This window comes from Crinia signifera, chromosome 1 (genome assembly GCF_055691185.1).
Source record: "Crinia signifera chromosome 1, ASM5569118v1, whole genome shotgun sequence".
Lineage (NCBI taxonomy): Eukaryota > Metazoa > Chordata > Amphibia > Anura > Myobatrachidae > Crinia > Crinia signifera.
In genome coordinates this window covers 217,041,877-217,113,965 of record NC_139217.1, presented here as the reverse complement: position 1 = coordinate 217,113,965, position 72,089 = coordinate 217,041,877, and the positions used below count along the sequence as shown (strand labels likewise).

Below are 72,089 nucleotides of genomic sequence, written 5' to 3'. Positions count from 1 at the left end.
GACACCGAAGAGGAAGGTTCTCTCCGGCTCTGAAAGCCGGGGAGCGTCGCGGAAGATGCCGACAGCTGCTGGAAGTCGCCAGCAGCTGTCAGAAGACCTGGATGTCGACAGATGAAGAAAGAAGACCATCCATGCAGGACCTGGGTGAGTAGGATTTACTTCCACAGGTCCAACATGGATTATCCTCGGACAGGACGCCGTCCCCGGAGCCGCCGACACGGAGCCGCCGACACAGAGCCGCCGACACCGGAGCCAGCGACCTACCAACGGGATCAAGATAGGTAAGTATCAGTATGTGTGTAATGTGTGTATTAAACTTTTATTTAAATGGGTGTCAGTGTGTTTTATTTAACTATTTTTTTTACTGTGGCACTACAAGACCCAGCGGGCCCTTTAATGCCAAGCAGGCTGGGACTTGTGGTTCTCCAAGTCCCACCTTGCTGGGGAGGCTTGCTGGCACTTGTAGTGCCACAGTAAAAAACAATCGTTTTTTCTATTTTTTACACCGCTATCAGCTCGATGCCCACCGCCCAGGGGCATCGAGGACAGCACCAGGCTTCAGCCTGGTCAGGTAAGTCCTGGAGGGGGGGGACCCCTTTATTGGGGGGGTCCCCACTCCCCCAGGGCCCCTGGCCAGGCTGACTGGTCGGTTGGGTTAATGCTTTGGCCGGGGGGACTTGCATAAAAAGTCTCCCCCCGGCTGTGGCATTACCCTGCTGGCTGGTTTTGCCTGGGGCTGGTTCTTAAAATACGGGGGACCCCTAGTCATTTTGTCCCCCGTATTTTGGGAACCAGCCCCAGAGCAGGAGCCTGGGGCTGGTTGTTACAAATCAGGGAACCCCTATTTGTCGGGTTCCCTGATTTTTAATTACCGGCTCCAGGCTCTGTCAGCCTGGTGCTGGTTTCGGCTGTGGGGGGGACCCCACGCCGTTTTTTTTATTTATTTATTTAATTTTTCTATTTTTTTACACTGCAGCCTGCACGGATCTGACTGATCCGTGCTGGCTAAAACGCAAATAGAACAGGAAAATGGTGTTCTATTTTCCTGTCGTATTTGCGTGGGTGTTTTACACCACTAAGCAGCCGTATTATCAGTACGGCTGCTTAGTAAATCAGAAACCACCATTCTTTTGAATGGTGATTTCTGTCGTATCCTATCGATGGTGTAGACATTCGTATTTGTAAATACAAATGTTCCATCTTTAGGACTACGAATTGTTGTATTTTTGGGATTGTAAATCCCGAAAATACAAATTCGTAAAAAAAGGTGTATTTCTCCCTACGAATACACCTTTTTTCTACGAATCCATTTTGGTAAATGTCCCCCATAATGCCTGCCATAGCGGCAGTGTTTAAACGCATAATGCCCATAGTAGCAGCACCGCTTACACACATAATGCCATAATAGCAGCACCATAATGTCTGTAGTAGCAGCGCCGCGTACACAAATAATGCCCTCAGTAGCAACACCGTTTACACGCATAATGCCCTCAGTAGCAGCTCCGTTTACGTGCATAATGCCCTAAGTAGCAGCTCCCTTTTCACACATTATGCCCATAGTAGCCACTCCGTTTACACACATTATGCCCATAGTGGCCACTCCGTTTACACACATTATGCCCATAATAGCCCCTCCGTTTACACACATTATGCCCATAGTAACCACTCCGTTTACACACATAATGCCCATAGTAACCACTCCGTTTACACGCATAATGCCCATAGTAGCCACTCTGTTTACACGCATTATGCCCATAGTAACCACTCCGTTTACACACATTATGCCCATAGAAACCACTCCGTTTACACACATTATGCCCATAGTAACCACTCCGTTTACACACATTATGCCCATAGTAACCACTCCATTTACACACATTATGCCCATAGTAGCCACTCCATTTTTACACACATTATGCCCATAGTAGCCCCTCCGTTTACACACCTAATGCCCATAGTAACAACTCCGTTTACACACATAATGCCCATAGTAACCACTCCATTTACACACATAATGCCCATAGCAGCAGCGCCATTTACTCACATAATGTTTGTAGTAGTTCGCCGCGTACACGCATAATGGGGGTGATTCTATACACGCAGGGGAGCGATTTTTAAAGACTGTGCATAAGTAATTATGCGCGAGTGAAGCAGTGTGCGAGCGGGCACGGCAAACCGATTATTTGCCGGCCACTCACACACGGCAGTGCGGGCGGGAGCCGTGGGCCATCGTCGTTCCCATGGAAATTCAAACATGACACGGGTGCAGGGGGCGGGCAGAAGATGTCAGTCAATGTCAGCTGCCCGCTCACGGTGCTCGCAGATGTAAGACACCAGAGAGGTGTCTTACAGCTTTGAGCACTTGCAAATTCAATCGATGGTCGTCGACCATTGAATGATTTTGACTGCGCACACAAGGCTGTGAATGGATGTTTATGCTAAACATCCATTCGCATGCATGCGTGGAAATCAGCGAGGGTGGGCAGATGTTCGTGCGGCTGCCGGACGGCATTTAGAGAGCCCGCAAAGCTGCAAATTTCGCAGCTTTGCGGGTCAAACCAGAATCAGGCCCAATGTTCCCAGTAGCTACACCACTGTCCCACATCACAACATACACACACAACACACACTCATTCTCTAGCTGATTGTCTCCACTTACTTAATGAAGCTTTGCTGCCACTGTAGTCTGTGACACACAGGAAGCACTCTCCCGTGTAGCTCCGCCCATTTTCCACGTGGCTCCGCCCCTTTTTCGGGAGCCGCTGCGCTGAATTTCACTTTCTATTGCATTGGAAATAACTGGTGGAAGGGTTTCCTAGCTGCCCGCACTGCTGCCCTGCCTGTCCTATGCTTTGACAGGCAGCAGCAGACGGCAAGAACAACTGAAGCAGAGCAGAAATCAGCGGGGATGCAGGCAGGGAAAGAGCGCCTCTTTAGCCTGGCGCCTCCCTGCTTTGCATCCTTCGCTGAGCGGGTAGCGCCGGCCCTGCACTTGGCCCATCTAATCTGCCCCTTTTATTAAACATGTTACCTCAAACCATATTTGATCCTTATTTTTTTGTAAGGATGTCGATATGCTTATCCCAAGCATGTTTAAATTGTACTACTGTATTTGCGTCTACCACCTCTGATGGTAGGCTATTCCACTTATCTACTACTCTTTCTGTGAAAAAATTCTTCCTCACATTTCTCCTGAATCTTCCTCCCTCTAGTTTCAGTGCATGTCCTCGTGTTCTGTTGCTCCTCTTCCTGTGAAGAATGTTTCCCACCTGTACCTTGTTAAAACCCTTGATATATTTGAAAGTTTCTATCATGTCCCCCCTTTCCCTTCTCTGCTCTAAAGTATGCATATTAAGATCTTTTAGTCTTTCCTGGTACGTTTTGTGATGTAGGCCATGCACTATTTTAGTTGCTCTTCTTTGTACAGTCTCTAATGTATTTATATCCTTCTGGAGATATGGCCTCCAGAACTGAACACAATACTCTAGGTGAGGTCTTACCAATGACCTATACAGTGGCATTATTACTTCTTTCTTTCTACTGCTGATACCTCTCCCTATGCAACCAAGCATCTGACTTGCCTTCTTCGTTGCTTTGTTACATTGCCTACCTGCTTTTAAGTCCCCTGAAATAGTGACACCTAGATCCCTCTCTTCCTCAGTAGTTTCCATTATAGTGCCATTTATACTATATTGAGTCTTTGGATTTCTGAGACCCAAGTGCATGATTTTGCATTTTTTGGCATTAAACTGTAGTTGCCATTCTCTTGACCATTTTTCTAATCTACCTAGATCCTCAATCATTTGTTTTACCCCTCCTGGTGTGTCTACCCTGTTGCATACCTTTGTGTCATCTGCAAAAAGGCACATTTTACCCTCAATTCCATTTGCAATATCACCAATAAAGATATTAAAAAGCACCGGTCCAAGTACAGATCCCTGGGGTACTCCACTTGTAACCTTTGCCTCCTTTGACTGTACTCTGTTTACTACAACTCTCAGTTGAATGGATAAGAGCGTGGTTGCAGGACAGAAAACAATCTTAGAATCCAATCCCAAGCTTTCAAGTTTATTTAACAGTCAGCGATGTGGGACAGTGTCAAAAGCTTAACTAAAGTCTAGATAAGCTACATCTACAGCCCCACCTTGAACTATTACTTTAGTCACCCTGTCAAAAAAGTCAATAAGATTTGTTTGACATAATTTTCCCCCAGTAAACCCATGCTCTTTTTGATCCTGTAAATTGTTGGTTTTGAGATATTCTACAACTCTTTGTTTTAAGAGTGTTTCCATCAATTTCCCTACTACTGATGTAAGGCTCACTGGTCGATAGTTGCTTACCTCTTCCTTGCTTCCACTTTTGTGCAGTGGGACTACATTCGCTGTTTTCCAGTCCTCTGGGATTACTCCAGTAGCTAGTGACTGGTTGAATAATTCTGTTATTGGTTTTACCAGCTCCCCTTTAAGCTCTTTTAGTATCCTTGGATGTATCCCATCTGGCCCCATTGATTTATCCACTTTCAGTTTTGAGAGTTCTGTGAGGACTTTCTCCTCTGTAAATGTACTTGTCTCTCCCTCAGTTTTCTGACTATACTTGCAACTTAACTGTGGCCCCTTCCCCTCTCTTTCAGCAGTGAATACTGAGCAGAAATAATTATTAATATTATCTGCTATTACATTGTCCCCCTCAAGAAAACTTCCACTCTCTGTCTTCAGTCTAATTATTCCACTTTTTGTTTTTCTCCTTTCACTTATATACCTAAAAAAGTTTTCCCCCCTTTACCCACTGACTGGGCCATTTTCTCTTCAGCCTGTGCTTTTGATTACCTTCTTAGCCTCCTTCTGTCTAACAAGATACACCTCTTTGTCCTCATTCTTCTGCGTCTGCTTAAATTTCTTAAAGGCCAACTTTTTTGCTTTCACAATACTTGCTACTTCTTTTGCAAACCACAATGGCTTTCTTTTTCTTGTGTTTTTCCTAACTCTTTTGGCACAAAGTTCTGTTGCTTTTAGAATTGCTTTAGAAGTTTAACTGAAGCATTATGAGATGCAGTAGGGAGGAGCCTGCTCCCAAAGAATTAGAAGCATAGGTGCTTGGTTCCTGGCGGACCCTCCTACATCCCATCGTGAGCTGTGTCACCGGACTGGACTCAGAGAAAGGGGTTTGAATGGTAAGTTCTTACAAAATCCCCTTATAGCGAGGTCTCCTTCAAACAAGGTGTCAATGCCAAAAGTAACTCATGCAGAAGCAAATGCAGGGCATATATGACTGCTTATGCAGTTGCATTGAAACAATTACATAAATCTTTCTGTAGGTTCCTTAAGGGACATTGGAATAGGAAGGTAGTGGCCTTAACCAGATGTGCGACATGGGCATTGACTGGTGGAGGGTTTTCCATCCTTTTCTCTCATTCCTCACAAGAAAGTTATTGCTAGCAAAGCTAAAGAGCTTTCCTAGCTTTGGAGATGTGGAAAATGGTCAGGTCCTTCCTTTGGATACAGAGGCTGTGTTGTAGGCTGAGGGTCTGCCTTAGGTAATGACATCCCTAGCAGCCCTTCTTAATGCATCCTCACTGGTCAGGGACATTTTTCAGTTTCTGACTTAGAGGATTTCTGCTTTGCGTCAGAAATGTCTTGAAATTGCAAGTAGTCAGACTGCAAAAACTGGCATGTGAGCAGAAGCTAAGGACTTATGCTTAGCAGATGAGCTCTTAGATTGTTGCATGGATGCAGAGACCTGCGCTAAATCCTGAAAATACCAGAATAAGCCATGAATTCATGCCATTTTCCCGGAGGGGGGTTTGCCTGAGTTACAGCAACAGGAGGCACTGTAGAGGCCACTGTTGTCACAATATTCTGTATTTTAGTGTTACCTGCTTTGTTAAATTCTGCTCTGTCTTCCTCTGCTCCATGCTGCTCACCAGCTCTGTGTTAGTTTGAACACTGCAGGCTGATTGCAGCACCTAGGTGAGTCCATGCACAGTTGTCCTTGATTAGGTATACACAAATTGGGTCTACCATTTCCCCCCAAGCACAGCATCACAGAATGATGATGTGTGATATGTTTAGACACACATCCACCCATGACACTGAGCGGGATGGAACATGAGACTCAAAATCTGGCGCACAATAACCAATACAATTTCTTGATCAAATAGAAAGTGTGACACCTGCAGCTCTTAAGTGGGGAGTATCTGCAATCCCCAAAGAAAGATAGAATTATCAAGGAAATATCAAGAAAACATTTAAAGAGCGCAAATGTAACACTGGATTTCTGATAAAAAATATGTTTTTATTATTTATCATTGATTAATAATAATCACACACCTAAGTGGTGGGCAAACCAATAAGTATACTTTTATACCAGGTTGAATTAGATGGACGCAAGTCTTTTTTCAGCCTTACCTACTATGTAACTATGTAACTTTTTTAAAACACACACAATACATGACACATGTAATAATGAAAATAAAATACAATTTAAATAAAAGACATGGACATCCAATCAATTCTTAGGCTGGCCAGCCCGACTTTTTGTAGCAAATATATCTGTATATTTTTGGATTAAATTATCAAGTCTCTCCAATCGGTATTTGTTAGAAAACAAAATGGTAAGTAGTAACCAAAGACTTGAAGTATGTGCACAACTTTGGATTCAGTCTCCTGTTATTAGTTTCCTAATTACCCATATTTCAGGGCTGTTTGGGCAGGATAATGCTTGATTTAAACAGTCAAAATAGGCCGTATTGGATAGACTTATAGCGTGCTGTGTCTGGTAAATTACAAGTGACCCTCAGCAGGGTTAAATGAAGTTTGGTTTATACTCCGGTTGTTCCGTGCTGACAGAGATGTTTTTGGCAGCAGGATATATGGATACACTGTGGCTGCTGCTTGTGAATGCTGAGTGTGGTATAGTAATTGATTTACCTGCACTCATGAGCTGTCCATACTCACTCAGCTAGGGACGGACGCTCGTGAGAGCAGACTTACGGCCACGTAGAATCTCCTTGCCGTGTCCAGATGGAAGGGGGGCAGCGTTCACTTTGTCAGCTGTAGGCACCCGTCACCGCCGTGGTGTTTTAGAGATCAGCGCCGGAGTCCAAGGATTTTTCAGAGCACAGCCACGCTACAGTATCGGAGTCCACGTCCTTATACAGGTAACAATGCCTGTCAGGGGGGGCTGTCTTGACGCGTTTCAAATGTCGGTTTCCTCAGAAGATGCCCTCCCCCTTACTGGGGGGCGTTTTTAAAAGACAAATGTCCAATCAGAGAGGTGTGTTTGTTAAAACCCCCTGTGGTCAATATGTGATCATTAAGACCACCTGTGATTAGTGTGTGAACTCAATGGCTGACAAACCAACTCTATTTATAAACAGTAGATAAAATATCTTATTAGGAGATGTTGCAATGGCAAGTTTTGTTTCTAAAAAATGGTACTTGTTTCCTAGCACGGCCACAATCGCGGGTAATTTTTAGTGGCCTGCGATGCGACCGACGCGATGCCCGCGATTTCCCATTGAAATCCATTGTAAAAAGTCAAAATCGCGTCGGTCGCATCGCATGCGGCTAAAAAAGCCTTAAATGGTCCAGACGCGATGCCCGCGATTTCCCATAGGGAACAATGTTAAATACCTCAATTTACCCAAATCAACATAGGAAACAATGTTAAATAGCCCAGAAACCCCCAAAAACACCCCTGAACAGTGAAATGGCCCCCCAAAATTAGGCTATTCTCTCTATTCTCAACTCCACGCCGACGTGGATAGTAGGGGTATGAAAAGGTCGGAGGACGCGTACCGCCGCCCCTCGCGGGCTCGCTGCGCTCGCCACGCTTCGGGTTCACGTTGATCGTGGGGTGGCGTTAAGTAATTTGGGGGGGCCATTTCACTGTTCATGGGTGTTTTTGGGGGTTTCTGGACCATTACCATTGTTCCCTATGTTGATTTGGGAAAATTGAGGCATTTAACATTGTTCCCTATGGGAAATCGCGGGCATCGCGTCGTTCGCATCGCATGCGATTTTTTGGCCCGCATGCGATGCGACCGACGCGATTTTTTTACCTGCGATGCCCCAGATCATGATCGGTGTGGCCGTGCTAGGAAACAAGTACCTAAAAAATTAGAAAACAGAAAAGATAAGAGAAGACAGCAGGTTATATACGGACCTCTCTATTTAAAAATGACACACAAGCCAACAAAGTAGCTATTATCCTACTCTAGTTCAGAGAATATTGATAGTTCTGTAGAATCACAATTAGTTCAATAGCCGGGGTGGTGCAATGCACAAGGCAGAAGCAGCAAAACCTCGTAGTATCGGGTTCGACTCCCACAGTTTTCCAATCCAACTGAAAATTTTGTTTATATATTTCTCTGATTTTGCAATCGTTTTTAATTTAATATTTGGGTAGCATGCTATCATTATAAGCCTCTTAGTAAGTTATTACAGAGAGAGAGAGACTCTGTCTAATTTAGCTTATGTCCGTATATAAACACTGGCTATCTCTCTTTTAAGGAGCATTTATCGTATCTATATATAGAGGTGACTCGCAATATTTACTCATTCAGAAGTTTTACAATGCACATATAAACAGGTGATTACAATATAGAACCCCATATGACATATGAAGCATATTGAACAATTAACTATCTTGCGGTCCAGGAGCTATTATGATCTAATAAGAAAAACTGATCTATTTTTTTTATTATTATTATTACTTAAACCCAATACAGCTTAATTATATATATATATATATATATATATATATATATATATATATATATATACCAAACAATATATATATATACCAAACTTCAGCGCCCTTTTCTTGTAATGTCCATATAATATACACAGTAAAACAATAATAAAATCAGATACACTTCTGGAGTAGTTCTTTTGAAGAATTTTTTTTTTCTTTTTATTTTGAAACCGTGATCAGTAACCAACGCGTTTGGCCTCGAAAAGAAGCTTCTTCAGGGGTTTGTGATCTCTTATTTAGAATATAATACATATTTGATTGTGGACAGATAGGAATATCTGTGAAGGCCCAATGTGTTTTTGACCAAAATAGAACCTTATTTGTAAAAGAATATTAACCCCTTCATGACAGAGCCAGTTTGTGCCTTCATGACAGAGCCCTTTTTTTCAAATCTGACATGTCTCACTTAAGTGGGGATAACTTTTTTTTGCTTTTACTTATCCCAGTGATTTTGAGATTGTTTTCTCGTGACATATTGTACTTCAAGTTAGTGGTAAATTTGGGTCGATACAGTCTGTGTTTTTTTGTGAAAAATACCAAAATATCGTGAAAAAATGGAAAATTTAGCAATTTGCAAAATGTTAAATTTTCTGCTTGTGAGACAAATAATCATACCACTCAAAATAGTTAATAACTAACATAGACCATATGTCTACTTTATGTTTCCATCATTATTTCAACTTCCTTTTAATTTTTTTGGACACTAGGAGGCTTACAATATGAATAGCAAATTCTCAAATTTTCAAGAAAATTTCAAACACTGATTTTTTTAGGGATCAGTTCAGTTCTGATGTGACTTTGAGGGACTTGTATGTGAGACACCCCCATAAATGATGCCATTTCAAAAACTGCACCCCTCACAGTATTCAAAACAGCATTTTGGAAGTTTGTTAACCCTTTAGGTGTTTCACAGGAATTAAAACAAAGTGTAGGTGAAATTTCAAAATTTCTTTTTTTTTGCAGAGTTTCAATTTTAATACATTTTTCTAACGAATACAGTAGATTTTACTAGAGAAATGTGACTAAAAATTGATTCCCCCAATTCTTTTGTTTTCAAAAATATCCTATATGTGGCCCTAGTGTGCACGTTGACCAAACCACAGGCTTCATAATAGAAGGAGCACCTACTTGATTTTGGAGCCTCCTTTTTATGAGATTTTTTTTTAGGCACCATGTAGGTTTCTAGGCACCATAAGTGCTAAAAGTTAGGAACCTCCCCCACAAGTCACCCCATTTTGCAATCTACACCCCTCAGGGAATTCATCTAGGGGTATAGTGTACATTTCAAACCCCCAGGGGTTTCACCAATTTTGGTACAACTGGGATGTGAAAATGGAAAATTACATTTTTTTACACAAACATGCAGTTCTGGCTCAAAATTTTTCATTTTCACAAGGTATGAAGGATAAAAAGCACCCCAAAATCTGTGCCCCAATTTCTCCCGAGTACAGCAATGCCTCACATGTGACCAAAAAATACCAGTTGGGTGCATGGCAGGACTCAGAAGGGAAGGAGTGATTTTTGGATTTTGCAGCTCAGATTCTGGTGGAATTTTGGTGGGTGCTATGTTGCATTAGCAAGACCCCCCAAGCACCAATACAGTGGAACCCCCCCACAAGTCACCCCATTTTGCAAAGTACACCCCTCAGGGAATTCATCTAGGGGTATAGTGTACATTTCAAACCCCCAGGGGTTTCACCAATTTTGATACAAGTGGGCAGTGAAAATGAAAAATTACATTTTTTTACACAAAAATGCAGTTCTGGCTCAAAATTTTTCATTTTCAGAAGGTATGAAGGAGAAAAAGCACCCCAAAATCTGTGCCCCAATTTCTCCCGAGTACGGCAATGCCTCACATGTGACCAAAAAATACCAGTTGGGTGCATGGCAGGACTCAGAAGGGAAGGAGTGATTTTTGGATTTTGCAGCTCAGATTCTGGTGGAATTTTGGTGGGTGCTATGTTGCATTAGCAAGACCCCCCAAGCACCAATACAGTGGAACCCCCCCACAAGTCACCCCATTTTGCAAAGTACACCCCTCAGGGAATTCATCTAGGGGTATAGTGTACATTTCAAACCCCCAGGGGTTTCACCAATTTTGATACAAGTGGGCAGTGAAAATGAAAAATTACATTTTTTTACACAAAAATGCAGTTCTGGCTCAAAATTTTTCATTTTCAGAAGGTATGAAGGAGAAAAAGCACCCCAAAATCTGTGCCCCAATTTCTCCCGAGTACGGCAATGCCTCACATGTGACCAAAAAATACCAGTTGGGTGCATGGCAGGACTCAGAAGGGAAGGAGTGATTTTTGGATTTTGCAGCTCAGATTCTGGTGGAATTTTGGTGGGTGCTATGTTGCATTAGCAAGACCCCCCAAGCACCAATACAGTGGAACCCCCCCACAAGTCACCCCATTTTGCAAAGTACACCCCTCAGGGAATTCATCTATGCGTATAGTGTACATTTCAAACCCCCAGGGGTTTCACCAATTTTGATACAAGTGGGCAGTGAAAATGAAAAATTACATTTTTTTACACAAAAATGCAGTTCTGGCTCAAAATTTTTCATTTTCAGAAGGTATGAAGGAGAAAAAGCACCCCAAAATCTGTGCCCCAATTTCTCCCGAGTACGGCAATGCCTCACATGTGACCAAAAAATACCAGTTGGGCGCATGGCAGGACTCAGAAGGGAAGGAGTGTTTTTTGGATTTTGCAGCACAGATTTTGGTGGAATGAATGGTGGGTGCTATGTTGCATTACCAATACAGTGGAACCCCCCCACAAGTCACCCCATTTTGCAAAGTACAACCCTCATCTAGGGGTATAGTGTACATTTCAAACCCCCAGGGGTTTCACCAATTGTGGTACAACTGGGCTGTGAAAATGAAAAATTACATTTTTTTTACACAAAAATGCAGTTCTGGCTCAAAATTTTTCATTTTCACAAGGAATGAAGGAGACAAAGCACCCCAAAGTCTGTGCCCCAATTTCTCCCGAGTACGGCAATGCCTCACATGTGACCAAAAAATACCAGTTGGGCGCATGGCAGGACTCAGAAGGGAAGGAGTGATTTTTGGATTTTGGAGCACAGATTTTGGTGGAATGAATGGTGGGTGCTATGTTGCATTACCAATACAGTGGAACCCCCCCACAAGTCACCCCATTTTGCAAAGTACACCCCTCAGGGAATTCATCTAGGGGTATAGTGTACATTTCAAACCCCCAGGGGTTTCACCAATTTTGATACAAGTGGGCAGTGAAAATGAAAAATTACATTTTTTTACACAAAAATGCAGTTCTGGCTCAAAATTTTTCATTTTCAGAAGGTATGAAGGAGAAAAAGCACCCCAAAATCTGTGCCCCAATTTCTCCCGAGTACGGCAATGCCTCACATGTGACCAAAAAATACCAGTTGGGTGCATGGCAGGACTCAGAAGGGAAGGAGTGATTTTTGGATTTTGCAGCTCAGATTCTGGTGGAATTTTGGTGGGTGCTATGTTGCATTAGCAAGACCCCCCAAGCACCAATACAGTGGAACCCCCCCACAAGTCACCCCATTTTGCAAAGTACACCCCTCAGGGAATTCATCTAGGGGTATAGTGTACATTTCAAACCCCCAGGGGTTTCACCAATTTTGATACAAGTGGGCAGTGAAAATGAAAAATTACATTTTTTTACACAAAAATGCAGTTCTGGCTCAAAATTTTTCATTTTCAGAAGGTATGAAGGAGAAAAAGCACCCCAAAATCTGTGCCCCAATTTCTCCCGAGTACGGCAATGCCTCACATGTGACCAAAAAATACCAGTTGGGTGCATGGCAGGACTCAGAAGGGAAGGAGTGATTTTTGGATTTTGCAGCTCAGATTCTGGTGGAATTTTGGTGGGTGCTATGTTGCATTAGCAAGACCCCCCAAGCACCAATACAGTGGAACCCCCCCACAAGTCACCCCATTTTGCAAAGTACACCCCTCAGGGAATTCATCTATGCGTATAGTGTACATTTCAAACCCCCAGGGGTTTCACCAATTTTGATACAAGTGGGCAGTGAAAATGAAAAATTACATTTTTTTACACAAAAATGCAGTTCTGGCTCAAAATTTTTCATTTTCAGAAGGTATGAAGGAGAAAAAGCACCCCAAAATCTGTGCCCCAATTTCTCCCGAGTACGGCAATGCCTCACATGTGACCAAAAAATACCAGTTGGGCGCATGGCAGGACTCAGAAGGGAAGGAGTGTTTTTTGGATTTTGCAGCACAGATTTTGGTGGAATGAATGGTGGGTGCTATGTTGCATTACCAATACAGTGGAACCCCCCCACAAGTCACCCCATTTTGCAAAGTACAACCCTCATCTAGGGGTATAGTGTACATTTCAAACCCCCAGGGGTTTCACCAATTGTGGTACAACTGGGCTGTGAAAATGAAAAATTACATTTTTTTTACACAAAAATGCAGTTCTGGCTCAAAATTTTTCATTTTCACAAGGAATGAAGGAGACAAAGCACCCCAAAGTCTGTGCCCCAATTTCTCCCGAGTACGGCAATGCCTCACATGTGACCAAAAAATACCAGTTGGGCGCATGGCAGGACTCAGAAGGGAAGGAGTGATTTTTGGATTTTGGAGCACAGATTTTGGTGGAATGAATGGTGGGTGCTATGTTGCATTACCAATACAGTGGAACCCCCCCACAAGTCACCCCATTTTGCAAAGTACACCCCTCAGGGAATTCATCTAGGGGTATAGTGTACATTTCAAACCCCCAGGGGTTTCACCAATTGTGGTACAACTGGGCTGTGAAAATGAAAAATTACATTTTTTTTACACAAAAATGCAGTTCTGGCTCAAAATTTTTCATTTTCACAAGGAATGAAGGAGACAAAGCACCCCAAAGTCTGTGCCCCAATTTCTCCCGAGTACGGCAATGCCTCACATGTGACCAAAAAATACCAGTTGGGTGCATGGCAGGACTCAGAAGGGAAGGAGTGATTTTTGGATTTTGCAGCTCAGATTCTGGTGGAATGAATGGTGGGTGCTATATGGCATTAGCAAGACCCCCGAAGCACGGTGAAATGATGAACCTAATAATCCATAGATGTGTGGTATATTTTGAAACACTCCTTCATACATAGGCCGGGTTTGTCGGGGCAAGTTTCACAGTGGAAAATAGTTTCCTTTCTTATTCCCTTTTTATAGCAAACTTTGCACCTTTTTTGTGTCCTGCCCTTTCTTGCAGTGGAGGGGATTTCGTTGGGAAAATGCTGCCCTGGTACAATACGGGGGCCAGTACTAGAAGTACTGGGGCCCTCTGCCTGCTGGTTCCCAAATACTAGGCCCTTTATGACTTCCTCTTGAAAGTGCATAAATGTCCCCCTCTGGCCGGTAGAACGGAATAGCACGTAAGCGTTATACAGTGCCATCTGGATGATATACACGGCCAGCTTCTTGTACCAGATATTTGTTTTCCGCAGGGCACTGTACGGCTTCAGTACCTGATCTGAAAGATCCACTCCGCCCATGTACTTATTGTAATCTAGGATACAATTTGGTTTTGAGGTGTGGGTACTGGTACCTCGTACAGGGATGGAGGTGGTACTGTCTCCATGAATTGTTGTCAGTATAAGGACATCCCTCTTGTCCTTATATTTGACCAACAACATATTTTCGGTGCATATTCCCCTGCTTTCACCCCTTCTTAGTACTTGGGCAATGTGCGTTTTGGGGAGGCCTCTTTGGTTCTTGCGCACAGTACCGCAAGCTGCTGTACCTCTTGAACCAAGGGCCTTAAACAGGGGGATGCTGGTGTAAAAGTTATCCACATAGAGGTGATAACCTTTATCCAGGAAGGGGTGCACTAAATCCCAGACAATTTTTCCACTAACACCTACGAGGGAGGGGGGGCATTCTGGCGGTTCAATTCTTGAATCCTTCCCTTCATATACCCTAAACTTGTGGGTGTACCCTGTGGTGCTTTCACACAGCTTATACATTTTTATGCCATACCTTGCCCTCTTACTGGGAAGGTACTGGCGGAATTTAACCCTTCCTTTAAAATGTATAAGGGACTCGTCGATACTAATACATTTATCAGGGATGTATAGCTCTGCAAATTTGGCACTGAAATGATCAATGACCGGCCTGACTTTGAATAGCCTGTCAAAGGTGGGATCATCTCTGGGTGGGCACTGTGCATTATCGGTGTAATGTATAAATTTATGGATTGCCTCAAAACGAGCCCGGGGCATGGCCATACGGTGAAATGGGGTGCTGTACAGAACATCTGTACTCCAATATTGCCTAATTTGTGGCTTTTTTACTATGCCCATATGTAACACCAGACCCCAAAACGTCATCATCTCTACTGCATCTACAGGGGTCCACCTAGCAAATGATGACGTGGGGTTTTGAGCAATAAACTGCTGGGCATATAAATTAGTTTGGTCCACCATTAAATTTATAAAATCATCAGAGAAAAATAATTTGAAAAAGTCAATTTCTCTGAGACCTGTTGAATCAAATTGGATTCCTGGGATGGCCAAAAACTCAGGAACCTGGGGCTCAAAATTGTCTGGTGGTGGGGTCCATACGAGATCAATTATTGGGGGGGGGGTCTCAGCTGCTCTACGGGGGCGTCTTTGAGGGGGTCCCTCATCATCAGAGGAGGAAGAGGAGCTTAAGACAAATCCTTCAAATTCCCCGCTTGCCTCACTGGCTGTGTCAGAGTCAGAGGCAAGCATGGCATATGCCTCCTCCACCGAATACATTCTCCTGGATGACTGGGACGACATTTGGGATGACATTTGGGATGCCATTTATATTTTTGTGTTACTGGTAGTGAAATGTTTCAACACGTGTATAGTGTAGGGGGGGGTACAAACTTTATTTCAACCCGGGGGGTATGTAGTGTGTAGTGTGTATGTAGTGCAGAAAAAAAAAATACAAAAAAAAAAAAATTGAAGGGTTCAAAAAAAAAAAATGGAAGGGGTTAAAAAAAAAAAAATGGAAGGGGTTAAAAAAAAAAATGGAAGGGGTTAAAAAAAAAAAAAGGTCCTGCGCCAAAAATTGAGCACAGATGTTGGTCAGTAACGTCCGTCACTGAACAGCGCTCAAAGGCAACAGGAATTTGATCCAAAAAAAAAAAATAAATAGATCAACCCTGTGCCGAAAAAGCTGATCAGTGATGTACGTCACTGATCAGCGCACAGTGGCCACAGGACACACACAAAATCACAGTGTGTGTAAAAAAAAAAATGTAAAAAAGACCCCACAGCACTCACAAAAAATAAAAAAAGGTGATCAGTGATGCGACACTGATTACCAGTGAGGGGCAGCAGGTGCACAACCTTTGGTGGTACTGACAGGTATATATAAAAAAAAAAACCTCTGTACCCCCAAAAAGTTGCTGATCACCTCAGATATAGTGATCAGCACAAAAGGCGGGGGCAGCAGACACAAAATTTAGCACTCTCTATCACTCTCTGTCACTATCTCTCTCTATCTCTCTATCTCTCACTATCTATCACTCTATGACACTGCAGCAGCAGCACTGACAGGTATATCTATATATAAAAAAAAACCTGCGCCCCCAAAAAGTTGCTGATCAGTTAATTTATACTGATCAGCACAAAAGGGGGGGCAGCAGTCAGTTATATAAAAAATATATAGCACAATCTGTCACTATCTCTCTATCTCTCTCTCTCTATCTCTCTCTATCTCTCTCTATCTATCTATAGCTCTATCACACTGCAGCAGCACAAAATATAGCACTAGGCCTCTCTATCTCTCTCTATCTCTTTCAGTTATATAAAAAATATATAGCACAATCTGTCACTATCTCTCTCTCTATCTCTCTCTCTCTATCTCTCTCTATCTCTCTATCTATAGCTATATCACACTGCAGCAGCACAAAATATAGCACTAGGCCTCTCTATCTCTCTCTATCTCTCTCTCTCTAACTCTCTCTCTATCTAATAAATCGCAGCAGCACAAGATGTCACAGGATGTCACAAGATGTCACAAGCATAAGCAATATCAATGATCAGGTAAGTATTTTGGATGGGTTCTGGTCAGTATAGGCGGCAGCTGGGCACGGTGACCGCACTGCACGCTATTCCAGACCGGAATGGCGTCTGCAGTGCAGTCACCGTTAGTTTAAACCCCCCTCCATGGCTGTGATTTGTCCGTCGGTCCGACGAACCAATCACGGCCTTTGGGGGCGGGAGGGGTGAGGTGGGGTGACACCAGTGTCACCCTTACACCCCGCGGTGATTGGTGCTGTACTTTACAGCACCAATCACCTCCGATCCCGTGTCACCGGCGAACGTTATTCGCCGGTGACACAGAAAACGCTGTGAATGGCTGTTCACAATGAACAGCCAATCACAGCGATCGCCGACGGGGGGGCGGCATCGCCGCCCCCCCTGGGCATGCACGGACATGTCTGCTGTCAGGGACAGCAGACATCGTCCCTCTGTCACTGCGTCTCTAGACGCAGTGACAGTTTTAAGCCATGACGTATATATACGTCAACGGTCGGGAAGTACTTCCCGGCCATGACGTATATATACGTCAAATGTCGTGAAGGGGTTAAATGGAATTGTAATTTTCTTTAGAAGAACATCTATAAAAATATGGTGGAATTTCTCCTAAGATTTAGTTGGAAGCACATTCAATGGTAGATGCAACCGTATTAAATCCACAGGTTAATTAGATCCACAGGTTAATTATCATAACCTGTAGACTTCTGCGGTTAATCACCATATATTTTTGGAATAAATCCCTTAGGTGTGGGGATGTGTGCTCTCCTAGGGATCCAAGCAGCAAGACTTGCTATTGAGGGGATACCATTTTCAAATAGAGGAGGGGATCGGTTTTCCACTCTATGTAAAAGGGAGGCTTTCTGGATATTCGCCATGGGTTCTCTGACTCTAAACGAGTAATTTAACTTAACAATATAGACAATTGAGTTTATACAAAAAAGTCCTTCTTTCCCATCTGTTTAATGAACTTCAAATAAAAATTGGGTTGGTGCCTTATAACCTTTTTTTTTTTTTTTTGCTAATTACACTAAATGGGGTTTGGAGGTATAGACTTATCCTGTCTCTGCATATAGATATATATATTCTCCATCTGTATATACATGTCTGCTATGTATACATGAAATTATGGATTTAAGAATAACAGACAAAAAATATTAAATAACTTAAAAACTAGAAAAAATTGTAATTAATCAAAGTGTATGTATAGACATTTATGTGTGTGTATATATATATATATATATATATATATATATATATATATATGTATAAAAAGAATTACAAATACTATATCTCTAAGAAAAAGGAAAACAACAATAGATATTTCACATGTGGGGATTTGAATGAGATATGAACCTGGATATTTAACTACTGTACGCTCTGATTCTGTGGCTGTGGAGCCCTGCGGGGTGAGCTATGGGAGAACGATGCGGTTATTTCTGCAGGTTTAAGATTTATATGGATATAAAAACCTGTTCTTTATATTATATATCTATTGTTGAACTATAGAGAGAAAACTTATGTATGTATATATATATATATATATATATATATATATATATATAGCATGTATCAATCATCGGTTAGGCAATTCACCAATCCTTTGACAGACAGGGCCAGCACACCCTTGCAAATATAATGCAAAAACAGTTCCTTTTAATGAAACATGAAGACAGGATTCATATACTCATCATGTATGTGGCAGTAGCTGAAGACAGCAGACACTTCAATCCACAGTGAAGCCCTGACGGGCCGTTTCGGTAATAAACCTTTCTCAAAGGGCACAAACCAGTACTGAATCTCTGTACCTTATAAGTAATGCAATCTCACCTGTATGTCATGTAGTAATCACAAACCGGCATCAAGGTCCTCCCCCCGCCATCCCGCTCCACGCTGCTGCCTGACATCGGCGTCCCGGAAGTCACCTTCACAGACGGAACCAATGTTTAGCTGCTGCGCGCCCAGGGACTGCAGGAAGGTTCCCTAGTGCCGGAAGCGCGTCATGTGTTACCATGACAGCGCGGCTCGCATGATAAACAAAATAGCGCTATAAGTGTTATGGCACAAATTCAGATATAATTATCAATCTTGAGCAATCAGCGCCACTAGTAAGCTCAAATATCTAGGATCAATGGCATTACTTATGGTATCATGAAACAACTAATAAAAAGCACATCACACTACATACAAATTATCAGAAACAGAATAGAAAATTAGAAGAATAAGGCAATAGGAATATAGATACATATACATATATACACCAATATATACAAAGTCATGTGATGACAGTAAGCGACAGCTGGGCCAAAACTATATGAATATAGCTAAATTGAGCTCTTCATTCAGACCTAACGGTGCCATAGACTGCAATGTGTAAGTCCAATAGCTTTCTCTTTGTAGCAATAGGGCATGCCTATCCCCACCACGTCTCAATGGGGGAATGTAATCAAATGGTAAAAAGCGGAAGTCCTTAATACAATTGAGACGTGGTGGGGATAGGCATGCCCTATTGCTACAAAGAGAAAGCTATTGGACTTACACATTGCAGTCTATGGCACCGTTAGGTCTGAATGAAGAGCTCAATTTAGCTATATTCATATAGTTTTGGCCCAGCTGTCGCTTACTGTCATCACATGACTTTGTATATATTGGTGTATATATGTATATGTATCTATATTCCTATTGCCTTATTCTTCTAATTTTCTATTCTGTTTCTGATAATTTGTATGTAGTGTGATGTGCTTTTTATTAGTTGTTTCATGATACCATAAGTAATGCCATTGATCCTAGATATTTGAGCTTACTAGTGGCGCTGATTGCTCAAGATTGATAATTTTATCTGAATTTGTGCCATAACACTTATAGCGCTATTTTGTTTATCATGCGAGCCGCGCTGTCATGGTAACACATGACGCGCTTCCGGCACTAGGGAACCTTCCTGCAGTCCCTGGGCGCGCAGCAGCTAAACATTGGTTCCGTCTGTGAAGGTGACTTCCGGGACGCCGATGTCAGGCAGCAGCGTGGAGCGGGATGGCGGGGGGAGGACCTTGATGCCGGTTTGTGATTACTACATGACATACAGGTGAGATTGCATTACTTATAAGGTACAGAGATTCAGTACTGGTTTGTGCCCTTTGAGAAAGGTTTATTACTGAAACGGCCCGTCAGGGCTTCACTGTGGATTGAAGTGTCTGCTGTCTTCAGCTACTGCCACATACATGATGAGTATATGAATCCTGTCTTCATGTTTCATTAAAAGGAACTGTTTTTGCATTATATTTGCAAGGGTGTGCTGGCCCTGTCTGTCAAAGGATTGGTGAATTGCCTAACCGATGATTGATACATGCTATTGGATTTATGCCTTGCACCCCGGTTATTACACTACCAAGAGAGTGCGTTTCCCCGCTACACCCTATATATATATATATATATATATATATATATATATATATATATATGAATAAGCTGTATTGGGTTTAAGTAATAATAAAAATAGATCAGTTTTTCTTATTAGATCATAATAGCTCCTGGACCGCAAGATAGTTAATTGTTTAGTACTCTTTACCTAGAACGGCGCCCATCGCGGTGGTCGCAGGTACATCGCATGCCGTTATTGTCACATGCGATGCGACCGACGCAATCAACGTTTTAACGTTGAATTTCTATATTACATTGAAATAGCGTTGGTCCCATCGTGCACAACCAAAACGGCCTTGATGCGATGGGTGCGATTTCAACTATTTTGCATAAGGAACAATGTTAAATTCATTTCAGATCAACCCAGTGGACACGATTTCAAATAGGGAGCAATGTTAAATAGCCCACAGACCAGGAGCAATGTTAAATAGCCCACAGACCACAAATTTTATTGAATAACCACCAAGAAGTGGGAAATGGGGCCCCCCACCATTGCCAACGCCACCACACTATCAACGTCAACCCGAAGCGTGGCGAGCCCGCGAGGGGCGGCGGTACGCGTCCTCCAAACTTTTCATACCCCCACTATCCACGTCGGCTTGGAGATGAGCCCGAAGCGTGGCGAGCGCAGCGAGCCTTGCAAGGGGACGCGGATACCTGTGAATCCCGCGAGGACACGGATACCTGTGCCGAAGCGTGGCGAGCGCACGCGGATACCTGTGAAGCCTGCGAGGGGACACAGATACCTGTGAAGGTATCCGTGTCCCCTCGCTGCGCTCGCCACGCTTCGGGCTTGCTGCGCTCGCCACACTTTCTATTCTCAGCTCCACGCCAACGTGGATAGTGGGGGTATGAAAAGGTCGGAGGATGCGTACCGCCGCGCTCGCCATGCTTTGGGTTACCGTTGAAAGTGTGGTGGCGTCAATCTGGTCCATTGGGTTTGGGACATATGTTGCTATGCGCTATTGCACATAACAACCAGCATTATACACTCAATTTCCACATAGTAACAGTGGTTGGTATGTGCTGCAGTGCTTTGCAACATATGTCACCAAGAGAGTCTTAAGTTGGTGACATATAAGTTGGTGACATATGTTGCTATGCGCTATTGCACATAGCAAACAGTGTTATACACTCAAATTTACAATACAATAAATTGTTACACGCCGCCGTCCGGGCTGCAATGCACCCGGACGGACGGCGGAAGTGAGTGACGTGGCTGGGGACGCTGCCGAGCAGCGTCTCAAACCTCACTCTGAAGCAGAGTGTCGGGGAGTTACTAGGCAACGTTCCCGAGCTTCCGCCCGGCAGCCGAAAGCGAAATTTAAATAAATAGCCGGCGTCTGCTGGGAACAGACGCCGGTTATAGCTTTCTGCCCAGCTAGCAGACAAGCGTTCTCTTCCGGTCCCCGTGGCTTCCCAGCCCTCTGTACCTTGTCCAGCTCCTTGCCCCTGCTGTGTCTGGTTCTCCCAGCCTTCCTTGGGGTGTCCTGTTCAGGATCCTGCGTCAGCCAGAAGACCTGCTTCAGCCTGCGCCTGGCCCACTTCCGTGGGTTCATTCTTTATCATCCACTAATTGTATCCTTCTTGTTCTTTCTCTTTTTTTGTCTTTATTCGTATCTTTCTAGCAGGGAGTGTCCTCTATGGCCATCCTTGTTTTGAGGAGTCGCCGTTCCTGTGGCGTAGCCTGCTGGGGGCTCCTCTTTTGGTCCTCTTGTGTCTGCGACTTGGTCGCTTCCCGGTTTGCCAGGTGCCAGCAGTTAGGGGTCTTCTCTCAGCTAGGCCCGGTAGTTAGTGGTCCTCTTGGGTACCCTTTGGCGATCGTCTACCCCTTGTCTATTCCTAAGACCTGGCTGCATCGGGGTCGGAGTGGGCCTAACTCGCTCCTTCGGACGCGGCGGCCGCAGGTGAAGCCTAGCTCTGCAGGGGTTTACCATCTGCCTCAGGGACTCAACAGAGTTAGTGTAGCATCCGCTGTGGCCATCCTAACCGGCGGTCCCGGCTATGGGCTCACGCCTGACCACCTGTCTACTTCCACCAACAGTTGCTCCTTGCACCACAGTGGGCATCATAACATAAATTACATTTTGGACACTGTCAATTTAATTAAATGAGACAACACATTCGATAACATTCAAAACTGTTTTTATTTTAAATTTTTGGACCTGGTATGGTCAACCTTTTCTGGGGGAAGATCATTGAGATAAAGAAGGAGAATAGATGCCTCATGGGAGAAATGTTATCACAACAAGGCAAATCGGAATGAGGCGTACAACAAATTATGATTACTGTACAACACTGGGAACAATGATGCAAACATGCACTGGGTACAGAAGAAAATGCCAATATGCAGAACAGTCAATTGTGAAGGAGCATAACGAGTACAGACATCACAAAGTTCAGGAGTACCGTACTGCAACTTCACTAACCGAAATTATGGTATATGAGCAATAAAGTTCATCATGGAGCAAACAAATCAAAGAGTGGAACAAGGACATTGTTGCATGTAAAAAAAATTAGTCCGAATCAAGCCGAATTATAATTTATTCATAATCGCGCTCTTCACCTGGGTGGGGACTTTGTGTACTCAACAGAGCACTGGAAATAGTCCCAGGCAAAGACGAAGGGTCTGTGGCTGGTGGCATAGGGGGCCTCGGCGCATACATAGAAGGGGGAGGCGGCGTATAACCCGGCACACTGTATGTAGGGTAGTGATGGGGGTAGTTGGGCGTTGGGGGCACTTGCCTTACGCTCGTGGCAGATGGCTCTATGGTGCACTCAGCAGAGAGACTTTTCTCTGTTGCGCCCATCATAGTGCAATATACCAACCGCTTCACATGCACAAACTGGTCTGGATCCATGGTCCACATCTACGTGGCAAGGTTGTTGGCAAAAGTTTGGAATACGTCAGGGGGATTTGACAATGCTTCCGCCGCATACCTGCAGCAATGACCTTGGACATTTTGAGCAGTGCTGGTCGGCTGCCTCCTCGGGAGAGCTGGTGCAGTGCTCTCCGTCGTGGGAGTGACTGACACAGACTCCTGCTCCGTCTCAGGGGGAACTTCCTAGAAAGAAAAAAAAGGGGCAAATGGTAATAACATGACATTTTACAGTCAGTTACATGCAAGACATGTCACACCAAATACTTACAGTAGGAGCAAGTTTCATCTTTGGTCATGGCTAGCCATGGCTATTCTATTCAATACAATACGTATTGCAGCTGAGAACAATAGAATAGCCATGGCTAGCCATGGCCAAAAGAGCAAAGATGAAACTTGCTCCTACTGTACTACGTCCGCACTCTCCATTGCACTGGACAAAGAGCCATCCTCCGTATCAGTTCCCCCTGTTCCACTCCTTGATCTCTGCTCCAAGATGAAAGGTCAGCAGTATCGGCTCCTGAACTTTGTGACTCCAGTACTCGATTGTACTCCTTCACCATGACTGTCCGCATATTGGTGATCTTCTGAACCCAGGCAATGTTTGCCTCACTTTCCCGTGTTCTACAGTAAATCACCATTCGACGGTACGCCTCACTCCTCTTCGCCTTGTTGTAGTAGTCGTTGTCTTTTTTCTCCCAGAGGCATCTATTTTCCCTGTACATATCAATGACCTTCCCCCAGAAGTGCTGGTCCATTTGTTTTGGCATTTCTGAAAAAAATAAAACAAACAAAACCATCTATGAATAATTGAAGGCTATACGGTACTTGTGTATTTTCACGACTCCCACGATGGGCATTGTACAGAAATCGCATCACATTGCATGCGATCTGATGCGATGCAATGCCATTTTTCACAGAAATCATTGACGTGTTAAAATCATGTTAAATGCACCCCAAATGACATTTTTCACACTGTACCACCCCCACTATCAACGGCAACCCGAAGCATGGCGAGCGGCGGCGGTACGCGTCCTCCGACCTTTTCATACCCCCACTATCCACCTCGGTGAGGAGTTGAGAATAGAAAGTGTGGCGAGCGCACGCGGACACCTGTGAAGCCCGCCAGGGGACACGGATACCTGTGAAGGTATCCGCGTCCCCTCGCGGGGCTCGCTGTGCTCGCCACGCTTCAGGCTCGGTGGCTCATTTGGATGTTTTAGTGATCAAAATCGCATGCCATTGCATCGCAGCACATCGCATGGCATGCGATTTTTTCTTACAAATGCATAAAAACGGGTAAGTTCGCAGCGCATGACATCGCATGCCACTACATATGGCATGCGATGGGAACCGTGATACTACACAAGTACCGGCTATACTCCTATGACAAGGCTATGCACAGGTAACGATTAACATGCAATATAATTTAAGTAGGATTTACCTTGTAATTAAACAGCACAGCAGGCTAAATGGAACTTAGCTTTCCAAAAGACGTTTTAACAGCAACTACAATAGAAAGATAAAAGAAAAACCCAAAAATTACATGCTACTATTCATTTTAAAAATCAAGTACAGCATTAATCAAATTTAATTACATATAAATCCACCCCCACTATCAACGGCAACCCGAAGCGTGGTGAGCTTTTCATACCCCCACTATCCACGTCGGCGTGGAGTTGAGAATAGAAAGTGTGGCGAGCCACCGAGCCCGAAGCGTGGCGAATGGACGCGGATATCACAGGTATCCGTGTCCCCTGTCGGGTTTCACAGGTATCCGCGTCCCCTCGCGTCCCCACTTTCTATTCTCAACTCCATGCCTACGTGGATAGTGGGGGTATGAAAAGGTCGGAGGACGCGTACCGCCGCCCCTCGCGGGCTCGCTGCGCTCGCCACGCTTCGGGTTGGCGTTGATAGTGGGGTGGCGTTGACAAGGGAGGGGGGCATTTCACACATCAGGGTGGTTATTTGGGGTCTGGGGGTCATTTGACATTGTACCCTATGTAAATTTATGGTCCATTGGATTGATCTGGTTGATCGGAAGGGAATTTAACATTTTCACTGTAATATAACATTGAAACAGTGGTTTATATGTGTAAAAACGCATAGCAACATATGTCACCAACTGATAATATGTTTGTGACATATGTTGCTATGTATTTTTACACATAGCAGCCACCGTTTCAATGTTAATTTACAGTGTATAATGCTGGTTGCTATGCCCTATTTGACATAGCAACCAGTGTTATACACCCAATTTTCACTTAGTAACAGTGGTTGCTATGTGCAATACCATATAGCAACATATGTCACTCACTGATAATATGGTGACATATGTTGCTATGTGCTATTGCACATAGCAACCAGCGTTATATACTGAATTTATACATAGTAACATTGATTCCCCCACCCTACCCCTGCCCATCTCCCCTACTCCTCTGGCCCACCCCCCCCCCCCTGCCCCTGGGCCCCCCTCCTATACCCCTCTTCCCCCCACCACCACCCCTCCACTGTTGATGCAAACCCCAGCTATGTGCAAGTTGTACAATGAACTTACTTTTAAACAGGGGCAGGGAGCCTGATGTCTTCTGCGCAGATAATTGTATTAAAATGGCAGCTGGGACACTTCCTGTTTTCCCTTCATGCACTTTTACAGTTTGAGTGACATAAGTGCGTGAAATCGCAATGATCGCAGGCATCGCACGCATTATATTGATCCTCTGTCACACATAAGCAGTGTGAGAGGTGACAGCACATTAAATTATATACATTTATAGGGACACAATACCTGTATGGCTCATATACAATGAATGTTAAACATTTATTGTGATAACAGTGAATGGTGTTTGTTTGGAGTAATAATTGGGCCTAATTCAGGTGGGTATGCAAGAAATGGGCCTAACAGGTGGGTATGCAAATTCATTCATACATGCAATATCACTCAACTGACACAGTAAAGACAACATTTGTTCAAATATATCAATTAATTTACTGACAAATTAAGCATGAAATGCAACAACATTTTTTAAAATGAAGTGTAATGAAAGTCCAGAAAATTCTAAGGGTGACATTCTATGCTTTGCGCTAAATGCGCATGTTTTATTCGCGCACCACATCGCCGCAAATCGCCTTTTTCAAAATCGCACTTTTCAGTCAAAATTCAATTATTTAATGTGATGCGCATTTGAGGCTGAAAAGTGCGAAGAGGGGCGATTTGCGGCGAAGAGGTGTGATTTTTAGTAACAAAAAAGTGCGATGTTAAGTAACAAAAAAGTGCGATTTCTTCCGCCGGTCATGTGCGAGTTTTGGACCAACCGGAGTGCGATTTACAAAACTGTCTCTGCATGACTAAGAACCCCCCAACCTATTGGCCCACCTGTGTCCCCTCCATTATGCATCACACCCCCTATATAAAGGGGCATTGGCGCCATTTCACTCTTTGATAGGAAGTAAGGAGCATGGAGAGGAGCAGTGGAAGTGTGAGTTCAGGAAGAGGTGTTGGTGGCAGAGTGAGGAGTGGCAGAGGGAGCAGTGGCAGAGTGATGAGTGGCAGAGGGAGCAGTGGCAGAGGAAGCAGTGGCAGAGGGAGCAGTGGCAGAGGTAGCAGTGGCAGCAGCCAGTAAAGTGGGAGAGGCAGCAGTGTGGCATGCAGCATGGCCACAGCAAGGCCAGCCTCAGCTCAGACCCTGGCCGTCCAGCCCCAGCAGGAGGAGGTGGAGGATCCGCTGGCATCCCCATCCTACAGCCAAGCCCTAGACCATACCCCACACCAGCTGCAGGAGGGCCACATGTCAGAGGTGGAGGAAGATGCTGGTGCGGAGGAGGAAGACACTGGCATGGAGGAGGAGGGCGACATGGCTGGTGGTGAAAATGAGGAGGAGGAGGTGGTAGCTGGTCGCACCAAAAGTGTCCGGATGCTGATATTTTCTTATGAAGAAAATGTGGCACTTGTCCGGACTATCATGCCAGTGTTCGAGCGTCTGCTTGGAAAAAGCAATTACAAGACCACTGCCCAGCGCAAGCGGGCTATATGGAAGGACATCACCCAGGCGGTGAACGCTGTCAGTCATCACAAGCGCCTGGTCCGCAATGTTAAAAAGCGCTTTAACGATATAAAATGGCAGTTAAAACATAAAATGGCCCTGGAGATGGAGGAGGCCACCAGGACTGGAGGAGGAAGCCCCACCACTGTCAGCTACAATGCATATGAGGTGAAGCTGAAGCGCATCATCCCACCTGAGGTCCTGCCTGGCATGCATGTGGCGGATTCCAACAGGCCACAAACGCCACCGCGAGCTGGTAAGTGTGACCCCATGCAAACTTTAACATACATGCCAATGTATTATACCTGTAATGTGCACTTGTATTGTTATGCTTTGTAAAGTGCTGCTGTGGAACTACATAGCCCAGCAAGGTCATGCACAAGAAAATGGCTGCTCCTACTTTGAAATTGCTGATAATGCTGGGCCTTGTAGTTCCACAACTACTCATATTGATTAACAGTGTACCATTCTTTCTTGCAGACTAACATGTATGTGTACAAAAACCCTGTGGTGTACTGGTGGTTTAGCTGCCATGCCTACATACCACCGATTAACCAATAGTTGTCATGTGTACACTAGTTTACTACTAAGCTTTAAATAAAATATTTGACTATAAACCCAAAAATAGGTGGTCAAGATATAATGCAGTCCTTTTCCATTGGGTATTGTCCATTATTGTGAATTCAATGCATGTTTTCAGAAAATGCTTATCCATTGCAAGGTCCATAATGCCTGCCCATCTTTCCTTGTACAGATTGTCCGTCCCGAAGTGCTGCGGCATCCAAGAGAAGAAGGCCCGTTGCTGCTGAATCTGCGGAAGCAGGTAAATGAACAAACCACACCCCATTACACATACAGTACACACACCCATGTCACATCAACAATATCTCACACTACAATCAGCTCCTGCTGCTACATTGCAACGGAAATGAATGTAATCTGAGCTAGGCATGTGACATATTATTAATGACAATGTTGCATGCTGTATCGGGGTACATGTGTAAGTGCATAACACCCCTAGGTATGGGCGTCAGCCATCTATAGCCCTATGTAAAACAGTGTAGACGACAGTGTGGCCTATATGTGCATCAATACTTACCTCTTCATCTGTATCCACAGGTGCTATACAACTAGGGAGCAACACAACAGATTCTTCAATAGTGGTGCTAGAAGAAATGGACATCATTCTTGATCCGGTCGACACCTTTGCGGCAGAGGAAGAAATGCAGACCTCGTCACAGAGTGATCTTCCCCCAAGTGGGGTGTCTCCCAACCCACCCCCAACCACCCACCCACCCCATACACCAGCTACTGCTTCCCAAGTAGCTAACTCCTTGGTTAATTTCAAGGACAAACAGCTAGAATTCATGGCCTCCCAAAGCCTCCAAATTGGTAATATACAGGGGTACATGCGTGACACCTTCCTTCAGTTACGCAAAATTGCACGTAGTGTACGGGTAGGTGTAGGCACTCAAGTGCGCATTGCCAACAGTATTGACACCCGTTTTGCAGAACTAACTGCTGCAATAAGGGAGCAGAATAGGCATATTGGAAGCCTGGCGCAAAGTCTCACAGCACTAACCCAAACATGCACAGCGCAGACCAATGCCCTACTAGCAATGCAGGCCCAAATACAGCAGCAGGAAGGCAATGTGGGAGGTGGCACTGCATCAACCCTCAGCAGTGTATCCAGCACCCCAATAAGTGGCTCCCCCACTTCCCCACCCCGTCGTAGTGTGAGGACCCGTGGTGGGCTTAGTGCCGGGTCTAGAAGTGGTGTAGGGCAGCCTGATGCTGGGAGAAGGTAGCTGCTATATCAGTGTGTTTAGGTATTGAAATGCCAAAGATCTTTGTACATGGCCCCACAGTTGGTATTTACCACATGTCAAATTGCAGAATGTTTCACAAAAAAATAACAAACGTAAAAATTGCTAACCGCATACCATTGTGTTTGTGTCTTTTTCTCAATATAAATTAATGTGTGAATTATAACATATTGTCATGGTATATGACTATGGGATTGCACTAAAGTAGTGTGGTATAACTCCTTGGCTGGCAAAGGTTGTGGATCTACATATTCCAGCAGGCTCTGACACTCATGGTTTGGACTGTAATGGTTGTAGTGTGTCTGGGCATGCTGGCACATGTAGTTCCACAACACCATTGAGCCATGTTTGACTGCAAACTTCATCCATACATGTGTCAAGAGTACTTAGAGGGTAGATAGCAGCAAGGGATAGGTCAGCACCACCATGTGCATCCGTTGTGGACTGGTGTTAGGTTAAATGTGGGTGGAAACCGATGGTATTGGTCAATAATTTGTTAATGAGTACACTTACAACACTGGTACATTTTGGAGTACAGGGCACATGTGCTTAGCATAAAAGTAACGGCTGCTGAAGTATGTCCGCAACAACTTCTTTATAGCAAGTAACAGTTGAGTAAAATGCTTAGACAAAGTGGCCTGTGATACCACCAAGGCCCATGAGGTCACAGACTGAGTGGAGGCTGTGGACAAATAGTAGAGGGCACACATTAATTTGTGCTGGGCAGACACTGCATAGTTGGCACCCACAAAATGGTACAATTCATCTCTCACCTGCTCATATAACTCCTACAGGGTAATGGGGTTCAGCGTAACCATCCCCACAACCTGTTGATCCGACAGGTAGTCCAGGTACAGGCGAGCACAATACATACGTGGGGTACCCAGTAGTGGGGGGGCTACCAGGATCTTTTGGGCAGCTTCCTCCCTCCTGCGTTGCTCCTCCAAATGGGACACATCACAGATAAGCAACTTGAAAATAGTCATCAAAATCTACATGATTTAAACCCTCACAGGTGTCCTTACTGATGTTGGGTTTAATGTAGGGGTGTTTGTGAGTGATAATGAGGGCACCTGTGTTGAAATTAACCATGTGTGCACTTGACCAAAATGAGTTCTGTGCAAATTCGCCAAACAGAACCAGGTCTGAAATAAGTGCGATAAATAGACACCTAAAAAGTGCGAATTGCGAATGCGCATAGCATTAAATAAGCGGTTTGTATACTTTTGTATTGGAAAACATCTGGATGCGATAAAAGTGCGAATTAATCTCGCGCTTTTGGTCCGCATACCTTTACGCAAATAATATGCGATTTCTGTCCCTTAACGCATCACGTTAAATTGGCGATTTCACTGAAAAATGCGATATCGCCATTTTGTGGTCTAAATAACGCCAAAAAACGGAAATCGCAGAGCATAGAATGTCACCCTAAGTGTCTTTCCAACAAAGTCAATGCATGCAGTATCCTTTGAAATGTATTATCCATCCCCAGGCTTTTCCTCCACATGAATTCTTGGAAGTGCCTGGCAGTCCTCCGGTGGCGTTTATTGCGCCATTTTGCGGCCCCCCACATGCGTTCTATGTTTTGTGTGTGGACCTCTGTTGTGGGGTCCACAAAATTGTACCTGTGGTTGACCTTGGCGTGATGGAATCCTGCCGCCTGGAGCTGCTCAGTATTATAGGCCCTCCAACAATCTGTGTAAATGGTTGAGCCAGGCTCCACATGATGAATGATGGCGGCCAGTAAAGTGGGGGCATCCCGGGTGGCCACTTTTGTGGCAAAGCACTCCTCAGTTTCCCGGCAGATGCCCCCAAACACCCACTGTTGGGGTAGCATGCGGCCGACATTTGCCTGCCTTCTCACAAACAGAGTCTCATCCACTTCTACTATCTTGTCGGGGCCACCGATGCGCCGCTGGGGCTGTGCCATTAAGTCCATAAGACACGCCTCCTGCATGTATTTATTATACAGCCCAGTTGTTTTTGTGGACATCCCAAGATTTCGCTGACAATAATCGCCTGTCGTCATCTCCTCTGCCCAGGTAAATATGAAGCGCACTATAGTGACGAACGGTAACCGGCATCCAGGGATAAACAGTCCTGCCCGCTGACTGATTTTCTGGCGGCAGACTCTGACGTGGCAGCGCCACATCCCCTCCTTGTGGCTCAGCCTCATTGGATGTCCGTTGCCACAAGTTGCCTCCTTTGGCAACAGGTGATACTGCTGCAGAAATTCAATAGCCTGCACCTCCGTCTGGGGCAAGGAGAACACATTAACTGCAGATGCCATCACTTGTGGGGACACAGGACTCAGGAGACACAGGAACCAGGAATACAGGGCACAGGAATAAGGAATGAGGTCAGGAATCAGGCTCAGGAAAGAGGATATCAGGAATAACTGAAGAATCAGCAACTCAGTAAGTCTCCAATAAACAGCAATCAGCAAAAAAAATACTATCTCTCAAATCACAGCTCTACTCTCCAACAAAACTACCCACAAAAGAAAAATCTGAGAAGCTGTCACAGGGGGTCGGTCTCAGACAGGGGGATGTACTATGTAATGTAATGTTAACTGTCATGTAAACATGAGTTACTATGCAGAATAATAGTTAATAGACCAATTACAGATGTTACTTTGCAGAATAAGGGTCATTCCACCTATTACAGGTGTGCCTGTGAGCGGGAAAATGCACAGATCGCACAAATCGCATGCATTGGGTGCATAAAATGACGCACTCCGACTCAATGACCGCGATTTCCTATGGACAGGATGAAAAACCAGTATAATCGCAGGCATCGCATGCATCACTCGGACTCAATGAACGCGATTTCCGATGGCCACGATGAAAAAAATAGTGTAATCGCAGGCATCGCATGCATCTCGGACCGAACAAACACATGCGATGCCTGCGATGCTTGTGATTTGCGGACCGATAGCCGCGATTTACATTGTGGGCGCCGTTCTAGGTAAAGAGTACAGATTTTTTTTTCTCCAACACTAGAGTTTGGAAACTTTTTCAGTAGATTACTTGTAGATAGAAGTATAAGAGGGCAAAAAAGAATGTGCTCTTCACCTACAGCAATACTACACTGGATAGGCCCAATCTCGTCTGGTCTTGGTGGCTAAGCAGTGTTGGTCCTGGTTAGTGCATGGATGGGAGACCACATGGAAACACCAATTGTTGTAGGTGTTTTGCCATTACTGGAAAATGCCTTTTCTTTTTTTCCTCAGTTATTCAAAGTGGAAATTTTTGCTTTGGATTACTAGTAGAGAGAAGAAAAAGAGGTCAAATAGACACAATATCGCTCATCTAAATCTTTACCACACTGCTAGGGCCCAATTCCATCTGCTTTTGGTAGCTAAACAGTGTTGTGTCTGGTTAGTAGTTTTAGTTGAGACCACCTGCAAATACCTGTAAGTCTTTTTATATTTACCAACACATGATTTTGTTTTCTCCAACAATAGAGATTGAAATTTTTTTCAGTAGATTACTTGTAAATAGAAGTATAAGAGGGCAAAAAAGGATTTGTTCTTCACCTACAACCATACCACACTGGGTAGGCCCAACCTCATTTGATCTTGGCAGCTAAGCAGTGTTGGGCCTGGTTACTACTTGGATCGGAGACCACATGGGAACACCAGGTGTAGTAAGTATTTTGACATTACTGGCAAATAATTTTTTCCCCCAGCTATTCAAATTGGAAATTTTTGCTTTGAATTACTAGTAGAGAGAAGTGGAAGAGGTCAAATAGACACAATATTGCTCAACTAAATCTTTACCACACTGCTTAGGCCCAATTCCATCTGCTTTTGGTAGCTAAACAGTGTTGTGTCTGGTTAGTAGTTTTAGTTGAGACCACCTGCTAATACCCGATCCTGTAGGTCTTTTTATATTATCAACACATGATTTTTCTTTCTCCAACAACACAGTTTAGAAACTTTTTTAGTAGATTACTTGTAGATACAGGTATAAGAGGGCAAAAAATGACTTGTTCTTCACCTTGGCCATACCACTCTGGATAGGCCCATTCTCATCTGATCGGGCAGCTAAGCAGTGTTGGGCCTGGTTACTACTTGGATCGGAGACCACATGGGAACACCAGGTGTTGTAGGTATTTTGACATTACTGGCAAATGTTTTTTTCCCCAGCTATTCAAATTGGAAATTTTTGCTTTGGATTACTAGTAGAGAGAAGTGGAAGAGGTCACATAGACACAATATTGCTCATCTAAATCTTTACCACACTGCTTAGGCCCAATTCCACCTGCTTTTGGTAGCTAAACAGTGTTGGGCCTGATTAGCTCTTGAATGGGAAACCACATGGAAGCCCCAGGTGTAGTAAGTATTTTGACATTACTGGCAAATAATCCTTTTCCCCAGTTATTCAAATTGGACATTTTTGCTTTGAATTACTAGTAGAGAGAAGTGGAAGAGGTCACATAGACACAATATGCTCATCTAAATCTATACCACACGGCTTAGGCCCAATTCCATCTGCTTTTTGTAGCTAAACAGTGTTGTGTCTGGTTAGTAGTTTTAGTACAGACCACCTGCAAATTCCAGGTCCTGTAAGTCTTTTTATATTACCAACACATGATTTTTTTTCTCCAATAACACAGTTTGGAAATTGTTTAATAGATTACTTGTAGATAGAAGTATAAGAGAGCAAAAAAGGATCTGCTCTTTACTTATAGCCATACCACACTAGATAGGCCCTGTCTCGCCTGATATTGGCAGCTAAGCAGTGATGGGCCTGGTTAGTACTTGGATGGGAGACCACATTGGAACACCAGGTGTTGTAGATGTTTTAATATTACTGGCAAATGCTTTTTTCCCCAGCTATTCAAATTGGACATTTTTATTTTGGATTACTAGTAGAGAGAAGTGGAAGAGGTCAAATAGAAACAATATCCCTCATATAAATCTTTACCACACTGCTTAGGCCCAATTCCATCTGCTTTTGGTAGCTAAACAGTGTTGTGTCTGGTTAGTAGTTTTAGTTGAGACCACCTGCAAATACAAGGTCCTGTAAGACTTTTTATATTACCAACACATGATTTTTTTTCTCCAACAATAGAGATTGAAAACTTTTTCAGTAGATTACTTGTAGATAGATGTATAAGAGGGCAAAAAAGGATTTGTTCTTCACCTACAACCATACCACACTGGGTAGGTCCAATCTCATCTGATCTTGGCAGCTAAGCAGTGTTGGGCCTGGTTACTACTTGGATCAGAGACCACATGGGAACACCAGGTGTTGTAGGTATTTTGACATTACTGGCAAATGTTTTTTCCCCCAGCTATTCAAAGTGGAAATTTTTGCTTTGGATCACTAGTAGAGAGAAGTGGAGGAGGTCAAATAGAAACAATATCGCTCATCTAAATCTTTACCACACTGCTTAGGCCCAATTCCATCTTCTTTTGGTAGCTAAACAGTGTTGTGTCTGGTTAGTAGTTTTAGTTGAGACCACCTGCTAATACCCGATCCTGTAGGTCTTTTTATATTGTCAACACATGATTTTTCTTTCTCCAACAACACAGTTTAGAAACATTTTTAGTAGATTACTTGTAGATACAGGTATAAGAGGGCAAAAAAATGACTTGTTCATCACCTACAGCCATACCACTCTGGATAGGCCCATTCTCATCTGATCATGGCAGCTAGGCAGTGTTGGGCCTGGTTAGTTCTTGGATGGGAGACCACATGGGAACACCCTGTGTTTTATGTATTTTGACATTACTCGCAAATAATCTTTTCCCCCAGCTATTCAAATTGGAAATTTTTGCTTTGGATTACTAGTAGAGAGAAGTGGAAGAGGTCACATAGACACAATATTGCTCATCTAAATCTTTACCACACTGCTTAGGCCCAATTCCATCTGCTTTTGGAAGCTAAACAGTGTTGTGTCTGGTTAGTTGTTTTAGTTGAGACCACCTGCAAATTCCAGGTCCTGTAAGTCTTTTTATATTACGAACACATGATTTTTTTCTCCAATAACACAGTTTGGAAATTGTTTAATAGATTACTTGTAGATAGAAGTATAAGAGGGCAAAAAAGGAACTGTACTTTACTTTTAGCCATTACCACACTAGATAGGCCCTGTTCCACCTGGTCTTGGCGGCTAAGCAGTGATGGGCCTGGTTAGTAGTTGGATGGGAGACCACATGGGAACACCAGGGGCGAAATGTAATGGCAGGCGTTTTTTTTTTAGCGTTTTTTTTCCGCAAAATATGCAGTTTTCGGGCATTTCCCGAAAATCGCATATTTTATAGGGTGCGGATCGCTGCAAAAAAATCGCACTTCTTGCCGCGAAATCGCACATATTGAAGTGGCGATTTTTAGTCACACTTCAATTCGCATCCAGATGTTTTCCCATTGGAAAGCATCTAATCCGCACATGTAATAGGATGCGATTTTTGGTAAAGGTTACCAAAAATCGCAAAAAAATTAGACCAGGTTCTGGCTGGCGAGTTTGACAGAACCATGCACAGATCTTTGAGATCTTTGCATGGTTTTGTCCAAAAAAAAGGGTTAAAAATAAAAAATGGAAAAAAAAATGCGTGGGGACCCCCCTCCTGAGCATAACAAGCCCTGGGGCGGAAAGAGCCGGTCCTGGTTTCATAAAATCACAGAAACAAGCAAGTCGGGGTTCTGTGTATTTTATAAAACCAGCACCAGGCTCAAGGGCCGGTCCTGGTTCCCAAAATACGGGGGACAAAATGAGTAGGGGTCACCCGTATATCAAGAACCAGCACCGGGCCCAACCAGCCAGCAGGGTAATGCCACAGCCGGGGGGAGACTTTTTATACAAGTCCCCCCGGCCAAAGCATTCACCCCCTGACCGGTCAGCATGGGCAGGGGTCCTGGGGAACTGGGGATTCCCCCAAAGAAGGGGTCCCCCCCTCCAGAACTTACCTGCCCATGCTGAAGCCCGGGGCTGTCCTCGATGCCCCTGGGCGGTGGGCATCGAGCTGATACTGTTGTAAAAAAATAGATGAAAAACTATTATCTTATATCGTGGAACTATGAGTCCCAGCAAGCCTCCCCTGCTTGCTGGGACTTGGAGAACCACAAGTCCCAGCATGCGGGGCATTAAAGGGCCCGCTGGCACTTGTAGTTCCACAGTAAAAGAAATAGTTAAATAAACACACTGACATCCATTTAAAATAAACCTTTAATACATACAAAGCCCATACATACTGATACTTACCTATATTGAGGCCGTAGGTAGGTCCCAGGGTCTTGATCCGGTGCCTTGTCCTGGTCCGGATCTATGTCGGCATTCTTCTCCATGTCGATGTCCGCGTCGTCGTCCGGTCCGGGGTCCGAAGAAATACATGGGGGACCTGTGGAAGGAAATCCTACTCACCCAGGTCGTCCATGAAAGGTCTGAAGTCTTGATCCGACGTAGTCCTGGACTTCTGTCACCTTCTGTGACACACCGGCATCTCCATCGGCTCCCCATATCGGACTGTCAGAGGCGCAGAGATGTTTCATCTTCCGCGTCTGCATAGAATGATTCTAATGTCCGCTATGTGGCCAATCAGGAGCTGAGAAAGTCAGCTGGTGCTGGTTGTATAAAATACACAGAACCCCAACTTGCTTGTTTCTGTGATTTTATGAAACCAGGACCGGCTCTTTCATCCCGGGGCTGGTTATGCTTAGGAGGGGGGACCCCACGCCATTTTTTTTTTTTTTTTTTAAACAAAATCGCATGTTTGAAAATGTGCACATTTACATGACTAAAATTCGCCCGAAAACGCACCATATCGCACTTTTTTACTGCAAATTTGCATCTCATTACATATGCGAATTCACGGCAAAAAACTTGATTTTTTAAAGGTGCGATTTGGTATGATTTTTTCTGACGAAAACAAACGCACCCTATCACATTTCGCCCCAGGTGTTGTAGTTGTTTTAACATTACTGGAAAATGCTTTTTTTCCCCAGCTATTCAAATTGGACATTTTTGTTTTGGATTAATAGTAGAGAGAAGTGGAAGAGGTCAAATAGACACAATGGGTGACATTCTATGCTTTGCGCTAAATGCGCATGTTTTATTCGCGCACCACATCGCCGCAATTCGCCTTTTTCAAAATCGCACATTTTTCAGTCAAAATTCGATTATTTAATGTGATGCGCATTGGAGGCTGAAAAGTGCGAAGATAGGCGATTTGCGGCGAAGTGGTGCGATTTTTAGTAACAAAAAAGTGCGATTTTTAGTAACAAAAAAGTGCGATTTTTAGTAACAAAAAAATGCGATTTTTAGTAACAAAAAAGTGTGATTTCTTCCGCCGGTCATGTGCGAGTTTTGGACCAACCGGAGTGCGATTTACAAAACTGTCTCCGCATCACTAAGAACCCCACAACCTATTGGCCCACCTGTGTCCCCTCCATTATGCATCACACCCCCTATATAAAGGGCCATTGACGCTATTTCACTCTTTGATAGGAAGTAAGGAGCATGGAGAGGAGCAGTGGAAGTGTGAGTTCAGGAAGAGGTGTTGGTGGCAGAGTGAGGAGTGGCAGAGGGAGCAGTGGCAGAGTGATGAGTGGCAGAGGAAGCAGTGGCAGAGGGAGCAGTGGCAGAGGGAGCAGTGGCAGCAGCCAGTCAAGTGTGAGAGGCAGCAGTGTGGCAGGCAGCATGGCCACAGCAAGGCCAGCCTCAGCCCAGACCCTGGCCGTCCAGCCCCAGCAGGAGGAGGTTGAGGATCCGCTGGCATCCCCATCCTACAGCCAAGCCCTAGACCATACCCCACACCAGCTGCAGGAGGGCCACATGTCAGGGGTGGAGGAAGATGCTGGTGAGGAGGAGGAAGACACTGGCATGGAGGAGGAGGGCGACATGGCTGGTGGTGAAAATGAGGAGGAGGAGGAGGTGGTAGCTGGTCGCACCAAAAGTGGCTGGATGGTGAGATTTTCTTATGAAGAAAATGTGGCACTTGTCCGGGCTATCATGCCAGTGTTTGAGCGTTTGCTAGGAAAAACCAACCACAAGACCACTGCACAGCGCAAAAGGGCTATATGGAAGGACACCACCCAGGCGGTGAACGCTGTCAGTCATCACAAGCGCCTGGTCCGCAATGTAAAAAAGCGGTTTAACGATATCAAACGCCAGTTGAAACATAAAATGGCCCTGGAGATGGAGGAGGCCACCGGGACTGGAGGAGGAAGCCCCACCACTGTCAGCTACAATGCGTATGAGGTGAAGCTGAAGCGCATCATCCCCCCTGAGGTCCTGCCTGGCATGCATGTGGCGGATTCCGATAGGCCACAAACGCCACCGAGAGCTGGTAAGTGTGACCCCATGCAAACTTTAACATACATGCCAATGTATTATACCTGTAATGTGCACTTGTATTGTTATGCTTTGTAAAGTGCTGCTGTGGAACTACATAGCCCAGCAAGGTCATGCACAAGAAAATGGCTGCTCCTACTTTGAAATTGCTGATAATGCTGGGCCCTGTAGTTCCACAACTACTCATATTGATTAACAGTGTACCATTCTTTCTAGCAGACTAACATGTATGTGTACAAAAACCCTGAGGTGTACTGGTGGTTTAGCTGCCATGCCTACATACCCCCGATTAACCAATAGTTGTCATGTGTACACTAGTTTACTACTAAGCTTTAAATAAAATATTTGCCTATAAACCAAAAAAAAAGGTGGTCAAGATATAATGCAGTCCTTATCCATTGGGTATTGTCCATTATTGTTAATTCAATGCATGTTTTCTGAAAATGCTTAGCCATAGCAAGGTCCATAATGCCTGTCCATCTTTCCTTGTACAGATTGTCCGTCCCGAAGTGCTCACGCATCCAAGAAAAGAAGGCCCGTTGCTACTGAATCTGCGGAAGCAGGTAAATGAACAAACCACACCCCATTACACATACAGTACACACACCCATGTCACATCAACAATATCTCACACTACATTCAGCTCCTGCTGCTACATTGCAACAGAAATGAATGTAATGTGAGCTAGGCATGTCATATATTATTAATGTCAATGTTGCATGCTGTATCGGGGTACATGTGTAAGTTCATAACACCCCCAGGTATGTGCGTCAGCCATCTATAGCCCTATGTAAAACAGTGTAGACTACAGTGTGGCCTATATATGCATCATTACTTACCTCTTCATCTGTATCCACAGGTGCTATACAACTAGGGAGCAACACAACAGATTCTTCAATACTGGTGCTAGACGAAATGGACATCATTCTTGATCCGGTCGACACCTTTGCGGCAGAGGAAGAAATGCAGACCTCGTCACAGAGTGATCTTCCCCCAAGTGGGGTGTCTCCCAACCCACCCCCAACCACCCACCCACCCCATACAGCAGCTTCTGCTTCCCAAGTAGCTAACTCCTTGGTTATTTTCAAGGACAAACAGTTAGAATTCATGGCCTCCCAAAGCCTCCAAATAGGTAATATACAGGGGTACATGCGTGACACCTTCCTTCAGTTACGCAAAATTGCACGTAGTGTACGGGTAGGTGTAGGCACTCAGGTGCGCATTGCCAACAGTATTGACACCCGTTTTGCAGAACTAACTGCTGCAATAAGGGAGCAGAATAGGCATATTGGAAGCCTGGCGCAAAGTCTCACAGCACTAACCCAAACATGTGCAGCGCAGACCAATGCCTTACTAGCTATGCAGGCACAAATACAGCAGCAGGAAGGCAATGTGGGAGGTGGCACTGCATCAACCCTCAGCAGTGTATCCAGCACCCCAATAAGTGGCTCCCCCACTTCCCCACCCCGTCGTAGTGTGAGGACCCGTGGTGGGCTTAGTGCAGGGTCTAGAAGTGGTGTAGGGCTGCCTGATGCTGGGAGAAGGTAGCTGCTATATCTGTGTGTTTAGTTACTGTAATGGCAAACATCTTTTTACATGGCCCCACAGTTGTTATTTACCACATGTCAAAATGCAGAATGCTTTACAAAAAAAAAATAAGTAAAAATTGCTAACCGCATACCATTGTGTTTGTGTCTTTTTCTCAATATAAATTCATGTGTGAATTATAACATATTGTAATGGTATATGACTATGGGATTGCACTAAAGTAGTGTGGTATAACTCCTTGGCTGGCAAAGGTTGCGGATCTACATATTCCAGCAGGCTCTGACACTCATGGTTTGGACTGTAATGGTTGTAGTGTGTCTGGGCATGCTGGCACATGTAGTTCCACAACACCAGTGAGCCATGTTTGACTGCAAACTTCATTCATACATGTATCAAGAGTACTTAGAAGCTAGATAGCAGCAAGGGATAGGTCAGCACCACCATGTGCATCCGTTGGGGACTGCGTGTTAGGTTAAATGTGGGTGGAAACAGATGGTATTGGTCAATAATTTGTTAATGAGTACACTTACAACACTGGTACATTTTGGAGTACAGGGCACATGTGCTTAGCAGAAAAGTAACGACTGCTGATGTATGTCCGCAACAACTTCTTTATAGCAAGTAACAGTTGAGTTAAATGCTTAGACAAAGTGGCCTGTGATACCACCAAGGCCCATGAGGTCTCACACTGAGTGGAGGCTGTGGACAAATAGCAGAGGGCACACATTAATTTGTGCTGGGCAGACACTGCATAGTTGTCTCCCACAAAATGGTACATCTCTCACCTGCTCATATAACTCCAACAGGGTAATGGGGTTCAGCGTAACCATCCCCACAACCTGTTGATCCAACAGGTAGTCCAGGTACAGGCGAGCACCATACATACGTGGGGTACCCAGTAGTGGGGGGGCTACCAGGATCTGTTGCCCAGCTTCCTCCCTCCTGCGTAGCTCCTCCAAATGGGACACATCACAGATAAGCAACTTGAAAATAGTCATCAAAATGTACATGATTTAAACCCTCACAGGTGTCCTTACTGATGTTGGGGTTTATGTAGGGGTGTTTGTGAGTGATAATGAGGGCACCTGTGTTGAAATTAACCATGTGTGCACTTGACCAAAATTAGTTCTGTGCAAAATCGCCAAACAGAACCAGGTCTGAAATAAGTGCGATAATTAGACACCTAAAAAGTGCGAATTGCAAATGCGCATAGCATTAAATAAGCGGTTTGTATACTTTTGTATTGGAAAACATCTGGATGCGATAAAAGTGCGAATTAATCTCGCGCTTTTGGTCCGCATACCTTAACGCACATAATATGCGATTTCTGTCCCTTAACGCATCACATTAAATTGGCAATTTCAATGAAAAATGCGATATCGCCATTTTGTGGTCTAAATAACGCCAAAAAACGGAAATCGCAGAGCATAGAATGTCACCCAAAATCCCTCATATAAATCTTTACCACACTGCTTAGGCCCAATTCCATTTGCTTTTGTAGATAAACAGTGTTGTCTCTGGTTAGTAGTTTTAGTTGAGACCACCTGCAAATACCAGGTCCTGTAGGTCCTATATTACCAACGCATGATTTTTTTTCTCCAACACTAGAGATTGGAAAGTTTTTCAGTAGATTACTTGTAGATAGAAGTATAAGAGGGCAAAAAAGAATGTGTTCTTCACCTACAGCCATACTACACTGGATAGGCACAATCTTGTCTGGTCTTGGCAGCTTAGCAGTGTTGGTCTTGGTTAGTGGGAGACCACATGGGACCAGGTGTTTTAGGTGTTTTGACATTACTATAAAATGCTTTTTCTTTTTTTCCCCAGTTATTCAAAGTGGAAATTTTTGCTTTGGATTACTAGTAGAGAGAAGTGGAAGAGGTCATATAGACACAATATCGCTCATCTAAATCTTCACCATACTGCTTAAGCCCAATTCCATCTGCTTTTGGCAGCTAAACAGTGTTGTGTCTGGTTATTAGTTTCAGTTGAGACCACCTGCAAATTCCAGGTCCTGCATGTCTTTTTATATCACCAACACATGATTTTTTTTCTCCAACAATAGAGATTGGAAACTTTTTCAGTAGATTACCTGTAGATAGAAGTATAAGAGGGCAAAAAAGGATTTGTTCTTCACCTACAACCATACCACACTGGGTAGGCCCAATCTCATCTGATCTTGGCAGCTAAGCAGTGTTGGGCCTGGTTACTACTTGGATAGGAGACCACATGGGAACACCAGGTGTTGTAGGTATTTTGACATTACTGGCAAATGTCTTTTTCCCCAGCTATTCAAATTGGAAATTGTTGCTTTGGATTACTAGTAGAGAGAAGTGGAAGAGGTCAAATAGACACAATATTGCTCATCTAAATCTTTACCACACTGCTTAGGCCCAGTTCCATCTGCTTTTGGTAGCTAAACAGTGTTATGTCGTTGTAGTTTCAGTTGAGACCACCTGCAAATACCAGGTCCTGTAAGTCTTTTTATATTACCAACACATGATTTTTTTCTCCAACATTAGAGATTGCAAACTTTTTCAGTAGATTACTTGTAGATACTGTAGAAGTATAAGAGGGCAAAAAAGAAAGTGTTCTCCACCTATAGCCATACTACACTGGATAGGCCCAATCTCGTCTGATCTTGGCAGCTAAGCAGTGTTGGTCTTGGTTAATGCTTGGATGGGAGAACACATGGGAACACCAGGTGTTGTAGGTGTTTTGACATTACTGGAAAATGCTTTTTCTCTTTCGTCCAGTTCGGTGACACAGTTAACCTTGGGATGTAGGAGGGTCCGCAGGAGCCAGGCACCTATTCTGAAAGTCTTTGGGAGCAGGCTCCTCCCCTTCTGCATCCCACAATGCTTCAATTTGTTTTAGGTGCCCACAGGAGTGGGTGCTATGCTGAGCAGCTGCGCTGCAACTGCATTTTTTCGTTGGTTTTACTAGCTTAGCTAGTGTTTTTTATTATTTTAGTAACTTTAGAGTTAGAGCAGGTTTTCCAGTGTGTTACTTCATAATGAAGTTCACACACACTGAGAGCGCAGCAGAGGCTGTCAGCTCTCTGTGTGCAGAGGGAAGCTGCTGCTCCCTCTACACAGCGCTTGCCTCTGCTTATAAGAGGTTTCCTGGGCTCCGGAGGTGTCCTAACTGGCTCCTTGCCTAGAAGGGGATCTTGGGGGACAGACCCTCCGTGATGGCTCCCGCCATCTTGGTTTGAGCTTAAAGACAGAAATCCCTTAGGGGAGGTGAAGTCTTTTACAGGAGTCCAGCATTTCTGGACAACTCCGAGTGGTCCCAGTGAAGGGAGTTACTGGAGGTAAGGAGAGGCACTTGCGGGAGCGGCTAAAGGGGGTTTAGGCGCCAAAATGGCTTCCTTCCCCGCTGAAGCAGAGACTTGGTCTCTTCCTGCTCTGTGCACTGGCGCCATTTCTCTCCATGCTGCGGAGCTGAAATGAGGTGGATGCTGGACACAGATATCTGTCTCTCCTACAAAGCGCTACCCTCGCAGATCGTTGACAACAGAACTACACAGATAAGTGCATTATTCTGTGTTCTACCTGACATTTTGTATTGTGTTTTTATAACATGGCTAAAGGGTAAAAAAGCATTTCTGTTGGGTTGGAGGAGGGAGCGCTGGACAGGGTTATTTGCTGCAAATTATGCGGAGGCAATTTAACATGTGAACAAGGGGACCAGGGGGAATTGTGCCCTTCAGGTGAGTCCAGTGAGTTGCAGGTCCCTGGGTCTGAGCAAGCTGTACCATCATGGGCTGCTGCTTTAGGGAGGTCTTTTAATGCCCTAACAGAGGATTTGACCAGGCAAAAGGATTCCTTAATAGGTTTTCCTGCCCAGACTCCCTCTTCAGTCCCTGGTATTGAGGATTTAATTGTGGCCGTGAGGCAGATATTAAGGGGGAAATTTACCAATATGAAAAACCTAGTTTTTCGTATTGGTATTTTCCCTACGACTGCATACGACTGTTTAAGTCGTATGCAAAGTCGTGTTCCGGAGGATCAGTTACAAAGCAGTCATATACGACTGCTTTGTAACCCTCCGATGTCGTAGGAATTCGTATTAGCAGCCGTATATACGGCTGCTAATACTAATTATTTGTAGGCAGTCTGCACGGATCAGTCAGATCCGTGCAGGCTGCAAGGTGTAAAAAAAAATTCAATAAATAAATAAAAAAAAAAAACGGCGTGGGGTCCCCCCCACAGCCGAAACCAGCACCAGGCTGACAGAGGCTGGAGCCGGTAATTAAAAATCAGGGAACCCGACAAATAGGGATTCCCTGATTTTTAACAACCAGCCCCAGGCTCCTGCTCTGGGGCTGGTTCCCAAAATACGGGGGACAAAATGAGTAGGGGTCCCCCGTATTTTAAGAACCAGCCCCAGGCAAAACCAGCCAGCAGGTAATGCCACAGCCGGGGGGAGACTTTTTATGCAAGTCCCCCCAGCCAAAGCATTAACCCTACCGACCAGTCAGCCTGGCCAGGGGCCCTGGGGGAGTGGGGACCCCCCCAATAAAGGGGTCCCCCCCCTCCAGGACTTACCTGACCAGGCTGAAGCCTGGTGCTGTCCTCGATGCCCCTGGGTGGTGGGCATCGAGCTGATAGTGTTGTAAAAAATAGAACAAACTATTGTTTTTTACTGTGGCACTACAAGTGCCAGCAAGCCTCCCCAGCAAGCTGGGACTTGGAGAACCACAAGTCCCAGCCTGCTGGGCATTAACGGGCCCGCTGGGTCTTGTAGTGCCACAGTAAAAAAAAAATCAGGAGCCGCCTAGCCGCCTAGCAGCCAATCCTGATTGGCTGCTAGGCGGCTAGGCGGCTCCTGATTGGCCAGAATTCATTCTGAGCCCAGACGCCGAACAGGAAGGTTCTCTCCGGCTCTAAAAGCCGGGGAGCGTCGCGGAAGATGCCGACAGCTGCTGGAAGTCGCCAGCAGCTGTCAGAAGACCTGGATGTCGACAGATGAAGAACGAAGACCATCCATGCAGGACCTGGGTGAGTAGGATTTCCTTCCACAGGTCCAACATGGATTATCTTCGGACAGGACGCCGCCGACCCCGGAGCCGCCGACACGGAGCCGCCGACAACGGAGCCGCCGACACGGAGCCGCCGACACCGGAGCCAGCGACCTACCAACGGGATCAAGATAGGTAAGTATCAGTATGTGTGTATTGTGTGTATTAAACTTTTATTTAAAATGGGTGTCAGTGTGTTTTATTTAACTATTTTTTTTACTGTTGCACTACAAGACCCAGCGGGCCCGTTAATGCCCAGCAGGCTGGGACTTGTGGTTCTCCAAGTCCCAGCTTGCTGGCACTTGTAGTGCCACAGTAAAAAACAATAGTTTGTTCTATTTTTTACAACACTATCAGCTCGATGCCCACCGCCCAGGGGCATCGAGGACAGCACCAGGCTTCAGCCTGGTCAGGTAAGTCCTGGAGGGGGGGGACCCCTTTATTGGGGGGGTCCCCACTCCCCCAAGGCCCCTGGCCAGGCTGACTGGTCGGTAGGGTTAATGCTTTGGCCGGGGGGACTTGCATAAAAAGTCTCCCCCCGGCTGTGGCATTACCTGCTGGCTGGTTTTGCCTGGGGCTGGTTCTTAAAATACGGGGGACCCCTACTCATTTTGTCCCCCGTATTTTGGGAACCAGCCCCAGAGCAGGAGCCTGGGGCTGGTTGTTAAAAATCAGGGAATCCCTATTTGTCGGGTTCCCTGATTTTTAATTACCGGCTCCAGCCTCTGTCAGCCTGGTGCTGGTTTCGGCTGTGGGGGGGACCCCACGCCGGTTTTTTTTTATTTATTTATTTATTTTTTCTATTTTTTTACCCTGAAGCCTGCACGGATCTGACTGATCCGTGCAGGCTAAAACGCAAATACGACATGAAAATGGTGTTCTATTTTCCTGTCATATTTGCGTGGGTGTTTTACACCACTAAGGAGCCGTATTATCAGTACGGCTGCTTAGTACATCAGAAACCACCATTCTTTTGAATGGTGATTTCTGTTGTATTCTATCGATGGTGTAGACATTCGTATTTGTAAATACAAATACGAATGTTCCATCTTTAGGACTACGAATTGTTGTATTTTTGGGATTGTAAATCCCGAAAATACAAATTCGTAAAAAAAAGGTGTATTTCTCCCTACGAATACACCTTTTTTCTACGAATCCATTTTGGTAAATGTCCCCCTAAATCTTTCTCATGAAGAGAAGTCCCTGCGCACTGTGTATTTAAAAAGAGTCGCAGGGACCCTGTTTGTTTTCCTTCTGATGAAGGACTGACTTCCTTGCGAGGGGAAGCATGGAAAAACCCTGATAAGAGGTTTTTAATGGCTAGGAAATATGCCAATATGTATCCCATGCCTTAGATCCATGTGAGGTTATGGGAAAATGTTCCATTGGTTGATGCATCCGTGACCAGATTAACTAAGTCTACAGGCTTGCTAGTGCAAGGGGGTGCGGTCTTTAAGGATCCAGTGGTAAAAAAGTAGAAGGTTGCCTTAAAGCAATCTTTGAAGGTGTGGGTTTTACACTGCGTTTCCATTATTGCTTCTGCCTGGGTTGCAAGAGCAAAGATTAAGTGGGCAGAGGACTTGAGCGGTCATCTCCAGCCTATTCAGAAGCCGTTATATTGGCTGAAAAGTTGAGATGTGCTGCAGAGTACATTTGTGAGGCTAGTGAGGATGGCTCTACAATGGCGTCTAAGGTATCCCCAACCTCTGTTACAGCCAGAAGAGCTTTTTGGCTTGAGAAGCAGATAGTGAATCCAAAACAGTCTCTTGAGACTTTACCGTTTAAGTTTGGCATTTTTAATCCGTCCTTTCGTTCCTCCTTTCGGGGCGGAGCTTCCAACAGAGGACAGGCAGGGCAAGGCAGATTCCAGGCAGGTAGAGGAAGGACTTCCAAATCGTGGCTTGGGGCCTTTGCAAAGAAACACACAGCAATGGGGTTGATAAGTCCTCTGCATGACGAGGCAGAGGCTCCCCTTCTGGGCTCAGGGGGGTGATCGCCTCCTGCTGTTTCGGGACAGGTGGAAAGAGTCCACCAGGGATCCTCAGGTTTATTCCATTGTTTCCGAAGGTTACCGGATAAATCTTAGGGGAGTCCCTTCAAAGAGATTTCTACCTACCCCATTACCAAGAACCGCGTCTCTGAGATCTGCGCTTCTGGGGGCAGCTTTGTCTCTCAAAGAAAAGGGGGTAGTGGTCCTGGTACCTCAGGAGGAAAGAAAGAAAGGCTTTATTCAATCCTTTTTCTTAGTTCCTAGACTAGACGGGTCTTTCAGACCTATTCTAAATTTGAAATCTTTTAATCTTCACCTATGGGTGGATAGTTTTGCATGGTGTCAGTGCGCTTAACAATCCTAAGCATAGAGCCGGGAGAGTTTCTGGCATCTGTGGATATTCAGGATGCGCATATCCATGTGTCCATTTACAGGGAACATCAGTCCTGACTCCAACTTGCAATAGGAGAGAACCATTGGCATTTTCCACCTCTGCTGTTTGGTTGGGCAACGGCACCGAGAGTATGGCTGCAGTCCTCAGACTGAAAGGAATAACAAGTATTTCTTATCTTGACCACCTGGCGGAGTTGTCAGAGAAGCTTCAGACACATCTGAGCATCGCAACTCAATTCTTATGAGTTCAGGGGTGGGGGCTAAATCTTCCCAAGTCTCTGTTAGCATCCACTCAGAAACTGCAGTTTCTGGGGGTGATATTGGACATGCTCCTTCACAGGGTGATTCTACCAGAATCCATGGCAACGGATAGTTGTCAAATGGGGTTAGCCATTACACAAGGTCCTGCACCGATGGTGTGGCAGGGAGTATGGTTGCTTGAGAAATTGGTGGCAACGTTCGAGACTCTTCAGTTTGCCATATTCCACTCGAGAATGTATCAGTGGAACATCCTGTCATGTTGGTCAGGGAATGCAAAGACCATGAGGCAGGAGAAGCTGCTTCTGTTTCAGGGGTCGAGAGAATCCCTGAACTAGTGGACAGATATAGAGACCTTGCAGTTGGGAAGTTCCCTTTGCTCCTGGGTCTGGCTGGTAATAACAACAGACGCCAGTCTCCGGGGTTGGGGAGCAGTAGTCCTTCACCTACGGGTGCAGGGTCCCTGGTCCACGGAAGAATCCAGTCTCCCGATCAATATCTTTGAACTTCGGGCGGTATGGATCCTGAAGGGATCACTGCTACGAATACAGTCAGACATGACCACAACGGTGGCTTACCTGAATCACCAGGGCGGCACTCGCAGCAAGACGGCAATGAAGGAGGTATTGTGGATCTTTACCTGGGCAGAAACCAATATTCCAGTATTATCAGCTGTGTTCATTCCGGGGGTCCGGAATGTGGAAGCGGATTTCCTCAGCAAAGAAAATCTGCTGGAGGGAAAATGGACACTTCATTAGGAAGTGTTCCATGAGATTGTGGACCGCTGGGGTCTTCTAGAGATAGACCTAATGGCATCAAGCAGCAGCTGTCAGGTACTAAGGTTTTGCTCCGGGTCAAGGGACCCGACAGCTTTTGCAGTAGATGCTTTGACAATTCTTTGGCATTTTAAGCTGGTCTACTTTTTCCCACCGTTTCCAATGATACCGAAGGTATTGAAACGCCTGAAGGGCCAGGGAGTGCAAGCCATTCTAATTACAGGCCCAGGAGGTCGTGGATTCAGACATACTGTGGTTGCCGACGGACCCTTGTCGTCTTCCTCTGTGGCCGGATTTGCTTAAAGCAGGGTTGTTTTCTACACCTGGACTTAGCTTGTCTCAATTTGATGGCGTGGCTTATGAAACCGTCTTACTAATAAAGAAGGGGTTTTCGGATGCAGTTATACAGACCATGCTCAGGACTATGCTCGTAAGCCTGTATCAGCAGGTAACTACCATAGGGTCTGGAAGATTTACATCAGGAGGTGTGAACGTCAGTGAGTTTGCACGTCAAGGTTCAAAGTTTTCAAGACTTTTGGAGTTTTTGCAGGGTGTTTTTTTTTCGGCAGGTCTTAGTCTACAGTCTGTGAAAATGCATTTGCCTGCATTATCGTTTTTCTTTCAAAATAGGGTATCTATTTCCCGAGGTTCAGACCATTTTGCAAGGAGTGACAAGACTTAAATCTTCATACAGGCAAACTGTGGATCCGTGGGATTTGTATCTAGTTCTGTCTGTTTGCAAAATCCCGCTTTGAGCCTTTAAGATCAGCTGATCTTAGGTATGTTTCTTGGAAACTGACTTTTTTGTTGGGCATGGCTTCAGCAAGGCGTGTTTGAGAGTTGGGTGCCTTGTCCTGCAAGTCACCGTTTTTGTTATTTTATGATGATAGGGCTGTACTTCGAACAGTGCCTACTTTTCTACACTGTCTTTTGTTTTAACCAAGACATTGTTCTTCCGGTGTTTTCAGGTCATAGGGACAAATGGAAGAGTTTGGACGTAGTTCGCGCCTTGCGAATTTACGTGGAGAGGGTAAAGGTCATTCGCAAATCTGATTTGCTTTTGGTATTGTATGACGTACATGCGTTTGGGTGGCCTGCTTCAAAGCAGACCATTGCTCGTTGATTGAGGTCTACTATTGCCTTTGTCTACTGTAAGGTAGGTAGACCGGTTCCTTTATGGATAAATGCCCATACCACCAGGTCAGTCGCTTCCTCGTGGACCGTGCACCATGGGGCTACAGCGGAGCATGTGTGGGGCGGCCACCTGGTCCTCTGTTCACACCTTTACCAAATTTTACAGGTTTCATGAGTTCGCGTTGTAGGACACTTCATTTGGACATGCAGTGATGAGAACTAGCGATCTGAGCGTACCCTCCCATAGTACCGGCGCGTGAACGTCCCAAGGTTAGCTGTGTCACCGGACTGGATGAAAGAGAAAAGGGAATTTTTTTAAGAACTTACCGTTCGAACCCCTTTCTCTGAGTCCAGTCCGGTGACACAGCGATCCCTCCCCTTACGCTCAGTAAGTTATACTGTTCATGTTTTAGCATGTTATGGTTTATAAAATTAAGTTATATTGTTCATGTTTTATCATGTTATGGTTTATGAAATTAAGTTATACCGTTCATGTTTTATCATTTTATGGCTTAGGGATATGCATATATGATGTTCAGGCATTGTTCTGAGTTTTGTATCCTAGTGTGCTCTTGAAATTGAACTGAAGCATTGTGGGATGCAGAAGGGGAGGAGCCTGCTCCCCAAAACTTTCAGCATAGGTGCCTGGCTCCTGCGGACCCGCCTACATCCCAAGGTTAGCTGTGTCACCGGACTGGACTCAGAGAAAGGGGTTTGAACGGTAAATTCTTACAAAAATCCCCTTTTCTTTTTTTCCCCAGTTATTCAAAGTGGAAATTTTTGCTTTGGATTACTAGAAGAGAGAAGTGGAAGAGATCAAATAGACACAATATCGCTCATCTAAATCTTTGCCATACTGCTTAGGCCCAATTCCATCTGCTTTTGGCAGCTAAACAGTGTTGTGTCTGGTTAGTAGTTTTAGTTGAGACCACCTGCAAATACCAGGTGCTGTAGGTCTTTTTATATTACCAACACATGACTTTTTCTCTCCAACACTAGAGATTGGAAACTTTTTCAGTAGATTGCTTGTAGATAGAAGTATAAGACGGCAAAAAAGGATCTGTTTTTTTTCCTACAGCCATAGCAGACTAGATAGGCACAATCTCGTCTGATCTTGGCAGCTAAGCATTGGTGGGCCTGGTTAGTAAATGGATGGGAGATCACATGGGATCACCAGTGTTGTAGGTGTTTTGACATTACTGGCAAATGCTTTTCCCCAGTTATTCAAATTGGAAATTTTTGCTTTGGATTCCTATTAGAGAGAAGTGGAGCAGGTCAAATAGGTACAATATCCCTCATCTAAATCTTTCCCACACTGCTTAGGCCCAATCCCATCTGCTTTTGGCAGCTAAACAGTGTTGTGCCTGGTTAGTAGTTTTAGTTGAGACCACTTGCTTTTACCAGGTCCTGTAGGTCTTTTTATATTACCAACACATGGGGTTTTTTTTCTCCATCAATAGAGATTGAAAACTTTTTCAGTAGATTGCTTGTAGATAGCAGTATAAGAGAGTAAAAAAGGAATAGCTCTTCGCCTACAGCTATACCACACTTCCACTCAGGGGCGGGCTGGGCCGGGGGGCAGGATGCCATGTGCCCCCCGGGCTGCTCAAACGAATTGTATGCGGGCCGCCTAGTTCGGTGGCTGCTGCTGCAGCCACGGCTAAGTGCTGACCAGTTTCGGACTGGTCTCCATAAATGTGGCCGCCGGCCTTCTGCACTAGACATGTCCTCAGTGCAGGAGGCCGGCGGCCATGTTTATGGAGACCAATGGGGCTGTGCGCGCCGCTCTCTGCGTTCCAGCTTACTTCAGTTGAACAGTTCCAGCCTGTGCTGCAGCCCGCCTACAGTAGGTGTCCGACTCCGATGTCAAGATCAGGTAAGAGGGAGTAGGGAGCAGCCTGTGGGTCCTGTTATTACACAGGGAGAGCAGCCTGTATTGTCCCATTATTATACATGGGGGAGGAGCCTGTCGAGTCCTGTTATGCAGGGGGAGCAGCCTGTGGGGTCCCATTATTACACAGGGAGAGCAGCCTGTAATGTCCCATTATTATACATGGGGGAGGAGCCTGTCGAGTCCTGTTATGCAGGGGGAGCAGCCTGTGGGGTTCCATTATTACACAGGGAGAGCAGCCTGTAATGTCCCATTATTATACATGGGGGAGGAGCCTGTCGAGTCCTGGTATACAGGTGGAGCAGTCTGTGGGGTCCTATTATACAAGGGGAGTAGCCTGTTGTGTCTTTTATATAGGGGGCAGCCTGTGGTGTAATTTTATTACACAGGGGGGAGTAGCCTGTGGGGCCTCGTTATTATACAGGGGGAGCAGCCTGTGGGGTCCTGTTATTATACAGGGGAGCAGCCTCTGGGGTCCAGTTATTATTATGCAGGGGGAGCAGCCTCTGGGGTCCTGTTATTATACAGGGGGAGCAGCCTGTAGTGTCCTGGTATACAGGGAGAGCAGCCTTTAGGGTCCAGTTATTATTATTATTATGCAGGGGGAGCAGCCTGTGGGGTTCTGTTATTATACAGGAGGAGCAGCCTATGGTGTCCTGTTATACAGGGAGAGCAGCTCTGGGGTCCAGTTATTATTATTATTATTATTATCATGCAGAGGTGCAGCCTGTGGAGTCCTGTTATTATACAGGGGGAGCAGCCTGTAGTATACTTTTATTATACAGGGGGAGCAGCCTGTGGGTTTCTGTTATTCTACAGGGGGAGCAGCCTGTGGGGTCCAATTATTATTATAAGACAGGGGGAGTAGCCTGTGGTGTCCTGATATTATACAGGGGAGCAGCCTTTGGTGTCTTTTTTTTTTTTTTTTTATTAATACATATGGGCCGGTGCTCTTGACTTGCCCCCCAGGCTAAAAATTGCCAGCCAGCCCCTGCTTCCACTTCCCAGATACATGGAAGTGGTGGATAATAATATCAGACCATATCTACCACTCTGGATGAAAGAATACTCCATATGACGGTACTCTGAATTGGTTAGTCTGTGCCACCCTACATTAGAGGCAGGGGTGGAAGGAATTACAATTATTTCTGATTTATTAAATTCTTCCTTTATGTTTGGCCATGATCAAACATATTTTTGCTCTTTAATATATGCTGTATTTGACTTTGTTGAACAAGATCCATAGAATAACAGATTACTTAGGCCTTACCATGCTGCGGCCAAACCCACTTCTGCCATTATTCATTCTGGGGCATTACAGATGGTGTAATGCTTAGCATTACTACCTCACAGCAATGAGGTCACGGGTTCGATTCCCACCATTGCCCTAACTGTGCGGAGTTTGTATATTCTCCCCTTACTTGCATTGGTTTCTTCCAGGTGCTCCGGTTTCCTCCCACAATCCAAAAATATAGTGGTAGGCTAATTGGCTCCCAATAAAATAAAAAAAAATAAGGATTTGTTCTTCACCTACAGCCATACTAAACTGGATAGGCACAATCTCGTCTGATTTTTGGCAGCTTAGCAGTGTTGGGCCTGGTTAATAATTGGTTGGGAGACCACATGGGAACACCAGGTGTTGTACGTGTTTTGACATTACTGGCAAATGCTTTTTTCCCCCAGCTATTGAAATTGGGAATTTTTGCTTTGGATTACAAGTAGAGAGAAGTGGAAGAGTTCAAATAGACACAACATTGCTCATCTAAATCTTTACCATACTGCTTAGGCCAAATTCCATCTGCTTTTTGCAGTTAAATAGTGTTGTGTCTGGTTAAAAGTTTTAGTTGAGACCACCTGGAAATACCAGGTCATTTAACTATTTTTATATTACCAACACACGATTTTTTTTCTCCAACACTAGAGATTGGAAACTTTTTCAGATTACTTGTAGTTTGAAGTATAAGAGGGCAAAAAAGGATTTGTTCTTTACCTACAGCCATACCACACTGGATAGGCCCAATATTGTCTGAATCTTGGCAGCTAAGCAGTGTTGGGCCTGGTTAGTAGTTTTAGTTGAGACCACCTGCTAATACAAGGTCCTGTAGGTTTTTTTATATTACGACACATGATTTTTTTCCCCAACAATAGAGATTGGAAACTTTTTCAGTAGATTGCTTGTAGATAAAAGTATAAGAGGACAAAAAAGGAATTGTTCTTTACTTACTGCCATACCATACTGGATAGGCCCAATCTCGTCTGATTTTGGCAGCTAAGCAGTGTTGGGCCTGTGTTGGGAACATTGTATGTTGTAGGTGTTTTGACATTACTGGCAAATCCTTTTTTTCCCCAGCTATTAATAATGGAAATTTATGCTTTGAATTACTAGTATAGAGAAGTGGAAGAGGTTAAATAGACACAATATCCCTCATCTGAATCTTTACCACACTGCTTAGGCCCAATTCCAACTGCTTTTGGCAGCTAAACAGTGTTGTGCCTGGTTAGTAGTTTTAGTTGAGACCAACTGCTAATACCAGGTCCTGTAGGTCTTTTTATATTACCAACACGTGATTTTTCTTTCTCCAACAACACAGTTTGGAAACTTTTATAGTAGATTACCATACCACACTGGATAGGCCTGATCTTGGCAGCTAAGGAGTGTTGGGCCTGGTTACTACTTGGTTGGGAGACCACATGGGAACACTAGGTGTTTTGACATTACTGGCAAATGCTTTTTTTCCCCAGCTATTCAAATTGGAAATTTTTGCTTTGGATTACTAGTAGAGAGAAGTGGAAGAGGTCAAATAGACACAATATTGCTCATCTAAATCTTTACCATACTGCTTAGGCCAAATTCCATCTGCTTTTGGCAGCTAAATAGTGTTGAGTCTGGTTAAAAGTTTTAGTTGAGACCACCTGCAAATACCAGGTCCTGTAGGTCTTTTTATATTACCAATACATGATTTTTTTTTCTCCAACACTAGAGATTGGAAACTTTTTCAGTAGATTGCTTGTAGATAGAAGTATAAGAGGGCAAAAAAGGATATGTTTCTTACCTACAGCCATACCACACTAGATAGGCCTGATCTTGTCTGATCTTGGCAGCTAAGCAGTGTTGGGCCTGGTTAGTACATGGATGGGAGATCACATGGGAACACCAGTGTTGTAAGTGTTTTGACATTAATGGCAAATGCTTTTTCTCCCCAGTTATTCAAATTGGAAATGTTTGCTTTGGATTACTAGTAGAGAAAAGTTGAAGAGGTCAAATAGACACAATATTGCTCATCTAAATCTTTACCATACTGCTTAGGCCATATTCCATCTGCTTTTGGAAGCTAAGCAGTGTTGGGACTGGTTAGTAGTTTCAGTTGAGACCACCTGCAAATTCCAGATCCTGCATGTCTTTTTATATTACCAACACATGATTTTTTTCTCCAACAATAGAGATTGAAAACTTTTTCAGTAGATTACTTGTAGATAGAAGTATAAGAGGGCAAAAATAATGTGTTCTTCACCTACAGCCATACTACAGTGGATAGGCCCAATCTAGTCTGGTCTTGGCAGCTAAGCAGTGTTGGTCTTGGTTAAGGCTTGGATGGGAGACCACAATGGAACACCAGGTGTTGCAGGTGTTTTGACATTACTGGCAAATGCTTTTTTCCCCGTTATTCAAAGTGGAAATTTTTGCTTGTAGATAGAAGTATAAGAGGGCAAAAAAGGATATGTTTCTTACCTACAGCCATACCACACTAGATAGGCCTGATCTTGTCTGATCTTGGCAGCTAAGCAGTGTTGGGCCTGGTTAGTACATGGATGGGAGATCACATGGGAACACCAGTGTTGTAAGTGTTTTGACATTAATGGCAAATGCTTTTTTTCCCCAGTTATTCAAATTGGAAATTTTTGCTTTGGATTACTAGTAGAGAGAAGTGGAAGAGGTCAAATAGACACAATATCGCTCATCTAAATCTTTACCATACTGCTTAGGCCCAATTCCATCTGCTTTTGGCAGGTAAACAGTGTTGTGCCTGGTTAGTAGTTTTAGTTGAGACCAACTGCTAATACCAGGTCCTGTAGGTCTTTTTATATTACCAACACATGATTTTTCTTTCTCCAACAACACAGTTTGGAAACTTTTTCAGTAGATTACTTGTAGATAGAGGTATAAAAGGGCAAAAAATGACTTGTTCTTCACCTACAGCCATACCACGCTGGATAGGCCCAATCTTGGCAGCTAAGGAGTGTTAAGCCTGGTTACTACTTGGTTGGGATACCACATGGGAACACTAGGTGTTTTGACATTACTGGCAAATGCTTTTTTTCCCCAGCTATTCAAATTGGAAGTTTTTGCTTTGGATTACTAGTAGAGAGAAGTGGAAGAGGTCAAATAGACACAATATCGCTCATCTAAATCTTTACCACACTGCTTACGCCCAATTACATCTCATTTTGGCAGCTAAACAGTGTTGTGTCTGGTTAGTAGTTTTAGTGGAGACCAACTGCTAATACCAGGTCCTGTAGGTCTTTTTATATTACCAAGACATGATTTTTCTTTCTCCAACAACACAGTTTGGAAACTTTTTTAGTAGATTACTTGTAGATAGAGGTATAAAAGGGCAAAAAAGGATTTGTTCTTCACCTACAGCCATACTAAACTGGATAGGCACAATCTCGTCTGATTTTTGGCAGCTTAGCATTGTTGGTGCTGGTTAATATTTGGTTGGGAGACCACATGGGAACACCAGGTGTTGTAGGTGTTTTGACATTACTAGCAAATGCTTTTTTTCCCCAGCTATTGAAATTGGAAATTTTTGCTTTGGATTACAAGTAGAGAGAAGTGGAAGAGTTCAAATAGACACAATATTGCTCATCTAAATTTTTACCATACTGCTTAGGCCAAATTCCATCTGCTTTTTGCAGTTAAATAGTGTTGTGTCTGGTTAAAAGTTTTAGTTGAGACCACCTGGAAATACCAGGTCATTTAACTATTTTTATATTACCAACACACGATTTTTCAGCTATACTACACTTCCACTTTCCAGATACATGGAAGTGGTGGATAATAATATCAGACCATACGTATCTACCACTCTGGTGGAAAGAATACTCCATATGACGGTACTCTGAATTGGTTAGTCTGTGCCACCCTACAATAGAGGCAGGGGTGGAAGGAATTACAATTATTTCTGATTTATTAAATTCTTCCTTTATGTTTGGCCATGATCAAAATATTTTTGCTCTTTAATATACGCTGTATTTGACTTTGTTGAACAAGATCCATAGAATAACAGATTACTTAGGCCTTACCATGCTGCGGCCAAACCCACTTCTGCCATTATTCATTCTGGGGCAGTACAGATGGTGTAATGCTTAGCATTACTACCTCACAGCAATGAGGTCACGGGTTCGATTCCCACCATTGCCCTAACTGTGCGGAGTTTGTATATTCTCCCCTTACTTGCATGGGTTTCTTCCAGGTGCTCCGGTTTCCTCCCACAATCCAAAAATATAGTGGTAGGCTAATTGGCTCCCAATAAAAAAATAAAATAACCGTAGACTGTCTGTGTGCATGTATATGTGGAGGGGAATATAGATTGTAAGCTCTACTGGGGCAGGGACTGATGTGAATGTTCAACTATACTCTGTAAAATTGTGTGTGCTATATAAGAAACTGTTAATAATAAATAAATTATAAATCTGTAGCACACCCCATATTCAAATAATAAATCTGTAGCACACCCCATATTCAGAGTTGCATTAGATTTATGTAACATAAATCCTTTATTTTACCATGCCCCAACAATAAAATCAGCCACTTTTTTAAAATATATTTTTATTAAATGAATCCTACTCCTTAGGAATGTAGTAACTGGAAAACACAGAAATGTCCTTAAGGTTTAGAAACAGTCCTTTGCAGAGGTGTCCAAGTACTAAAAGCATTGCGTAAAGTCCTTTATTGGTCACATATGCTACCAACATAAGGTTTACAAATACAGTAGACCATTCCAACAACCACTCACATTTTCCCATAATGATAAGAATCTGGATGCAGATCTTTTTCATTGGCTGAAGTTAAGACCTCTTTGGTAAAAAACAAAACTGATATTAATTATTCTAACCAAAGAATAATTTTTATAATCATCCTATTTATTTGGGTTAGTGAAGTTTTGGGATTCATCAGTGATTTTGCATGACAAAACTTAAGCCCAGATTTCAGTATTGATTAATATACATTGGTCACCCGCAGTGTCAAATAGCACCTTTAGCTGTATGGGGAATTTATGGTATATGGAATATGCTGATATTGATTTATGTTTTTGTTCTAGTTAAACAATTTATAGTTGTGAATAATTGGAAGTCTAACCACGCACAGCCACTCAAACAGTAAGCGTGCTTCCTTCTTCAAATTGGTATGTCTGCAGCCCTTTCTCTCACAGAGCCAGACCACGGCTCACAATGGTCCCAATGGAATATACAAAGATGAGAGAGAATAGCGCAAGGGAGTCAATGGTAATGTAAAAGTCATTTACTAATAATAAAAAAGCTCACATACATATTAAAATGCAACAATCAGCTTGCCAAATAATCACAGTCCTCGGACGCAGCTTTCAGACGGAAGAAGCGGGGACTCAGTTCCCCGCCGTCGGCGCCTCATTTGTTTGGACCAGGAGACCAATCAGGTCTATGCACGAACAGAAGTTTTATGGAGACAACCCAGCCTCAACGCGTTTCATCACGTGATGGAATTCGTCAGGAGGTGTATAATTTATAGTTGTGTTTGAATAAAACTAAACAAATCTTGCCTGAATATCATTATATGCCTGCCTTCTATTGCAGCCACAGTGCAGGCCCAGAAAATCTTAGATAACCTATACATGACAGTCACAACCACTGTGGTCCAGAGAAGCAGTGGTATAGTGGTCTGCAGTGTCATTACATACACAATGTGTTTCTCTTTCCTCCAACAGGTGATACTGGAATTATACTGGGGTATAGATTGGTAGTCACTGGAAGCTGGAACTTTAAGAATTTTAATCAATGTGACTGCTCCTCCCCCTCTATACCCCTCCTACAAGCCAGTGTTAGATTAGTGTCCTCGGGATCTGGTTGCTCTTTTATGGGCTCCTTCTGAGAGGCATTTGTTATTCATTAGGGATCTGCTCTCTACTACTGTGATTTGTGAAGGGGTCTCCACAATGAGACCACTATCTTGGGGAACCAAGATGCCGCTGCATGCGTCGCAGGCCCCTCGCCTGACCGCATCCTGTCAGCACAGGCAGCTTGTGAGTATAGTGCCTGGCGCCCAACTAGCGGGAGGCCAAGCATTAAGCCAGTAATTAGGTTCCCTCAGTGGTCGGCATCATGGTCTATACAGAGCGATGCCATTTTGGGGGCAGATATAGCTTAGTAGACTACATTCTGGCTCTCAGCAGCACTGGCAGTACTCAGAGACCCCGCCGGACATTTTCTTCAGCAGCACATGTTACTAAGGTGACCAACCATCCGCCTTTAGGGGGGACAGTCATGTTTTGTAAGTTCTGTTCTCCCTAGAAAAGTGTCCTCATTTATTGCCCTTAATAACATTGCTGCAGCGGCGGCAGCTTCCGCAATCAGACTACTTTCGCGTAGTGCTGTTCCTTTCTCGGGCTCAAATGTGGCCATAATACTATTATATCATGGCCGCATACAGTGCTTCTGCGCGACCATAATACTATTATATTATAGCCGCATACAGTGATTCTGTGTTTGCGACAGTAGCTTCTGCACATGTGCAGAAGCACTGTACGCGGCCATATTATAATAGTCATGTGGGAGCTGCTGCGATCACCCACATGCAGCACCTTGCTTTGGTCTTTTTTATTTGCTGAATATGCCTATTCATTGCAATGCGACTAGTACGCAGAGACCATGCTGATTCATTTAATTTGCAACACTTACAGCAGGCATGTCCAAACTGTGGCCCTCCAGGTGTTGTGAAATTACGCTTCCCAGCATACCTTGCTATAATTTTAGCATTCTTTAATTTCAAAACTGTGGCAAGGCATGATGGGACTTGTAGTTTCACAACAGTTGGAGGGCCATAGTTTGAAACATGCCTGACTTTACAGTATATATCTGTGTGACCGAGTCTGTAAATGAAACACAGTATATAGTAACTTGCCATGGAAAAAGTCTGCAGTCGCTGCATTGTAGCACTTTGTGTAAAAATTAGGGCGGCCCATCCCAGTGCTATTTTTCAATCTTAGGATTCAGCATTGAAAAATGCTCAATCCCGACATTCCTGGGATACCCAGGCTTGAGTATCTATGTATTAATTTCAATAAATCTCCCCCCTCCCCCAACCAGTCACACCACAGTGTTACTTACATGGGGCTGGCCAGTGGTGGCAGGAAGCAGCAGGAACCGGCAGATGGAAGGCGATCGGTGCATTGGGCAGACTGCACAGGGTGATCTCTAACCACATCGCAATATGCACAGCTGGGGACAGGGGCAGCATTTGAGCACAGGTTTATCCCGGAATTCTGGGATGAAAGCTTTAATCCCGTAATTCAAATCCTAGGGATTTTAGGGCCAAATCACAGGATCCTTCCGATCCCAATATGCTAGTACAGATTCAGTGGTATATGTATGAAGCAGTGATAAGGGAGGAGAAATGATAAAATGCCTGGTACTTTATCACCGGCAAAAATTTGGCTGGTGCCCCCGACCACTGGCCCTAGTTCCACCTCTGACCCAGCAGCCCTCTCCCAGCAGCTGAGATTACAGAAGCAGCCATGCCAATACAAATATACAGACTATACTCACAGTAAGGCACACACTACTGCAATGTATTGGAGCAGTGTATGGGCCATCCGACCCCCTTGAGCCGTCCATGATCTTCCCGGGTGGCACGATCACATGCGATACACTGCATGTGGTCCTTTAACATGTGATGTATCACATGCGACCCTGTGTGCATCGGACCCAAGGGAGACAACAATCACCTCCTATTTGGGCAGATTTCTTAGCCTGATCCATCGGCATCAGGTGAAATTTGCCCAAATCGGACAAATGAACTAATCGGGGGGGGGGGGGGGGGTGTTGGCAATGAATTGATCGCGCCGCGAATGAGATTTCATAACCGCTGAACTTCTGTAAAATGCAACTGAATATTCAAGCCTTTGTCGACAAGATATTCCCAAATCTAACAACCAAATACAAAAATCTGAAGTCATCTGGCTATAGATAATTAGTGCTTCTCGTGTGAAGCCGGGGCGGGTCGCTAGTATATACAGTAGGAGCCCATCTCATCTATCTTCCTTAGGTCATGGCTCAGGATGGCTAGCCATGGCTATCCTATTGTTCTCAGCTGCAATACAATACATAGAACAATAGAGTAGGGGATTAGCAGAGTAATCCAATTACTCACTTAGTCCTATTATATTATAGAGATAAATGGCGGTGGCTCCATCTGTGTATATATATATATATATATATATATATATATATATATATAGGCTTCTGGTGTGCCGGGCACTACTTCCCTTTAAGCGTTGCTGGTCGGGTGCCGGTGTCAAATCGGTATGTAGACTTCGTGGGGTAGACACAGCACTCCAGACGCGTGGAATCTCAAAAGTACAAAGTTTTATTGAAGATGGCAACGTTTCAATGCCATCGTTTTATTGAAGATGGCAACGTTTCAATGTGACGAAAATGCACCCGCATTGAAACGTTGCCATCTTCAATAAAACTTTCCACGCGTCTGGAGTGCTGTGTCTACCCCACGAAGTCTCTCTCTCTATATATATATATATATATATACAGAGGGTATAGAACCGGCACTCTTCACTCCATATAATGTGCCCTGGGTGCCTTCGGTGAAGGTGTGGATAGATGGGTATAGAATCCGCGTCACTCCAAGGGACTTTTATGAAAAATTTACGAAGTAAGTCAGAAAGATACCATGTCGTCTAGGTCGACGTTTCAATAAGCATTGGTATTTTCCTCAAGACCAAACATGGTAGAGTAATACTGCTCACACGGCGGCGAGATAACAATGATATATATATATATATAATTACATACAAACACACACGTTAGACCATATTCTGATTCACATGCAACTGAAGTTTGCAGCATTGCATGTGGATTAAACGCTGCCCACCACTTGCACAGCTGACTGCCCCCCCCCCCCTCCTCATTCGCCGAATTCACCTGTATGGAATTCACAGCCTTGGGTGGGAGGACCAAATCATTCAAGGGTCGCTGACCATCGAATGATTTGAAATGAGCACGCAAAACTAAGACATGTAAGGAAAGAGAAGAATGTCCTTTTGTTAGGTGCACCTCAAAGAATAAGACTCTAAAATATAACTTTTAATAGTTCATTTGTAAAAGGCTGCGAAAATTTAAAACCATATAACAAACAAGGGTAGGTACACACACATAAAATGGGGTGGCAGGCAGGTGTTTGCTGACAATATTTGTTTAATAATGCTCTGTGAGATAGCAGTGTGTAGGGCTATCACGGTATGACCACTAAAACACTGTTTCAAGCGGAGGCTGACAGAGTCTGGGTAGGTGCCCTTCTCACAAGTGACTCGTTCTACGTTATGTACAGTACGATGTGCTTTATGTAGTATAGACCTGCTGCCAATGCTGTGTTTTATGCTGATTACAGACAATGCTGCAGCTATAACATCAAAGGTTCATCCGGTGTGTCTACTCCATATGAATATCAGAGAGACCTCGGCACCGGTGAAACAATATAAAGTCAGCAGGTAATACAGATGATGGTATCTCTGGGGTTAATTATTCGCCCAGTATATGCTGTAGGGGCATGTAAGCCTCCAAGAAGATATCTCACTATATAAAGTAATAGAGACCCAGTATGGGGCGTCTCTACTAACAGTACATCAGTGGGTAGGAGCCCTAATAAGGGCTATAGAGTCACCACACAGCTAGGACATCAATCAAAATGCATTGTATGAAAAATAATAAATCAGCTAAACAGGACTGCCTGCGCACCACTAGCCGGCACGCGCTTCGCAGTTAAGCTTCCTCAGGGCCACTTAGACGCTCTCAGGTGTCTTAGCTTGGCGTGTTCCAGTACGAGAACAGGGAGGGCAGCTGACATCCGGTGTCATTGCCTAACCTCCATGGGAACACCAAGCATTTTCATGGGAATACCCATGAAACACCTAGCGTTCCCATTGGCTAGTCTCCTCTCTGTGCGAACTTGCGGGGACCCAAGTGAACTAGAATCAGGCCCGTTGTGTGTGTGTGTGTGTATATATATATATATATATATATATATAAAGGGTCAGCAGGACAGGCACTCATCGGACTTCTCAGCAAATAAATACAAAGACACCACTTGTCTTTATAATACACCGAATCGTTGCTTAACCATTTTCAAGCTTTACCATATAAGTAAAGACAACATACATTTATACCCACTCACCTACGCCCATGTGTCAGCTGCTGTTTCCAGCCGTCAGTCCGGATCATCTGATGTCACATTCATGAGACGCGCAACGGCTGGTGCGTCCGGACCACAGCAACGGTTGCTAAGCGACATTACCTAATAAACAAGTGATACATAACAAAATTAAAATACATCTGCACCCTCCTTGTCTTAATCATTCAGCAATAAGCTATCACAGTAATCTCATGGATCATAATTAAATATGCAGGAGGAGCAGGTGTTATCATAAGTCACGAACATGGTAATCAAAAACGGGTGTCATAGAAAACAATGAAAGCTGCAGGATTCATTTAATCCAGCTGGATGCACAGTATTGAGTCTGTGTATCAATCTGGTTTCTCTCTGGAGAAGTAATTTATCACGGTCACCACCCCTCAGGTTAGTTGGAATGTGGTCTATGATTTTATACCTTTAGGTGGCTAAACTGTGTTTTAGTTCCTTAAATTGTCTCAGGACAGGTTGCTCTGAGGGGCCACTTTTACCTTCTAGGGCTGCTCTGATATGCGATCTATGGCCAGTCATGCGTATTTTGAATTGACAGGTGGTCTTGCCCACGTAAATCAAGCCACAAGGGTATCTAATGATATAGATGACATGCGTCGATGTACAGGTGAGAACGTGATTGATACGTATCCTCACCCCTGTGTGGCGGTGTGCAAAGGTGTCACCAGTCTCCATGTACCTACAGGTTGTACAGTTTGTACATCTGTAACAACCAGGTTTTCACTGTAAAAAACCTATTGGGGTTGGGACGCAGATGTTGGAAATGATATTATGCACTAAGTAGTCCCTTAAATTGCGCTGTCTCCGATAACTGGGTAACAATTCATGTTGTGAAAATGCTTTTCGTTCCGTGTCTGGCGTGACCATTGGCCATAGTTTTTTGGCAGAATTTGTAATGGCCTGCGATGCCATATTAAAGGATTGTACAAAAGGAATTTATTTCTTAAGTACTTCTTTCTCTTTGGTCCTAAGGGTTTCCTTTAGGGGTGGTGAGCACTTTTTGTTTGGCTTTAAGAAGATCTTGTGGTTTGTAGCCCCTGCAGATGAACTTCTCGACCATCTTGTCTATTTCTAATACTGTTTCCTCAGCGTCGTCACAAATGCAGTGGACCATCAGAATTGGGAGAAGGGAAGCCCTCTTTTCAAGGCTTCTTGGTGAGCACTGGAACTGTGCAGCAGAGTATTCCTGTCCGTGGGTTTTTTAAACAGGTTGGCAGTTATTTAGTTAATCTGCAAGGAGATGCAAAATTTGAGGTAATGTACAGTGGTTTCACTGATGTCGTAGGTGAAGTTAATGGTTGATTCTCTGGAATTCAGTTCCGAGATTGCTTCAATCAGATCATCCTTACTGCCAGACCAAACGATCAGCAAATCGTCTATGTACCACAAAAAGAGTTTAGTCTTGTTGCACATAGATGTGTTCTCAAAAAAAACCTCCCTTTCAATCTGGAACATGTAGCAATTCACGAACGCAGGTGCTACTCAAGATCCCATTATGCAGCCCCTGCGCTGCAAGTACCAGAATTTGTCAAATAGTTTTTCTTCAATGTCATTGACAGTAACTTGATAAAAAACCCAATATTAGGGCCATCATACACCGTACTCTCCTCCAAGAATTTTCTGGCAGCCTCTATACCATCCCTAGTGGGGATGTTGGTATAGAGGCTGACAATGTCAAGCGTGCAGTACATAATAAACAATCGGCAGGTAAATAAGTTAAATCATTCAATTTGTTAATAAGGGTGGTTGTGTCCTTCAGATGTGTAGGTTGTATCTGAGTGGAAGAGTGAAAGAAATAGTCCAGGTATTTAGCCGCCTTATAGAACACTGAATCACGGGCCTGCCTTTGTCGGCAGGGCGGATTGTGATAGTGGAATCTTTCCCCAGTTTTTTGAGACAATCAAATAGCTGTTTCCCTTTTGTCCAGCAGTCTGGTAGACTATTGGGGATAGAGCTGGTGTATTGAGGAGTTGGCACTTCTAAATTTTACAGTGGCTGGCTCCTCCCCCTCTATACCCACCCAGACCCCAGTCTTAGAAAAAGTGCCCGAGGAGTCGGTCTCCTGGGCAAGAGCTCCCGAGGGAGCTTAGGTTTTTGTTTCCTTTTTTCAAACTTTTATTTAGTGTTATTTTTATGTTCAGTGACCATGCAGACCTACAGGAGGGTCTGCCTGCGCCGTGGGATTCCTGGAGAAGGACTGGACATCACTGCTTGCGGTGCACCTCCAGCGTCCTAGCCACAGGAGATATTCTCCGGTGACCAATGTTCCCTCTAATTTTACGAAGGCTGTGTGCGGCAAAAGATATTGGCTGTGCAACTTTGGAAGGAAATTTAAATTTTTGTTCGTCACTTATTTATAACTGGAAAATGACGTTCAGCATTTGTGTTAACTTCACATCAAAATGATATTAAACATTTAAACATTCAAAACACAGCACACAATGTAGTTAATGGGTGAAACACACAATAATTGAGTCCACAACTGCAAAAAGGGACCACTGCTGCTTTGTGCGCTCTGTTGTAATGTCTGTGCGCACGCTCGTCGAGTTGTGTGCGCGCGCACGTGCGCACAGCTTAGAGGGAACACTGCCGGTGACCCGCTGCAGCTGCTAGCGGATAGCGCTACGGGTCCACCGGCGCATCACCCCGCACTCCAGGACCACCGAAAAAGGTAAAGCCGGTCACATGGCTGCCGGAGGGAGCACATTTCAGAGCTGGCTACTGCCAGTACCTTAGGGCCGTTTTTTAAAATGAAGCACCGCCATTAGAGACGCGCGGCAGTAGGGGGGGGCATGGCTTAGCTTCCTTCAGGTCCTGCTCGCAATGACGCTGAGGCGCGGCGCGCGGTGATGATGGAGGGGGCGGAGTCAGCGTTCCTCCTCTCTGCTGCCAGCTCCATTTTTACACACGCGTCTGTGGAAGCTCCCTCCAAGAAAAGTTCAGGCCTGGGTTCTCCAGTTTCCTGCGCTTCGATCCACCGCACCCTCCGAAACTGCAGTGTACTGTGAGTTGTTGCAGGGGTTTTTTGGGCTGCACTTAATTGGGGGAATTTTGCTGTGGCTTCTCTCTCCCTATTACCACTCAGGCCCCGCTATTCTGTAGGCTGTGGGTGGTGTTTGGTGTGCAGTACCTGACGTGTGTGTCTGTGTGTGTTGGTACTGTCTGCTATAACATTATGGAAGGAAAGGCTGCAGCATCAAAAGCTGCTTTAAAATTGTATGTCTGCAAACAATGCAAAGACCAATACACACAGCCCATCAAGGGTGTTTCCCTTTGTGCTAAGTGTTATGGGGAAATGCAGGCCCCTGTCCACCCACAATCACCGGCCACCCCGGCTGAGGGACCCCTTGCGGACTGTCCTGGCAGATTTGACTGCAGAGCTGGCAGCGTCTCGCAGGGACAGAGAGACTCTTCAGGCACAGGTCTCTAATTTAGCTGCAGCTGAGCCAGCATGGGCTCATTCACATACAGTCAGTAAATGATTTAGCACAGTCTGTTACAGGACCCTCTGGTTCTTCTCAGCCGACTTCTATGAAAAGGCCAATGTCCTCTGTGTTGTTCACAGACCCTGATTTAGATGACCCCGATCTTGAAGAGGGGAAATTTTTTTCTCCTTTGCAACAGGCTATGCAGGAGGATGATTCAGCGGAAGAAGTCTTTCAGTGGGTAGATGGCTTGATAAGGCGGTAAAATCCTCCTTAAAAATAGCAGAGGATATTGTCCCAGAGTGTGTCTCCATTTTTGGAAGGGTGGTTAGGCAATCTTTGGTTTTCCCTTACTCTGAAGAGTTGGATAGGCCTATATTGGCGGCCTGGAAATCTTCGGACAGGAAATTTCAAATATCTAATAGGTTAAAGACACTTTATCCTTTTGCACCTGAGTCCAGGAGTAAATGGGAGAACACTCCTCCCCCAGATGTTTCGGTGTCACGTCTATCCAAACACACCACCCTCCCAGTACCGGGGGCTGTTTCCCTTAAGGAGGCTCCAGATAGAAGACTGGAGTCTACCCTCAAGTGTATTTACAGCACGGCAGGGGTCCTCTTACAGCCGGCCTTATCCTTTTCTTGGGTGGTTAGGGCTATGGAAAAGTGGGCGGAAGAATTATCCCTTGGTCTTCAACAGAATACTCCTAGAGAGGAATTGGTTCCCTTAGCGGAATGTCTTGAAGAAGTGGCATCCTATATGGGAGAAGCAGCCTCAGACATTTCTGGATTGGGGGCAAGAGCCTCCATTTATGCTGTCTTGGCCATGCGCATGGTGTGGTTGCGCTCTTGGCAGGCAGAGGCTGAGATCAAGAAGGCTGTGGAAGGCCTCTCCTATACTGTGGACTTACTGTTTTGCACGGAATTAGATAAGCTTATTTCCCAGGCCACGGGGGGTAAGTCCACCTTTTTGCCCTCTTCCGCTCCAGTGCCGAAGAGACAGTTTCCAGGTCCATCCTTTCATTCCTTTCGAGGGTCCTTCTCATATAGGGGAAGATCTAGAGAAGCTTTCTCTTCCTTCTGTGGTCGCAGAGGCAGAGGTGGTAGAGCCACCGCCTCAGCGCAACCCGTTACCAGAAAGCAGGACGCCAAGCCCATTGATAAGGTGGTGGCATGACGGTCTTCCAGCTCACTTGGGGATCCCAAAGTGGGCGCTCGCCTACTATTTTTTTCAGAAAATTGGACACGTGTGCAAGGACTCATGGGTTCTTCAAATTATCTCAAAGGGTTACCAACTGGAATTTGCTAATTTTCCTCCAGAGAGGTTTTTCACTACGGGACTTCCGCCAAAACAAGAATCCAGCACAGCTCTTTGCATTCAGAAACTCTTGGAGGCGGGGGTCATTATGCCTGTTTGAGTGGGGCAGAGAGGCCAGGGGTATTACTCCAGGCTTTTTTTTTTACCAAATCCAGACGGGTCAGTCAGACCCATTCTGAATTTGAAGTATCTCAACGAATATGTCATATACAACAAATTCAAAATGGAGTCCATTCGGACAGTGATTGCAGGCTTATAAAAAATGAGTTTCTCCTGTCTTTGGACATAAAAGACGCCTATCTACATGTTCCAATTTTGGAATCCCACCAAAGGTTCCTCCGTTTTGCCGTAAAAGATCAGCATTATCAATTCAGGGCCCTTCCATTTGGCCTGTCCACGGCCAAATGGAAGGGCCTGTATTCTAAGACAAGCAACATAAATACTATCATAACTTGGCATAAGTTTTATTTGATACTGTATATGCTGTAAACCAATTGATAGCTACATACTGTTGGCTATACTCTAAATATAGTGTTCTGGACACAATTTAACATGGGCAGACAGACGGTCCAGTCTGATGATGGATGGAATTTGTGTATTGATACACTCAGACGAAAGGTCCCGTTCATGATGAGGACAATGGGATAAGATCTTTATATTTAGATCCACACAATAGCCTCTTAATTGATAACAACTTGTTTATGTGATTTCTTGAAATATCAGCTTTCTTTGCTCAAACTACTACTTCTGAGACCACTCATCGGCAGGTAAAGGGCGTATTGCCGACAGCAGTAACTCTTTACACCTGTCACGATTTTGAGACAAGGAGATCAAACACCGAATCTTCCCCTCCGCTGTAAACTGGACATGAGAGAAACCAGTAAGGGTTAGTGGCTAGTCCTGCCACAGGTCCTTTTCCAAACTAACTGATCCTTTATTTTCTGGCTATTATATATAACATAGAGTCAACAGGAGAAACTCATGCTGCATCCTATGTTAAACCTATATGATGTTGCACAGCAGGCCTCCTGCACGTGATGTTATATCTATTCATACCTTTCCTATCCATGAATCCCCTGATTAACGAATATCTCCAATATCTTATATAGTGATCCATTACATCCGGTGGTTACTTAAAGACTATTCTATTACAGCTACCTCTAGGAATTTATGCAGATTGTAACATTTTAGAAACAGACAACTCACTCTATCTGTTTTAGTGTGTCGAAATATCTCAGAGATAAGCTAATGGGGACATCTCAGTTTGAAAAATAGGTAATTTATACTGTTATTAATGAATTGTTATAATTATTTTTCGCTCCTTCAAGCACGGTTTGCTATTCACCGATTATAAGTAGGCTTAAACTCCACATTATATCTTAGAGCAAAAGGATCCCGGAGCATAAGTATATTCTTTTCAATTCCTATAAACCAAGCTTACTAACAGCTGAAAGCTTAAACGGTATGGCAAATTGACTGACCAATAACATCTGGCTGTGAATCAGCAGTCTAATTGCATGAAAGTGTGAGTTGGGAGTGACTTCAATGTCTGTACCTACAGCCTAACAGTGTCTTATAAAGGACTGTCACTAATTCCTGCTCTACAAAAATTAACCCAGTGCATGCCTAACAAAAACCAAAAGCCTGCATTCTATTAACCTCTGCTTTCTGTCTGCACTAGAAGTATGAAAGTTTGATAAAGTGTGGTTATTAACCATTCAAATAGCCTATTGTGCCTATAAAATACTTAAAGCACATTAAAAAGGGAAAAAGTATGCTTACTACAACTGTTTTTATGTGATGTATTATTAATTTTTATATGTAAACCTCACCGGCCGGTGTTCTCACTTTTTAGTGTATGAGATTATATTTATAATTAAATAAAATTATATTGTTTTTCATTACAACAAGTATCCATAGTATCCCTTTGCGCCATCTACCCTGTATTCATTATCTTTAATAATAAGAAGTGCCTCAACAAAAAGAGTTTCTCTGTTTCCACCTTTCCATATTTAAATCAAACTCTAGGGAGCACCACCAGATATAAAAATTATTTTTACATATATCTGGAGCATGGATGGGGTTGACATAGTAATATAAATATATCCCCCTTCTCTTGTAAAAATTCTGGTTCTTTTGATTAACTTCACAGACTATGCGGGGTAACAAATCCTCTCCTTGTGCTCTCTTGACTTGCCAATTCCTTCTGAAGATGGGGTGGATCATCAACTTTCAAAAGTCTCAACTTCTCCCTTCTCAAAGATTGATTTTTCTCGGACTAGTTTTCGACACGAGGCTGGAAAGAATTTTCTTACCTCTGGACAAGGCCGTGACTTTGCAGGGTGTTGTGAGACAGGTTCTTCAACCGCCAAGGGTCTCGGCCCATCTGTGTACTCGACTACTAGGTCTTATGGTCGCTGCCTTCGAGGCGATTAGTTTTGGGCGTTTCCACACACGCTCTTTTCAGTGGTGACTACTCGGCCCACCACACTATACACAAGAAGATTGTCCTTTCCAGGGAGGCTCGTCAGTCCCTTCAGCGGTGGCTTTGTACACAAAACCTCCTTCAGGGGAGGAGCTTCAGAGTGTGTACGTGGACCATCTTAACATCTGATGCCAGCCTCCGGGGCTGGGGAGCAGTGTTCTAAGGGCTGTGGTCCCCTCAGGAAACACATCTCCCAATCAACATTCTGGAATTGAGGGCTATTCGACTTGCTCTACTGCGGGCATATGATTTTTGGGTGGGAAAGTCTGTGCGCATCCAATCGGACAATGCCACGGCAATATCTTACATCTTCAAGTAGCCGATCGGTGATGAGGGAAGTCAGACCTATTCTAGAATGGGCGGAGGCTCATTCAGAGAATTTTTCCGCCATCTTTATCCTGGGGGTGGACAACTGGGAGGCCGACTTTCTGAGTCACCAGGACTTCCATCCCGGGGAATAGGCGCTACATCCGGAGGTCTTCCAGTTACTGGTTCAGAAATGGGGGAGGCCTCAGATAGACCTGATGGCGTCCTGACTGAAAAACCAGGTCCCTCTTTATTGCTCCAGGTCCTAGGATCCAGCAGCGGTAGCGGTCAGGTGGGACTTTGCTCTAGCCTACCTGTTCCCACCGTTCCAAAGGTTCTCAAACAGGTGAAAAGAGGGTCATATTCTGTGATTCTGATTGCCCCGGATTGGCCGAGGAGAGCCTGGTTTTCCTATCTCCGCATTCTTCTCGCTGAGCCTCCCTATCGACTTCCGCTCCATCCAGATCTCCTGCTTCAAGATCCATTCGCTTACCCCAACTTGCCTCGGCTGCATTTGACGGCCTGGCTGTTGAGGAAGACCTTCTAAAGTGTAAAGGGATACCAACTGTGGTTATTCCTACTATGATGAGTGCATGAAAACTTGTGACATCTAAACATTATCACCGCATCTGGCGGGCCTATGTCCGATGGTGTGAATCTAAGAGGTGTCCAAAAGCTGTCTTCAGTCTCCCCCGGTTTTTGGAGTTTCTACAGGTGGGTCTCGCAGCTGGTCTTTGTTTAGGATCCCTTAAAGTTCAGGTCTCAGCGCTTTCAGTCTTTTTTAATAGAAGACTTGCATTATTCCCAGAGGTTCAGACGTTCCTGAAGTGGGTGCTACGCCTTCAGCCTCCATTGGTTCCTTCTGCGGAACCTTGGAACCTGTTATTGGTGCTGGGTTTTCTTCAGTCCAACGTTTTTGAGCCTCTTCAGTCGGTGGAGCTGAAGTTCCTAACTTGGAAAACTGTTATGCTTTTGGCCCTAGCGTCCGCACACAGGGTTTCGGAACTTGGAGCTCTATCCTTTTGAACCCCCTTTTTGGTCTTTCATAATGACAGGGCGGAGTTAAGGATGAATAAAGATTTTCTTCCGAAGGTTGTTACCATGTGAACCAGCCCATTGTGGTTCCAGATTTTACTGAGGGATCTAGTTCTTTGGACGTGGTTCGTGCATTGTGGATTATGTATCCAGGACTGAGTCTATTCGAAAATCAGACTGCCTATTTGTGCTGTATGGAGCAGAAAAAAGAGGTTGGCCCGCGTCAAAACAGACTTTGGCACGTTGGCTCTGTTTTACTATTTGCGAGGCGTATGTTCATGCTCAGAAACATCCCACCTCGGGTATTTCAGCTCATTCGACTAGGTCCGTTAGTACCTCTTGGGCGATTTCTAGAGGTATTTCTATCTCTCAAGTTTGTAGAGCGGTCACATGGTCCAGCTCTAATACTTTTCTTCGATTTTACAAGTTTGACACATTTGCCAGCTCCGCGGCTTCGTTTGGTAGGGCAGTTCTGCAGGAGTCCCTCCGCTCTCCCCCCTGGGAGTAAAAGCTTTGGTATGGTCCCCAATAGTCTACCAGACTGCAGTGTCCCCTGCTGGACGAAGGGGAAAAGAGGAATTTGGTACTTACCGATAATTCTCTTTGTATGAGTCAGCAGGGGACACTGCACGCCCTCCCAGCATTTGTTCTCCTGCCATGTTGTTCATAAATGTTGAAGTTCTGAATGATGTTTCATGTTGAGGTTATGCATGTGTCTAACCATTTTCTTATCCTCCACCTTCTAAAATGCCTGTCTCTCTCCTCTCGGACACAGTTTTTATAAGAC

General features: G+C 44.4%; 5 pseudogenes; all 5 read left to right on the top strand.

The window, feature by feature from the left end:
* Positions 1–32,487: 32,487 nt before the first annotated feature.
* Positions 32,488–32,606, top strand: LOC146039314 (5S ribosomal RNA; annotated as a pseudogene).
* Positions 32,607–34,099: 1,493 nt separating this feature from the next.
* LOC146038144 (5S ribosomal RNA) lies at positions 34,100–34,218 on the top strand (annotated as a pseudogene).
* Positions 34,219–34,562: 344 nt separating this feature from the next.
* Positions 34,563–34,681, top strand: LOC146039965 (5S ribosomal RNA; annotated as a pseudogene).
* A 7,253-nt stretch (positions 34,682–41,934) lies between these two features.
* LOC146035742 (5S ribosomal RNA) lies at positions 41,935–42,053 on the top strand (annotated as a pseudogene).
* Positions 42,054–42,396: 343 nt separating this feature from the next.
* Positions 42,397–42,515, top strand: LOC146039844 (5S ribosomal RNA; annotated as a pseudogene).
* Positions 42,516–72,089: the final 29,574 nt, after the last annotated feature.